Source organism: Camellia sinensis, chromosome 6 (genome assembly GCF_055761805.1).
Source record: "Camellia sinensis isolate YWXY chromosome 6, ASM5576180v1, whole genome shotgun sequence".
In the NCBI taxonomy this organism is placed as follows: domain Eukaryota; kingdom Viridiplantae; phylum Streptophyta; class Magnoliopsida; order Ericales; family Theaceae; genus Camellia; species Camellia sinensis.
In genome coordinates, this window is record NC_138966.1 from 114,694,888 (window position 1) to 114,755,835 (window position 60,948).

The window sequence follows — 60,948 nt, forward strand, 5'->3', positions numbered from 1 at the left end:
CGTCTTTTCAAACGCATACACGCTTTTAGATACTTGTCGCCGAACTGTCTTTCATACTACCTCTGCAACTTCCTACTCTGCTCTATCGCCTTCGCCTCTTGTAAGTTTTTTCCTTCTCTACTTTGTTTTTCTTGACTTATCATAATCCTTTTGGCTGAGGGAAATGTCCCAATTCCGGAGGGTGAGGAGTTTCTTACCGCCCTTATCTTGACTGATTTCAGAAGTTTGAGGCAAATCGATTACGAGGGATCAGATTCGGAGTGGCCAGAAGTAGCTGACTGCGCCGAGTCAGACCAATCTGAAACTGAGGTTGACGAGGCTTTGAAGTTAGTATTTGAAGAAGCCAGCCTCAATTCGGCTGATCCTCTATCCACTTCAGGTCGAGAAGACCGTGCGTTTGATGATATTTTTCACGGTCTGGAAGACCTTCCCAGCACGTTCCCAGAAGATATGGCCGGGTTGAGCCTAACTAAACTTGCCAAGAAGGTGAATGCGGAAAGGCTGGCCGCCCGGCGAAGGGCGGAGGAGATTCGGACTGCCGAATCTCAATCCCAGTCCTTGCCTGTTATCGAGGGGACGGTAAAGAATGGAAGTGCCGAGGCGGAACCTTTTGTGCAGACAAGTGTACAGGCTGAGCAAAGGTTGGAGACGCCCCGCCGATGTCGATGCCGGCTCAGAAGAAGACCGTGCCGACAAACGACCTCGCTTGGATGAGTCGGATGTGATTGTGCCTTTTGTTATTCAGCCCAAGATAAAAAAAAATACGCCGATCTCTTGCGATGCTTCGGTGATCAAAGATCCAGCGGTTGCATTCAGCTTGGCGACGTCTGTTTCGCTGCCTGCTGATAAGGCGATTTTTCGGGCGGAGCCTGATTTGGTTGCAATGGGGTTGGCTGTGCAATCAGCGCTTTTGGTATATATCTGGACTTTGTCTTTTCTCTCTACGAAAATATTATTTTGTTCTCAAATTCCTGTTTTGCAGGCCGTCGGAAGGATAGCCGACATGGGTCGTCGCTATCACGATGTCGTCGAGTTAATTGGTCGTTTACAAGCAGAGGTTGAGGGCCAAAGAAGTAGGGCGCAGTCGGAGGGTGCCCGTGCTGAGGCTGAGACGGAGAGAGCCCGTAATGCCGAAGAATTGAGATCGGTCGCCGAGAAGAGGGCGGATGCGAGCGACGACGCGCTAAAGTTGGCCCAAGAGGCGATCTCTAAATTGGAAGCTGGGTTGGAAGAGATGAAGGCGGCAAAGGAAACAGCCGACCTGAAGGCTTCCAGCGCATTCGATGCTGGGAAAAAATCAACTTTTGATGAATATGTGGACGAAGTTCCCAAGTTTGAGAATCGGAGATTTAAACACGGCTGGCTCAAAGCCCTTACTACTGCTAATGTCCATATGAGCAAGAGAATGTTGAGCCGCTAGAGTCTGACTCCGAGAGCTAGCTTGGGCGGCTCTTGTTTTTGTTTTAGAATTTGCCTATAATTTTCAGCTTTTTATAGTCTTTTGTTTAGTAATTTTCATATGTAAAATAGTTACAATTTGTGCCCAATTTACTTAATGAAAATTCACTTTGTGCTTTGCTGTTACTAATGAATGGAATTGTTTGGTTGCTATTTTGGGTGAAACGATTTGTATCCTTGCCGACTATCTAATTAGGCCGTTTTAGCAAGGCATGGGGCCAAGATGCTCGGCCAGTTAGATTAATAAATTTGCGTTTGTCCCAGCCAGTGCATGGACTTCAAGGCATTCGCCCATATTCGCCGTTTAGATAATTAGGCCGTTTAAAAAGTCAAAAATCAGTGCATGAAGTGGTTGTGGCACATATCAATCGGCATGGGGCCAAGATGCTCGGCCGGTTAGATTAATAAATCTGCCCTTGCCCCAGCCAGTGCATGGACTTCAAGGCAATCGCCCATAATCGCCGTTTAGATAATTAGGCCGTTTAAAAAGCCAAAAATCAGTGCATGAAGTGGCTGTGGCACATATCAATCAGCATGGGGCCAAGATGATCGGCCGGTTAGATTAATAAATCTGCCCTTGCCCCAGCCAGTGCATGGACTTCAAGGCATTTGCCTATAATTGCCAATTAGAGTGCCAAAAGCGTTAATGAAATTGCCTCGGGTTCGCTGCCTACTTACGAATAAATGGGGTGCTGAACGGGCTATACACGGCCTACGAGGTCGACATGCGTTTGCGCGCCGCGCGGCAGGAGATGGAGAAAATAGACGAACGGGCCCGTAGTTCGGAGGCTCGTGTGGAGGAAGTCGAGAACGAGCTTAGGGAGCTTGGGAAGGCTACAGTTGCCGAGCCACGTGCGACGGGTCAATCTAACCCGATTGTGGACGAGCGGGTGACCAAACGGCTTTTGAGTCATGACATCGCCGACCGAGATACGGCAAGCATGTTCGTCGTTGCAAATGCGAGGGCCAAGGGTTACGAGGAGGGCTTTCATGTTGGTCAGAAGGTTGGGGTCGAAAAAACGAAAGAGACACTCGCTGAGGAGGTCTGTCGATGCGAGAATCGGGGATTTAAGCACGGTTGGATCGCGGCTCTTCAGGCTGCGGAGGTTCTCCGAGCGAAGGGTATCGATTCCAGCTTATGTAGGCTAGATCATCATGATCATTTGCCCTTTTCTGCCTTTGAAGTTGAAAAGAGCAGCGCCGAATAAAAATATTCGCTGTAATGTGCAAATGCGGATCGCGTCTAGAATTATGTGATTATTGATTGGTTGAATAAAAGAAAAGAATTTTATTTTCAATGTTTTGTTATAATTCTTGTTCGGCACACTCGTGCTTGCATATGTTTCATTATACGTGTTTGAATGAACGTATCTCAGATGAGTGAATGGACATTGATCGACCTGTTTTAATCGAAATTGTGTTAAGCACGGCCCTACGGCTTAGCCCAAAGACGTCATTCGCCGATGGGGCTCCGAATTCGGAGACTTCATTTGGCCAGTTGTGATATCCACGAAGGGCGCTCCGAATCCGGAGACTTTAATCGGCCCAAAGACGTCATTCGCCGATGGGGCTCCGAATCCAGAGACTTTATTTGGCCGGTCGTGATATCCACGAAGGGCGCTCTGAATCTGAAGACTTTAATCGGCCCAAAGACGTCATTCGCCGATGGGGCTCCGAATCCGGAAACTTTGTTTGGCCGGTCGTGACATCCACAAAGGGCGCTCCGAATCCGGAGACTTTAATCGGCCCAAAGACATCATTCGCCGATAGGGCTCCGTATCCGGAGACTTTGTTTGGCCGGTCGTGACATCCACGAAGGGCGCTCCGAATCTAGAGACTTTAATCGGCCTAAAAACGTCATTCGCCGATAGGGCTCCGAATCCGGAGACTTTGTTTGGCCGGTCGTGACATCCACGAGGGGCACTCCGAATTCGGAGACTTTAATCGGCCCAAAGACGTCATTCGCTGATGGGGCTCCGAATCCGAAGACTTTGTTTGGCCGGTCGTGACATCCACGAAGGGCGCTCCGAATCTGGAGACTTTAATCAGCCCAAAGACGTCATTCGCCGATGGGGCTCCGAATACGGAGACTTTGTTTGGCCGATCGTGACATCCACGAAGGGCGCTCCGAATCCGGAGGCTTTAATCAGACCATGTTTGAACTAGATTCTGTAGTAGGTGAATAAGAATCTTTGTATTTACAGAAAAAGAGACGTACATGACTAATAGTTCAGAACAAGTATCATGTCCCACAAGTCGGGTTAATGATAAAATTTGCGTAAATGCGTGGAATTCCAAGGTCGTGGCAGACTCCTTCCCGACATGTCTCTGAGCCGATATGCCCCTACTCCAGCGACCGAATCGATCCGATAGGGGCCGTCCCAGTTAGGACCCAATTTTTCATCGACTGGTTTCCTGTCAGCTGGGAGTACCTTCTTCAGGACCAACTCTCCTGGTGTGTAGCGGCAAGGCTGAACACGTTTATTGTACGACTTTGCCAACTACTGCTGGTACCGTGCCATCGACGCAAGGGCTCGATCTCTTCATTCTTTGATTAGAATCAAATCCAAAGCCAGCATCATGTCGTTTCGGCCCATATCGAAAACTTGCGACTTCAGTGTCGGGTGGCCGATTTCCAGGGGTAAAATTGCCTGGGTTCCAAAGCATAGGACAAACGGCGTTTCTCCAGTTGATCTTCTTGGTGTAGTTCGATGAGCCCACAACACGCTTGGTAATTCTTCGACCCATTTGCCTTTGGCTTTCTCCAGTCTCTTCTTAATGTCGTCCAAGATGGATTTATTAGAGGCCTCGACTTGGCCATTGCTTTGGGGGTAGGCCGGCGTAGAAAAGTAAGGCCGAATACCATATTTGCTGCACAGCTCTCGGTATACGCCACAATCAAACTGGGTGCCGTTATCTAAGATAAGAACTCTGGGAATGCCGAATCGTGTTATGATGTTCCTCCACACGAAGCGCTTAATGTCAGCATCTCGTATGTGAGTTAATGCCTCCGCTTCGACCCATTTCGTGAAGTAATCTGTTGCGATGATCAGGTATCGCTTGTTCCCTGGGGCCCTCGGCAATGGTCCTACGATATCAAGCCCCTACTGGGCGAACGGCCAAGAACTGGTGATAGAGTTCAACTCTTCAGCAGGCAGATGGATTAATGGAGAGAATTTCTGGCACTGTTCGCGCTTTTTCGCATAACACTCGGCGTCCGCTCTCATTATCGGCCAATAATACCCTTGCATTATAGCTCGGTGGGCCAAAGAGCGTCTACCAGAATGGGCACCACAACTGCCTTCGTGTATCTCAGCCAGAAGCTCTCCGACTTTGTCCGGCGGCACACATTCCAAATACGGGCCAGAGAGTGACTTTTTATAAAGCCTTCCTTGCGGGTCCAAGTAGTATCGCATGGCTTTGTTTCGCTGCTTGTGTGCTTTTTTCTTGTCCTCTAGGAGTTGTTCAGAGGATAGGAACGCGACAATGGGATCCATCCAGCTTGGTGCAGATTCTATAACGTTGATTTGGACTTCCTCCGAGGGGCCGATGCTTGGCTCTAGGATGAATCCAACTTCGATGGTCCGTTTAATCTCTGAGTTGATTACGGAGGCCAGGCAGGCTAAGGCATCTGTGTGGGTGTTCTGATCACGTGTTATCTGATTCAACTCATGATGGTCAAATTTTGCCAACAGGGAATTGGCCGTTTTCATATAGGCCGCCATACCGTCGTTTCTTGCCGCGTACTCCCTCTTTAGCTGATTGATCACCAGTTTTGAGTCACAAAACACCAACAGACGCTGAGCACCCAGGATATGCGCATTCCTCAAACCGGCTAAGAGGGCTTCGTATTCGGCTTCGTTATTCAATGCTTCGAAGCCGAGCTTCACGACTTGCTCAATTATTGCGCCGTCGGGGGTCATGATGACAACTTCAGCTCCACTGCCCCGCTGATTGGACAATCCATCACAATACAACTGCCAGATGTCCCCGACATAAATCCTCCAGTCTGGGTTCGGTCGAATCTCATCCATCTTAAAGTTGACGACATTGGACTTGAAATCAGCAAGGCCCCCAGTGAATTCGGCGATAAAGTCGGCAAGCACCTGTCCTTTGATTAAGGTTCTAGGTAGAAATTGAATATCGTATTGGCCAAGTTCCAGAGCCCACTTTGAAACACGTCTGGATGCTTCCGCACTGCGTAGGACTGATCGGAGGGGGTGATCTATTAGTACCCCAATACTATGCCCCTGGAAGTAATGCATGAGCTTCCTTGCCGCCATAACTAGGGCTAGGATAAGCTTTTCCAGCGGAAGGTAGCGTGTTTCGGCATCAACCATTGCCTTGCTCACATAATACACTAGCCACTGCTCCCCTAGCTCTTCCTTCATTAATACGGCGCTGACGGCTCGGTCAGAAACTGCCAGGTACAGAATGAGCGGGTCGCCAGCAGAGGGTGTTGTCAGGAGTGGTACTGAGCGGAGGTAGGTCTTCAGGCCGTTGAAAGCGGCTTTGCAATCGGCGGACCATTCAAAGACCTTGCCCTGCCGTAGTGTATGAAAGAATTGTTGGCAACGATCTGTGAACCGGCTGATAAACCTATTCAGTGCGGCAGCCATCCCCATCAACTTTTGGACCTCCTTTACTGAACGAGGGGAGCCGAGCTCCAGGATTGCTATAATTTGCCTTGGGTTGGCTTCGATTCCTCTGTGGTTAACAATGTAGCCCAAGAATTTGCCAGAGCCGATACCAAACGCACATTTAGAAGCGTTCAACTTCATTCCATATTTGCGTAGGATGCCGAATGTCTCTTCCAGATCGGCTATATGATTCTACTCTTCTTTGGACTTAACCACCATATCGTCGATGTACACATCCATCGTTTTGCTAAGTTTCTCTTTGAACATGGTGGTGACCAGTCTCTGGTAGGTTGCCCCTGCATTCTTCAACCCAAAAGGCATTACCTTATAGCAATAGGTTCCTCTTGGGGTGAGGAATGCAGTTTTCTCTTGGTCCTCCGGATGCATGGCGATTTGATGATAACCTCTATAGGCGTCAAGGAAACTCATACGCTGATGACGTGCCGTAGCATCTACGAGCTGGTCTATTCTGGAAAGAGGAAAACAATCCTTTGGGCAGGCTTTGTTTAGGTCCGTGAAGTCGACCCACACTCGCCAAGTCCCATTTTTCTTTTTTACCACCACTGTATTAGAGAGCCATGTAGGGTAGGTCACCTCCCTAATTGCTCCGGCGTCGAGCAGCCTGTCGACCTCCTCAACAACGGCGGCAGTGTGCTCTGAGGCTGACCGCTGGCTTTTCTGAATAATCGGCTTGCACTTAGGATCGACATTCAAACGGTGCTGTGAAACTGACGGATCTATACCCGACATCTCGTACGGAGTCCATACAAAGAAGTCGAGGTTGCTCAGTAGGAAAGATATTAACTGCCGTCGGTCGGCCTGATTCAAGGAGGCACCGACCATGAAAAACTTGTCTGGGCTTCCATCAATTTGAACTTGTTCTAAGTCTTCCGTTGCTTTTTCCTTTGGGAGCCGCCCAACATCATCAAGGCTTTCTCGATCCAGCAGCTCAATGGAATTCACTTGTAGTGCCTTTGGCGTTTTCTCCGCAAGGAGGTAACATGCTTGTGCAGATTTCTGGGAGCCGCGGATTTGCTCAATGCCACGTTCTGTCAGGAAACGGAGCAGTTGATGATAGGTGCTGGGTACGGCTCGCATAGTATACAACCAGGACTGTCCCATGATGAGATTATACGGCGATGGTAGCTTGACAACCAAGAATCCCACATCCACTGTTCGGGAACCTACTCGAACAGGCCGTCGGATTTTCCCCAACGGGTATTCTAGATTGACATTAAAGCCGAATAGTGGATAAGGGGCCGTGGAGAGATCCGATTCGGAGAAGCCAAGTTTGGTGAATGTCTTGTAGTACATAATCTCCGAAGTGCTCCCCGGATCGATGAGTATGCGCTCAACTATGAGTTGGTTTACGCGTAACTCGATTACCAAGGATCAATGTGGGGTAGTGTTACTCCGGCCAAATCCGAATCATCGAAAGTGATAACCTCGGCTTGAAGGGGCCGTTTAGCCGAAGTGAGTTGCTCGTGATGGTTACACTTCAACTGAATCGCGTGTACCTCCGATGAGATCAGCATACTGTATATCACGTGGATTACGCGAAGCGAATGTGAATCTTGTATCAAGGTTATTGCTTTGGCTGGGTTGCCTTTTCGAACATACTGTTGTAGCCGGCCATCTTGTGCCAATTTCCCGTCGTGCGAGGTGAATGATGGTGCTATGAATTTCTGAGATAGCACCGTCCTTGAAATCCGTCGTACAGAAGGATCGTGTTGATCGTTATCCGAGCTGTTTCTTCTTCGTTTGGGCCTTGTACGGGGACTCTCTTCAGGAGAACTAGAAATTGCAAATCGTCACTTCTTCTTGGGCCTAGAGGATAATGAGTCGGAGTTGCTATCAGTATCTTGTTGTCGGGCTCGAGATCGTCGACCATCTGCTTTTGAAGATCGTTCCGGATTTGGGCGCGCAGCTTGCGCGGACTTCGCCATTTCCAAGGCCAAATTTTCACGAAGACGTTCATTCTCAGGGATCATGCTTTCCAACCTCTGTTCGTTTTGCTTCGCTTGTTCTATGATCGCCCGCATTATCTCATGCTCCAAAGTCGAGGGTAAGGCGAAATTCATGGCACATCTTGCGGTGATAGTCTCTATTCCAAGCAAGTTTGTTGGAGCGGTTTCATCTTGAGGTATGGGGTTGACAGTGACTGTCGGAGGATCTTTCGTCACGTTCGCCATGGATGTGCTTGAGTATTCCCACAGACGGCGCCAATTGTGGGGGTGTGGTTTGGAAATACTCTTCAGGATTCTAGGAAACGCTCGTGATCCATTTCTGGTCACCTGAAAAAGAATAAACACTCCGATCAGGGGTGCCGGAATTAGCACTCCGACGGGCAAGTTAGTATCTACACTCGAGGAAGCTTGTATTCTAAGTTAAGCACAATAATTCTCACATACCTCTTTCTGGCTGATGTTTCTCCCATTTATATCTTTTCTTCTTTGGGCCTCGGGATTAGATCCCTTTCCTACCTCGTATTCGGCACTTTTTATGACTGTCCGATCTTCACTCGACCCCTTGCTCAATCGGTCATTTGGCCGAGTAGGGTTGGATTTGAGCTTTCGGGCCCATTGCCAAGTGCTTCGAAATATCGACTCTCCCAGGTTTGATTATTCGGAATCTCTATGACTCCCAATTATTGGCCCCCACAATACTATTACACCAAATCTGAGTATACATGTATTTATTTAAAAGATTTATTTTTATTTTCTATTATTGTCACGTATCTTATTCATCTAAAATGTGATTTGAACCCTAAATTATATTTATTTCTTATTCTTTTGATTTTGATTTTTCTATTTTTGGTTTAAACAAAACTCGTGCTTTTTGGTTCGTATTTAATGAATATATTTGAATATTTGCGAGAAGTAAAAGGTTTCTTTTTAGGATCTAAATTCTATTTTTGTATTTGTATTTTACCTGATTCACTTGATGGTAACATGAGTTTTACTTTATTTTTTCTCTAATCTAAAAGTATATGTTGTTATTAGTATTATTTTGTGATTGACCAGTTGTAAAGAGAAATACATATAGTCGTATATGGTGATGTTATGACCATACTCAGGGATAAAGAATTGAGAGACATAAATGAGGTTAAAAGAGAGCCAAATTTTATTGAAGTTAAGTATGTATTGAAAAGTCTATACCAGGGCGAGAAAGCTGGGAAGTTTAAGGTTTTCGTTGAAGAAAAACTTGGGATCAACTGTGATTGTGTTCCTGACTGTCAAAAAGGTAAGTGAATTTAAACATAAAAAGGTTTTTCATTTAGATTTATCTCAACCATTTGTCTTTAAGGTAAGCGTTTCTAAAATTCTAACAAACTAGGTGAGATCTTTTTTTAGTTTCTTTTTTTAATAAATTGTTCTATTCAAATTATCTGATTATTTAAGACAATCCCTTAATAAATATTGATCACGCACAATGCACGTACATCTTTGCTCATTACATATGTAGTGTTCAACTTGGACTTATAAATTAAATTTTAAAATTTTAATATGACGTTGTCTAATAATTGAGTTCCTTTTGTATTTGGCTACTGAAAAAACGATAGAGGAAATTTGAACGTATTTCAAAGTTTCCAAACATTCATTTTCTAGAATTTAAACATTTTCCTTCTTTCTTTATCTTGCTGTGTAATATTTTCCAACTTTTGTTAATTAGAAGGAAATACTAATGAGAAGTTTCATTTTCTATTGTTTGAAATTAATATTAATTGATATAACCGTTGAATATGACTATATTATGAGACTTTCATTCTAAAATTTATACAAAATTTATCATTACATTTTTCAATTCTTTTTGTATTTGGTTATAAAGGAGACGATAAAGGAATTTTGAAAGTTTTTCAAAGCCTCCATTCATTTCCAGAACATCGAACATTTTCTTTCATTTTCTTGTTGCGTAATAATAGTGTTTTCCAACTTTTGTTAAATAGAAGAAAATATTAATAAGAAGTTTCATTTTTCATTGTTTGAAATCAGTATTAATTGATATAACCGTTGAATATGATCATTGCCCTTTCGAAATTTGAATTTCTAGCGTCCAAAATTGTTCTCTAGATATTATGAGACTTTTGTTCTAAAATTTTTGTGCAAAACAATTTATCATTACATTTTCCAGTTGTATTTGTATTTGGTTATAAAGAAGACGATAAAAATAATTTGAAAGTTTCTAAACATTCATTTCAACTAGAACATTTTCTTTCTTTTTCTTGTTGTGTAATAATAGTGTTTTCTAACTTTTGTTAATTAGAAGGAAATATTAACGAGAAGTTTCATTTTCCATTGTTTGAAATTAGTATTAATTGGTTAACTATTGAATATCACCGTTGCCCTTTGGAAATTTGAATTTCTAACGGTCAATTTTTTTTTCTTTACATTCTGAGACTTTCATTCTAAAATTTTTATACAAAACAATTTATTATTAGTATTAATTGGTATAACTATTGAATATGACCGTTGCCCTTTTGAAATTTGAATTTCTAACGGTCACATTTTTTTTTTTTCTTTTATATATTCTGAGACTTTTCATTCTAAAATTTTTATACAAAACAATTTATCATTACATTTTCCATTCAAATTTATCTCCACCATCTAACCTTAAGGTAAGCGTAGTATATTACGTATGTCTCAGTTGACGCGTATTCCTCATCTTTTTCATAATATAAAATACAACTAATTTACCATTTTAGTTTGTGTTATTGAAGAACACAAACTCGAATTGTACTATTATACCAAATCTGAGCATACGTGTATGTACTTAAAATATTTTATTTTTATTTTCTATTATTGTCATGTATCTTGTTCCTCTAAAATGTGATTTGATCCCTAAATCCTTTTATATTTGTTTCTTATTCTTTTAATTTTTATTTTCTTGCTTTTGGTTTAAACAAAACTCGTGTGATCTTATGTGCGGTTTAATCCCCCATTTTTTCTTATAAACCTAATGGTCCCATTAAAGTGAAAATTAAATAAAAGGGTAATCACTTACATGTTTGGGTTTAATTTTTTAGGGATAAAAGTGATTTTCTCAAAATGTAAAATTACATATTTGGGCAATTTGAACTATAGAAGTTTTGGATTTTTCCACATTCTAGAACAAATCCCACATTATGAACAAAAACCTAACACTCTAATGTAGCACTCTAATAACGTAACACTTCAATATAACACACTAAAAAATTCATTGGTGTATTTTTCCCAATCGTAACAACGTAACACTCAAAAAAAATTCTTTAGTGTATTTTTTCCAAACATAACGCTCCAATGTAAAAATATATATATATAAATTCTTAGTATACTTTTCTCAAACGTAACATTATAATGTAACATATTCCAATGTAACACACAAAAACACTAAAAAAACTCCTTAGTGTACTTTTTTTTTGAACGTAACTCTCACAATTTGAAATTATATATTTGTTCAAAACTTACTAATGAATATTTGTACTCATTTTGGAATGGTTTGAAGAACATCGCATTTTTTTTTATAGTGTTACATTGGAGTGTTATGTTTAGAAAAAATACACTAAGAATTTTTTTATTTTTTATTTTTTTGTTACATTGGAGTATTACATTTGAAAATTTTGGAAAAAGCGTACCAAAGAATTTTTATGTGTGTTACATTAAAGTGGTACACTAAGGATGTAACGCCCTAAAAAAAAAACACATATAAACCAATCATTCATGACATCCATAGACATAAGAGAATAAAACATCTTTTCATTTATCAGAGTATTCAGTACAAAATATTACATGTTGACAACAAAAGTAAATGTCCCACAGGCTTACAACTTTCCAAGTCAACACTTGGTTGCAACAAAAGAGAGTTTTAACTCTTAACATATTAAGCCCTTGGCTTGAAGTACATGTAATATAAAAAGGTAACTACAAAAATAAGCCTTCAGCTTCTAAACCTCCCAAACTACATCCTTGGAGGTGGCATATCACCTGTACCTGAAAATGATGTCCCATGTAGGGTGAACTAAAGCCCAGTAGAGATACGCTAAACATAATATGAGAATTAACTAAAACATTAGCATTTGATAAATGTTTAGCCCATATAAACCAACTTACATCTCTTCCATAACCAATTCATATTCACAACCACATTTTAATCCATTTCCGTTTCATTATCCAATCTAATTCATAGATATGGTTCATTGTTTATCCGAACAGTTCAAAATGAGACTACAACTCATACTATCAACACTTCAATCATAATCAATTCAAAATGAGACTACAACTCATATTATTAACATTTCAATACTTCAATTCACCTACGTTATGCAAACGTAATTAAGATTTCAGGGCTTTCACCCTGGACACTCCGGCCAACTTAGTTATCAATGGAGTCCATCCCCTATCTCCTCCCAAACAGGTTTGAGAGTACATCCCCTATCTCCTCCCAAACCATGGAGTACATTCCCTATCTCCTTCCAAACAGGATACATATGCAATGTATTTAAACGCTTTATCATATACAATGATCAATCCAGGCACATATTCAATGTGTTAATTCAACAGTCATATTCAATGACATAACTCAATTGATTAGTTTTAATTCACCTAATCATCATGCAGTGTCTACAACAATCAAGACTATCCTCCACCGATAGCCCAAAGCAGTTATTTCTAAACAGATAAATAAATATATCAAACAGATAAATTATCAACATTTTCATAGGTGAGTTATTAATCAATCCAACTACACCATTCATTCTCATAATTTTCCAATTTCATAATTTTCAACTCAATTTCATATTTCCATAACTTTTCCAAATTAATTATACAAATTAATTATTCAATTTCAATTAGGGCTTTAATTCCCCTATTCTCAAACATTGTCCCCAAGGCCAATTTCACTCATATTACCTAAACAACCCCAATTTCAAGTTTTATATACATATAAGTTCAAACATGGAAAACCCCTCTTTCAATATTTCAAGTTTCAAACCCTAACTTCTAAAACTACCAAACAATACCATCTATACAAAATACCTAACGTTTATGTCAAAACTCATAGAATGAAGTAGGTTATCCCTACCTCAAGTTTCAGAGCTCAAAGGAAAAGAAGGAAGAAACTTAAAGTGCTCCAAATCCAACCTTTTTCGGATCAAAGTGTAGCCCAAGCAAAGCTCTACCTTTTCTTCAAAGAGACTAGGGTAGAGACACCCAAGAAGTAAATGTATTTCTAGAAAGAAGGTGTATGTAGAGAGAGAGCGTGCAAGATCTAGGGTTTGAAGGAAGAATAGGGTAAAAAAGTATGCAAAAACGCGCTGCTGCGAATTGATATACTCGAGGCTCGCTCGAGCGAAGGAGTGGTCGCTCGAGCGACCAGACACAAAAGAACCTCGCTCGAGCGCAAGAGTGCTCGCTTGAGCGAAGAAACTCAAAACATAGTTCTCGCTCGCTCGAGTTAAGGAAAGCTCATTCGAGCAAAGAAACACAACCTTCAGGTCAAAAAGAGACGCAGACGCACGCTCGAGCGCAAGAGTGCTCACTCGAGCCAAGAGACACGCCACTCAAAGCTTGCTCGAGCGAAGGAACCCTAGCTTGAGCGAAGGAACTAAAACCCAAAGCTCGCTCGAGCGACAAAAGCCTCGCTCGAGCGAAGTAACCAAAATCTGGGCAGCAACTATTTATTTCAAATCACATCCAACTTGTTTCAAACCTGCCCAACACATCCCTAAACTCAAATACAAAGAATTTAAGGACAGAGATAAGATAAAGACAACAACAACCATGACGGAACCCAAGTTCGGAATACAATAAACAATGGAGGGGAAACCGGGATCGCTATAAAGGAATTTTTTTGGAGTGTTACATTGAAGTGTTACGTTTAAAAAAAGTACACTAAGGAGTTTTTTTGTGTGTTACATTAGAATGTTACACTAAAGAGTTTTTGTGTGTTGTATTAGAGTATTACATTAGGCCTCGTTTGGGAACAGGCTAATTTAGTAACTTTTTGGCTATTTGGCTAAAATATGAGCTAAAAAAACTAGTATGTTTAGGATGACTTTTTGGCTTTTTACGAAAAGATATGCAAAAAGTAGAGAGAAAAGAGAATCTTTGACTTTTTGGTATGGTTGTTGGCTTTTTGGCTAATTTATAACTTTTTGACTTTTTGGCTAAAAATGAGGGTTCCCAAACGAGGCCTAAGGATTTTTTTAGAGTATTATATTAGAGTGTTACATAATGTACATCAAGAAGTTTTTTTGTATGTTACATTAGAGTGTTACACTAAGGAGTTTTTGTGTGTGTTACATTAGAGTGTTAGACTAAGGAGTTTTTGTATGTGCTACATTAGAGTATTACATTAAAGAGTTTTGTTGTGTGTTATATTAGAGAGTTACGTTTGGAAAAAATACACTAAGGAGTTTTTTTGTGTGTTACATTAGAGTGTTACAATAAGAATTTTTTTTTGTATGTTACTTTAGAGTGTTATACTAAGGAGTTTTTTTGGAGTGTTATATTGGAGTGTTACGTTTGAAAAAACTATAGTAAGAAATTTTTTTTATGTATTACATTAGCGTTATGTTTGGATGTCAATTAATGTCAATGTTACAATAGGGACGAACACCACAAAAAAAAAAACAAAACAAAACAAAATGAACACCGCACCAATAACATCACAAACGAGGTAACATCATCTACCTACAAATCACTCCACTAAATCTCCACAAAAAAAATAGAAACGTAAAAACCTACCTTACCCACGCATACCCATCATTAGGAAAAAATTCAAATAAAATCACACACAAAGGCAAACAAGTAAACTTTCAAACTCCAAATTAAGGAAATACAACATACCCAAAATAAAAAGGACTAATTGGTTTGAAAGAAAACTTCTAGGACTAAATGGAATAACTTTTCCCCAAATGGGATTTATGAGCAATTTTTCTTTGTTTTTAATAACTATATTTGAATATTTGTGGGAAATAAAAAGTTTCTTTTTAGGTTCCAAATCCTATTTCCGTATTTGTATTTTACCTAATTCACTTTACGATAACATGAGTTTTATTTTATTTTTTTCTGTAATCTAAAAGTATTTGTTGTTATTAATATTATTTGTGATTGCACAGTTGTAAAGAGAAATGGATATGGTCATATATGATGACAATGTGACCATGTTCAGGGATGAAGAATTGAGACACATAAGTGACGTTGAAAAATGGCCAAATTTTATTGAAGTTAAGTGTGTATTGAAAAATCAATACCATGGCGAGAAAGCTAAGAAACATAAGGTGTTTGTTGAAGAAAAACGTGAGATCAACTGTGACTGTGTTCCAGACTATTAAGAAGGCAAGTGAATTTAAAAACAAAAACATTTTTCGATTAGATTTATCTCAACCATTTGTCTTTAAGGTGAGTATTTCTAAAACTCTAGCAAACTAGGTGAGACTTTTTTTTTAGTTTCTTTTTTAGCAATTTGTACAATAAATTGTTTTATTCAAATTATATAATTATTTAAGACAATCACTTAGTAAATATCGATAACGTACACTGCTCGTGCACATTTGCTCATTACATATGTAATGTTCAAGTTGGACATATAAATTAAATTTCAAAATTTTAATATAAGGTTGTCTAATAATTATGTTTATTTTGTATTTGGTTACTAAGAAGACGATAGAAGAAATTTGAAAGTTTTTCAAAGCCTCCAAACATTCATTTCTAGAACTTGAACATTTTCCTTCTCTTTCTTGTTGTGTGTTTTTCAACTTTTGTTAATTAGAAGAAATATTAATGAGAAGTTTCATTTTCCATTGTGTGAAAGTAGTATTAATTAACATAACCATTGAATATGACCGTAGCCCTTTTGAAATTTGAATTTTTAACGTTCAAAATTTTTATCTATATATTATGAGACTTTCATTCTAAATTTTTTTATACAAAACAATTTATCATTATATTTTCCAGTTCTTTTTTACGGTAACATGAGTTTTATTTTTTTTTCTGTAATCTAAAAGTATTTGTTGTTATTAGTATTATTTTGTGATTACATAGTTGTAAAGGGAAATGGATTTGGTCGGATATGGTGACGTTGTGACCATGTTCAGAGATGAAGAATTGAGAGACATAAGTGAGGTTGAAAGAGGACCAAATTTTATTGAAGTTTAGTGTGTATTAGAAAGTCTACATCACGGCGAGAAAGCTGGGAAACTTAAGGTTTTTGTTAAAAAAAACTTCAAATCAATTGTGACAGTGTTCCTGACTGTCAAGAACGCACACGAATTTAAAAAATGAAAATGTTTTCGAATTAGATTTGTCTCAACCATTTAACTTTAAGGTGAGCTTTCTAAAACTTTAACAAACTAGGTGAGACTTTTTTTTAGTTTCTTTTTTAACAATTTACAGAATAAATTCTTTTATTCAAATTATCTAATTATTTAAGACAATCCCTTAGTAAATATTGATCACGTACACTGCATATGCACATTTACTCATTACATATGTAGTGTTCAACTTGGACTTATAAATTAAATTTCAAAATTTTAATATAACGTTGTTTAATAATTGAGTTCTTTTTGTATTTGGTTACTGAGAAGACGATAAGAGAAATTTGAAAGTATTTCAAAGCCTCCAAACATTAATTCATCTCTTTCTTGTTGTGTAATAATAGTGTTTTCCAACTTTTGTTAATTAGAAAGAAATATTAATGAGAAGTTTCATTTTCCATTGTTTGAAATTAGTATTAATTGATATAATCATTGAATATGACTGTTGCCCTTTTGAAAGTTGAATTTCTAATGTTTAAAATTTTTCTCTATATATTATGAGACTTTTGTTCCAAAATTTTTATACAAAACAATTTATCATTACATTTTCTAGTTCTTTTGGTATTTGGTTGTAAAGAAGACGACAAAGGAAATTTGAAAGTTTTTCAAAACCTCCAAACATTTATTTTCAAAAATCGGACATTTTTTTCTTTTTCTTTTTCTTGTTGTGTGATAATAGTGTTTTCCAACGTTTGTTAAATAGAAGGAAATATTAATGGAATTTTTCATCTAGTATTAATTGATATAAACGTTGAATATGTCATTACCCTTTTGAAATTTAAATTTCTAACGGTCAAACCTTTTTCTTTATTCATTCAAAAATTTTATACTAAACAATTTAGCATTATATTTTTCCTTAAAATTTATCTCCACCATCTAACCTTAAGGTGAGCGTAGTATTACTTATGCCTCAGTTGATGAATATTCCTTATTTTTTCCATAATATCAAATACAATTAATTTGCCATTTTACTTTGTCCTACTGAAGCAACACAAACTCAAATTGTACTATTATACCAAATCTAAGTATATGTGTATATACTTTACAAGATTTTATTTTTAATTTCTATTATTGTCGCGTATCTTGTTCCTCTAAATTGTGATTTGAACCCTAAATCTTTTTACATTTGTTTATTATTCTTTTGATTTTTATTTTCTTGTTTTTGGTTTAAACAAACATCGGGCTTTTTGGTTCGTCTTTAATAACTATATCTGAATATTTGTGAGAAATAAAAAAATTTCTTTTTCGGATCCAAATTGGATTTCTGTATTTGTATTTTCCCTAATTTAGTTGATGATAACGTGAGTTTTACTTTATTTTTTCTTTAAGCTAAAAGTATTTGTTGTTATTACACTACAACAAAATACACCTTTGGCGACCAAAATTGGCGACTAAAAAAAATTTAATCGCCAAAAGTTGTAAAATTGGTGACTAAAAATTTTTTTAGTCGCTAAAAATACCAGAATTGGTGACAAAAAAAAAAATTAGTTGCCGTATATTGAGTTTTGGCTACCAAAATCATTTAGTCACCGAATATAAAATAAAAAATTATTTTGTATCTTTGGCGACCAAAAGTTTGGTCGCCAAAAACATATTTTTAGCGACAAAAAATTAGTTTAGTCGTCGTATGTTGCGTATTGGCTACTAAAATAATTTAGCCGCAGAATGTAAAATTAAAAAATTATTTTTTATCTTTGGCGACCAAAAGTTTGGTCGTCAAAAACATATTTTCAGCGACAAAATGAAATTTTAGTCGCCAAAAACTAAAATATTTCGAGGGATTTATTTCAAATTTTGGAGGGATTTTATAAAACTAATTGCCACAAACAGCGCCTCTGTCTCTCTCTTCACGTTTCTCTCTCTCTCTCTCTCTCTCTCTCTCTCCCTCTCCGTCTCTGTCTCCCTCTCCCTCTCTCTCTCTCTCTCCGCTGCTCCTCTCCCCCTCTCTCACCGCCGCTCTACCAACCACTCCTCGTCGCCTTCGCGGGCAACCGGAGCACCGATTCACCCTCACCCTCACCCTCACCCTCACCCTAATTCGAATTCGAACTCTGTCTCTCTTTCGAATGTGCGTTCAATTTCTTGCTTGAATTCTCTCTCGCTATGCTTTCTCTATCAAATTTATTTTGAAGGCTGTTGAGGCTCGCAAGTACGGATTTGAAGGTGTTCTATCAGATTTGTGCTTCTCTCTACTAAAACTTTAGTCGCCAATTGTAAAAAAGTGAAATTTTTGGCTACTAAACTGTTAGTCGCCAATTGTAAAAAAGAAACTTTTGGCTACTAAAATTTTAGTCACCAATTCTCAAAAAGTAAAATTTTTGGCAACCAAATAATTAGTCGCCAAACATACATGCTCAATTGGCTACTAAATAATTTAGTCGCTAAAAGTAAATATATTTATATATTTAATTTTTTTTTTTAAAATAGACAGCGACTAAAAAAAAAATATGGCGACTAAGGTTTTAGTTGCCAATAGGTCACTTTTGGCTACCAAAAAAATTTTAGTCGCCGATTGTTTCCCCAACAAACTATAGGCGACCAAATGGTTGACCAAATATATTAGTCGGCAAAAGTGATTGGCGACTAAAAACAAGGCTTTTGGTGACTAAAATTTTAGTCGCCAAAAGTGAAATTTCTTGTAATCGACTAAAATTCGATTTCTGTATTTGTATTTTCCCTAATTTAGTTGATGGTAACGTGTGTTTTACTTTATTTTTTCTTTAAGCTAAAAGTATTTGTTGTTATTAGTATTATTTTGTGATTGCACAGTTGTAAAAAGAAATGGATATGGTCATATATGGCAACGGTTGAAGAATTGAGAGACATAAGTAAGGTTGAAAGAGGGCCAAATTTTATTGAAGTTAAGTATGTATTGAAAAGTCAATACCATGGCGAGAAAGCTAGAAAGCTTAAGATTTTTGTTGAAGAAAAACTTGAGATCAACTGTGACAGTATTCCTGACTGTCAAGAAGGAAAGTAAACTTAAAAATAAAAAGGTTTTCCATTTATATTTATCTCAACCATTTATATTTAAGATGAGCGTTTCTAAAACTGTAACAAACTAGGTTAGACCTTTTTTTTTAGTTTCTTTTTTAGCAATTTATAGAATAAATTGTTCTATTCAAATTATCTAATTATTAACGACAATCCCTTAGTAAATATTGATCACGAACACTGCACGTGCATATTTGCTCATTACATATGTAATGTTCAACTTGGACTTATAAACTAAATTTCTAAATTTAAATATAATGTTGTCTAATAATTGAGTTCTTTTTTTATTTGGTTGCTAAGAAAACGATAAAGGAAATTTGAAAATATTTCAAAGCCTTCAAACATTCAATTTTATAACTTGAACATTTTCCTTCTCTTTCTTGTTGTGTAATAATAGTGTTTTCCAACTTTTGTTAATTACAAAGAAATATTAATGAGAAGTTTCATTTTCCATTTTTTGAAATTAGTATTAATTGATATAACCGTTGAATATGACCGTTGTCCTTTTGAAATTTGAATTTCTAACGTTTGAAATTTTTCTCTATATATTATGAGACTTTCACTCTAAAATTTTTATACAAAACAATTTATCATTACATTTTCTAGTTCTTTTTGTATTTCGTTGTGCAGAAGACGATAAACGAAATTTGAAAGTTTTTCAAAACCTCCAAACATTCATTTCTAGAATTCAATCATTTTTTTTTGTGACAACCGGGTGTATTATTCACTCCGTTCTCCTTTTGTTTCATTAGGTTTGTTTTTCTCTTGTTTTGGAGTGTGCATGGCCAAGTTTGGAGTGCCTGGGAGCGAACCAGAAAAATTCTGGGCTGCTAGGCCAGGGCCGCACGTGTAGGGAATGAGGCCACACGTGCGGGGAGGGTGAGCCTTGGACAGTTGCACACTGCCTAATAGACAAGTGCGGAGTGAAGTGCAGGAAGGGACCACCGCACATGCGGGGGTGAAGGCCACACGTGCGGGGGAGGGTGCCACACGTGCGGGATTCTAGGTAGTCCGAGAACTCTGTTTTTTCTTTCTTTTGGGGCTAAATGTATCTCATTTTTTTCTACATCCCTCTCTCTCTAAAAACATTTTTGCTCTCCTTTCTCTCTAAAAACCCTCATCAAACACTAAAAATCTTTGATTTCTTGCAATCCATTGGGTCTAAAGTCATCGTCCCTCACAAATCTTGGAGATCAAAGCTAGGACTCCCTTTTGTGTAGTGGAAATCAAAAAATCTCTCATTTTGGCTCTAGGGTTTCATCTCTTTTCTTCATCAAACCTTGAGGTAGGGACTTCTTTGAGTTATATATATATGTTTTTGCTAAATTAAATGTTGATTTGGAGTTTTCTTGAATGATATTAAGACAGTTTTGATCTTTGGCTCAAGAATGTCATGATTTTCAAAAGTGGGCTTAAATCCCAACCTTTTTGTCAATCCTTGAGGGTTTCACTTCCATAATTTTAAGAAAGATGATTTTGGTAAGGTTTCACCAAGAAAATGAGAAGATGTTTTGATTTTGATAAGAAACCCTAGAAATTGGGGGTTTTGGGAAAATGTGGAGAACCCATGGATTTTCTTGTCCCAAGACAATGAATAAATGAAAATTTCATAATATTGTTTGTAGAAATGACAATTTTTCTTGGTATATGAAGATTGGAATTTATTTTAAGCTTTTGTTAAATGCATGAACATGTGTTGTTATAAGATGATAAAATTGTTGAGTTTCTTGAAAGATGAAAGTTGTGAAATTGGAAGGTGATATGCAAAACATGATATGTAGTCTTGAAATGACTAAAACATCGAGAATGGTGCAAGGTGGGGAAATGTTGCCACTTGCCAATAATGTAAATTGAACACGTAGTTACTTTGTGATAAATAACATAGAAGAAGGAAAATGAGAAATGCGGTTGTTGTAGTATTATGGCTAAGATATTTGAGAATGCATAATGTTACGAGGCATTAATAATTGTTGCACCACATACTCATTTAGATGACTATTATACCTTTTTAATTTGAGCTTGGAAACGTTTACTTTGAAAAAATAATATTTTGAAATGAGAGCTATCGAAATGTTGTGGGGTAAATACGTTGATAAGTCCGGATAGAAGGTGTAAATGAAATTAATAAGTTGGCCTGAGTGTCCGGGGTGAAAGACCGAAATCACGTGCGGATGAGGTACCACTTTCCTTTCAGTTAGCAACCGATAAAGTGGGATTTTGGGTAGTGCTAGTTAAGCCTACTTGTAGACACCAACCTAGGGATTACCTGAGTCGTATTTACCGCTCCATTGAATAAAATTGAAAGTTTTGGAATTGTTGAGATCTCAAGCTATTGTTGAACATGGTAATTCTTTTAAAAGAAAAGGCATGTAAATGAAATTCTTTTATTGGCATTTGCATTTAATATTTGGAATATCGCATAAATGTATATACTTTGTTAAGGATTCTCTACTGGGTTTTATGCTCACCCCTATGGGGTTTTGGTACAGGAAAAGATGGGGTGATCCCGCCGAGTTGAGGGCGTGGATATATATTTTGTGAAGAGTAGATGACTCTATTTTGTTGTGATTTATTTTTGCTAGCCAAGGGCTATTCATGTATGAGTCCGAGAGGCCATTTTTGTGTAACCAGGCTTAAGTCTTGGAAATTGTAAGCCCATGAGGGCATTTTATTATTTTTGGGACATGATGCTCTACATGCTATAGATTCATGTATTTCCATATCATTGAATGTATAATTCGCATGTGGAACTTTTGTATAAACCTTGTTGATTTATGGTGTAAAGGTTGGAGTATTGTTATTATTGTTTAGTGGACATGAGTTGATGTATTTAATTTATGGTGGATTATTTCGAGGCGTTACATTTTTTTCTTGTTGTATAATAATAATGTTTTCCAACTTTTGTTAAATATAAGGAAATATTAATGAGAAGTTTCATTTTGCATTGTTTAAAATTAGTATTAATTGATATAACCAATGAATATGACCATTGCCATTTTAAAATTTGAATTTCTAATGGTTAAAAAAAAAATTTCTTTATATTCTGAGACTCTCATTCTAAAATGTTTATATATACCAAACAATTATCATTACATTTTTCATTTAAATTAATCTCCAACATCTGACCTTAAGGTGAGCGTAGTATTACGTATATCTCAATTGATGTGTGTTACTTATTTTTTTCATAATATCAAAGTAATTAATTTTCCATTTTACTTTGTGTTACTAAATCAACACAAACTCGAACTGTACTATTATACCAAATTTGAGCATACGTGTATGTACTTAAAAGATTTTATTTTTATTTTCTATTATTGTCATGTATCTTGTTCCTCAGAAATGTGATTTGAACTTAAATCTTTTTATATTTGTTTCTTATTCTTTTGATTTTTATTTTCCTATTTTTGGTTTAAACAAAGGTCGTGCATTTTGGTTTGTCTTTAATTACTATAATTGCATATTTGTGAGAAATAAAAAGATTCTTTTTAGGATCCATATGCTATTTATGTATTTGTATTTTACCTAATTCACTTGATGGCAACGTGAGTTTTACTTTATTTTTTCTATAATCTAAATATATTTGTTGTTATTAGTATTATTTTGTAATTGCACAGTTTTAAAGAGAAATTGATATAGTGGTATATGGTAACGGTGTGACCATGTTCAGGGATAAAGAATTGACAGACATAACTGAGGTTGAAAGAGGGCTAAATTTTATTGAAATTAAGTGTGTATTGAAAACTTAATATCATGGTGAGAAAGCTGAGAAGCTTAAGGTTTTTGTTAAAGGAAAACTTGAGATCAACTGTGACTGTGTTCCTAACTATCAAGAAAGCAAGTGACTTTATAATAAATAAAAAAAATGTTTTCCAACTAGATTTATTTCAACCATTTATCTTTAAGGTGAGCGTTTCTAAAACTCTAACAAATTAGGTGAGACTTTTTTTAACAATTTATAGAATAAATTTTTCTATTCAAATTATGTATTTTTTTTTTAAGACAACCCCTTAGTAATATTGATCACGTACACTGCATGTGTACATTTTCTCATTACATATGTCGTGTTCAATTTGGATTTATAAATTAAATTTCAAAATTTTGATATAACGTTGAGTAATAATTGAGCTCTTTTTGTATTTAGTTGCGGTGAAGATAAGGTAATTTGAAAGTATGCCAAAGCCATTTTATAGTAGGTATAGGCCAAAAGTGTTCTCCAATGGTAAGTTTTGGCAGCTGCTATCTTTGGCAAATGCCAAGCTTGTGTCAAATAAGGCACAAGCTTTGGCAGCTGCCAAGTCACCAAAACCAACTGTTTCCTTCCTCCCTTCCTCCCTTTCTCATCATCCTTCCCAGCACACAATTCCAAAACATAAGCAAAATTCACCAAAAAATCCACCAAAAAATAAATAAATTCTAAAGCAGTTTTATTTTAGAATCAATAATAAATCAATCTGAAGCAATAGATAAATAAATAAATAATTTGAATTTCAAGAATTTCAAGCAATATGAATGAATCAATTTCAGCAATTTCAAGCAATGAATTTCAAAAAAAAATAATAATTTCAGCAAGATGATATCATAAAAAATAGGATAAATTACACCAACGGTCCCTATAGTTTGAGATTTGTGTCACTTTCGTCCCTGACTTTTTAATTGTGACACATTTGACCCTAAATTTTGAATCTTGTTCCAAATAAGGACAATTGAAGATACTATTAGATTTTTCAAGGGCAAATTCGTCAATTTAATAAAATATAAATTAATTTGACAAAAATAAATGTCAAAAAATTATTTTTGAATTTTTTAAAATTATTTCTACCTACTAAAGATAAAATTATATAAAATTGATAAATCTTTTAGACATTTATTTTTTTTACCAAATTAATTTTTATTATGTATTTGGATGATGATCATGTAAAATTTTAAAAATTAATCATGTAATTTTTATTCATTTTTATCAATTTTACATAATTTTATCTTTGGTGGGTAGAAATAATTTTTAAAAATTTTAAAATATTTTTTTGACATTTATTTTTGTCAAATTAATTTATATTTTATCAAATTGACGATTTTGCCCTTGAAATTAAGCAATGGTATGTTCAATTGTCCTTATTTGAAACAAGATTCAAAATTCAAGGTCAAATGTGTCACAATTGAAAAGTCAAGGACTAAAATGACACGAACCCCAAACTATATGGACTATTAGTGTAATTTTCCCTAAAAAATACCTACAATTTGAAGAGGAATTTGGCTTCATCTGCTTCATCTTTGTGTTTGGATCATCTTCATTATAGCTTTGGGTTGATCTTCTTCATCTTCTTTAGACGGTCTTCATTAGGGTTTCAGGTTTGGATCATTTTTTAGAGAGAGGGATCGTTGGAGAAAAGGTTTAGAACTGAGGGAGAGATAGATCAAAGGGGGATTGAGAGGATCACTTTGGTTAGGGTTAAGGTTTCACTCATTGGAGAAGAGGGTCTAGAACAAAGGGAGAGGGAGATCGAAGAAGAAGACTGTGAGGAGAAGGTGAGAGATAGCGGGTTGTAGTAGAGAAGTGGGTTGGAGAAGAGAGAATGAAATTTGGAGTTTGAGGGTTAAAGATCAGCGGTGGGTGTGGTGGTGGTTCTGTTAGTTGTGGTGGTGGTAGTTCCTGTGGTTATGGTGGTGGTTGTGGTGATGAAGAAGGTGAGAGACAAAGGAAGGTTAAAGAAAAGATCAAGAAATTTGGGGTTTGAGGGTTGGAGATCGACGGTGGGTGTGGTGGTAGTTCTATTGGTTGTGGTGGTGGTTCTTGTGGTTATGGTGGTGGTTGTGGTGATGAAAAAATTGAGAGACAAAGGGAGAAGAGGGTTGGAGAAGAGAGAGAGAAATTTGGATTTGAGAGTTAGAGATCGACGGTAGGTGTAGTGGTGGTTCTGTTGGTGGTGGTGGTTGTGGTTCCTGTGGTTGTGGTGATGAGGAAGGTGAAACACAAAGGAAGAGAGTGAGTGAGGAAGAATGGAGACGATGAGAGAGAGGAAAAGAGATGAAGACTGGTTCTGGAATGAAAGAGATAGATAGATAGATAGATAGATAGATAAGAGAGAGAAAGAAATAGATAATCCAAAGGTGCTTTTTTGTCATTGGAATGCACAAATTGAGCAACAGCTCTTTTTCTTCCTATAATCCAGAAAAGTTTGAAACGATTCTTTTTAACGGCTATAAATTAAACAAATAAAAATAAAGGTCATATTTTTACTTCTTATAAATATAAACAACCAATCTTAATTTGAATACACAACTTTCAATCTACATAAATAAATAAATAATTATGTTTGTTTTTTTACACAATCAGTATGGAAGGTTCATCAAAAACAAAGAAAGGAAAATCATTCACCACTCAAGAAGATGTGGCAATTTGTAGAACTTGGTGTTACATTATTGAAGACCCAATTGTTGGGAATTCGCAATCTCATGCTTATTTTTTGGAAGGAATTTTTGAAAATTATTGCTCGATACAGAATGATCACTCTAGAACACAAGTTTCTATCTCATCTCGATGGAGTGTAATCATGAAATGTTGCAACAAATTTTGTGGGTGTTTAGCGCAAGCCAAAAATCTACACCCAAGTGAGATGTCTCAAGTTGATATAGTAAGATTTCATCTTCATTTATTATGTTAGTTTTTTTTTTTTTTTATCTCATATAAAAATTAACTAATTAATTAATTTAATATTTTATTGATATAGATGCTTCAAGTAAAACTTTTATACCATCAAGATGAAAACAAACATTTTACTTTTAAACATTGTTGGCCAATCTTGCAAAACAATATCAGGTGGCAAAATATAACTCCTACGAACATAGTAAAGTCAAGGATACATACACCGTTTTTCCCTAATTCAGCATCCGAATCCCCTATGAATAACTGCATTTCTCTTGAAGATGACAATAGTCCATGTGTTGGTAGCAATCCAACTGTTGGTAATAATCCAATCGGTAATGGTAGTGTCTCTGCAAAGGGTAAAAGGCCTATGGGTAAGAAATCTACAAAAGAATTGTTTCGAAAAACTCAAACTATTCAAGCTGAAGTCCACAAATTTTACAATTTGTTGGAGACATTTAACCAACACCTTGCTAAGAAGAAAATGAAAAAAATTGAAAGAAAAGAAAAAAATGGTTCAAGATGAGAGAATGAAGAACATTTAATAATGATTACAGACATTTCTCATTTGGACTCTCAGACGAAAGCATACTACATAATGCGCAAAAATGAGATTTTTGCCAAGTGGTCCGCACATGCTAGCAACCCAAATTACTATTTTTTCCTATCTCTTGATGAATAATTATGGGAGAATGTATTTTTTAATTTTGCAATGTCATTTATTTGTCAATGTAATTTTAATTATTTATTTTTAAATATAATTTTTATAATGTAGTTAATAATTTTTTTTTTTTTTTTTGATTTTGTAGTTGTATGTTTTTTTGGTGGGGTGAATTATATAAATAAAAAAATCAATTTTTTGTAATTTTTATATTTGTCTAGTCGGGTGCAATGTAAATATTTATATATTTTTGTAAAAAAAGTTTTAAAAAGGTCACAAAAGACAAAAAATGAACAATAAAAAAATCACTAGAAAACCTATATATCCAAACAACACCTACAAAATTGGAGGGAAAGTTTGTTGAGATTTGTCCAAATAACATGTGACCATTTGAGCACCATTGTTACAATTTGGTAATTTACTACTATTCATTGCCAAATTATAACAATGACAATGCTATTATGGCAAATACTATAGCAATTCTGGTTTTTACCCGACTCTTGTGATGTTCCAGGCTCGGGTTTAATTCTTTCATATTGTTATCTACCTCTTTTTCCCTTGTATACCTTTGAAATTGGTCTTTGGGTTGTTGTGGTTGTGTTTGGAATAGGTTGGTTACTTAAGTTTTCAAACTTTGTGTTGCCCAAATTTTGGTCTTCCGCTCGAGCAGCCATTCTTGCGCTCGAGCGGGCTATGTAAATTTTGGTCCTTCGCTCGAGCGGACTTTATTGCGCTCAAGCGGGAGTTGCAAACCCTCAGTACTTTGCACGTCTACAAAAGTGTTGGAGGAGTGTCATTCACACTCAAGTGAGTAGGTGCTCGAGTGCCCTTTCTTGAGCTCGAGTGGCTAGTCTGTTGTCTGCAAAAATACTAGAGGTATGTATTCTACGCTCGAGCGGGCCTCTTCTTGTGCTTGAGGGGAAAAAATCTTTGTGTCTGACGCTCGAGCGGACTGCGCGTATATCAGATCACAAAAAGCACTTTTTACATCACTTTTTCATACCTTTTCAGCCAAAACCCTAAAGTTGAGAGCCTCTCTCTCTCTAAAATACTCTCTCTCTTTACACTTTGGCTTAGATCCTTTGATCTTTCCACCCTACTCCCTTTGATAAAAAGGTGGAGTTTCTCAAGATCTTCTCTTTGAACTGATTAGAGTTGGATTTCGGCACTTTTGGGGTTTCTCTCTTGCTTGGCTCATCTTCTCTCTTTGAGGTAGAGATATTCTATACCTTGGTATGAGTTTTTACATAGTTATTTATGGTTTTGTATAAATGGTGGAAAACTTGGGAGTTTTTGGGTAAACTTAGGGTTTGTTCTCAAATTGAAAGAGGGGTTTCTATATTGTGTTCCATAGATGATTATGGGGTTTTGAAAATGAGGGTATCTTGTGTTAAAATGGTAAATTTGAGCCTTTGAATTAATATTTGAATAAATGGAGAGATTTACCCTAAATGTGTTTTGAATATTATTTTGCATAAATAATGAAATTGATGTGAGAAATGTGAAATTGGGAAAATGTGTAAATGAATGGTGTAGTTGGATTTGTTTAATCAATCATTCTTGGACAATTTGATAAATTATCTATTACAAAGATTGTAAATCTGTTTAGAAATATCTGTATTGGGCTATCGGTGGAGGATAGCCAGGATTGTTGTCGAAATTGCATGATGATTAAGTAAATTGAAACTAATCATTTAAGTTGTCATTGAATATGATGGTATGATTAGGGCATTGAACATGTGTTATGGATAGTCATTGTATATGACGATGAATTTAAATACATTGGGTCTGTTTGGTAACGTTTACGTTTTCAGTTTATATTTACAAAAATTTTATAAACTGATTTTTGTTTATTTTTAGAAAAACATAAACTATAAACGCGTTTGGTAATTGACAAAATGTTTAAAAATAAAAAAAAAAAGTGAGAAATAGCAAGTGGTGGCGGAATACGGTGGTGGAAAGTGATGACGATGGGTGGTGGGTAGCGAGTGGTGACGGGTGGGTGATGGTGGTGGGTGGGTGGGTGACGGTGGCTGGTGGTAGCGAGTGGGTGGTGATGGTGATAGTGGTGGTGGCAAGTGGGTGGCGGGTGGTGGGTGGTGGTAAGTGGGTGGTGGCGGGTGGCGGGTGGTGGTGAGTGGGTGGTGGCGGTGGTGGTGGTGGTGGGTGGGTGGGTGACGGTGGCGGGTGATGGGTGGTAGCGAGTGGGTGGTGGTGGTGGTGGTGGTGGTGATGGTGGTGGCAGGTGGTGGGTGGTGGTAGTAGGTGGGTAGCAGATGGCGGGTGGGTGGTAATGGTGGGTGGGTGGGTGACGGTGACTGGTGGTGTGTGGCAGCGAGTGGGTGGTGGTGGTGGTGATGAGTGGTGGGTGGCGGTGGCAGGTGGGTGGCGGATGGCGGGTGGTGGTGGTGGGTGGGTGGGTGGGTGACGGTGGTGGGTGGTGGGTGGTAGCGAGTGGGTGGGGGTGGTGGTAGTGGTGGTGGATGGTGGTGTCAAATGGGTGGCGGATGGGTAGTGGCAAGTGGTGGTGGGTGGCTGGTGGTGGCGGGTGATAGGTGGTGGTGGCAGGTGGGTAGTGAGTAGTGGTGACAGGTAGGTGGCGGTTGGTGGTGGCGGGCGGTGGATGGTAGTGGCGAGTGGTGGGTGGTGGCAGGTGGATGGCAGGTGGGTAGTGGTGGTGGTGGTGGTGGCAAGGACGAGGGGTGGATGGTGGTGGCGAGTGGGTCGCAAGTGGATGGCGGGTGATGGGTGGCAAGTGGGTGGTGGTGGTAGGTGGGTGGTGAGTGGTGGTGGCAGGTGGTGGTGGGGAGTGGGTGGTGGTGGCAGAAGACGGTGGTGGAAAATGGTGGCGGGTGGTGGCTAGTGTTGCGTGGTAAAAAAAAAAAAAACTCAAAACTCAAAACGGAAACACATTTTTTGAGTATACATTTTTTGGCCAAATTTATAAACTGAGATCACTGATTTATAAATCAAAAATTTATCAAACAAGCTTTTATTTGAGTTTTTAAAATTTTTATAAATACAAACAGAAAACTGAAAACGTAAGTGTTACCAAACGGCACCATTGTATATGTATAATGTTTTTGGGAGAAGAAAATGGATGTACTCCATTGTTTGGGAGGAGATAGGGGATGGACTCCATTGAGAATTAAATTGGCCGGAGTGTCCAGGGTGAAAGTCCCAAAGTCTTATAAATATATGGGTGTCAATCCTGCGGACGAAATTTTCGTAAAATGACAAGGTTGAAGTGTTTGTATAATGGTTATGTGGATAGGGAACCACTGAGTTGTAGTCACAGTTGGATCATTTTGGAAAATTATGTATACTTGCTATATGACTTGGAATGAAATGAATTAACTCGAAATGAATAGTTGAGAATGGATTGAGATATGAATATCAGTATTGAATGGTTATGGAAAGAATGTAAGTTGAACATGAATATTGAACGTTTATCTGACACTTATATCTTAGTTAAACTTCATAGATTGTATTAGACTATTTCTACTAGGTTTTGGCTCACCGTACTTAGGAAATCATTTCCAAGTACTGGTGACATACCACCTCCAAGAACATAGCTTGGGAGGACTAAAGGCTGAAGGCTCTATTTTGTTATATTTATATTTAAATATTTATTCAAGCCGAGAGCTTTACATGTATAGAGAGCTTAAAACTCTTTCTTTTGTTGTAACCAAGTGATATCTTGAAAAAATGTAAGTCTGTAGGGTATTTATTTTGTTATCATTAACTTGTGTTACATGTTGTAAATTTAGAATTAATGTTTATGAATGTATAATGCATGTAATATTTTTTTTGTAATAGAGACTCTGATAAATGAAGTATATCATTTTAGTATGTTTACAGATCTTATGAAATGGATTATTTGTGTTATATTTTGGCGGCGTCACAAATACCATTGGAGATGCTCTTATTTCTAGAACTTGAACATTTTCCTTCACTGTAATAGTATTTCCAACTTTTGTTAATTAGAAGGAAATATTAATGTGAATTTTCATTTTCCATTGTTTGAAATTAGTGTTAATTGATATTACTGTTGAATATGATTGTTACCTTTTTGAAATTTTCTAATGTTTGAAATTTTTCTCTATAAATTATAAGACTTTCGTTCTAAAAATTTTATATAAAATAATTTATTACATTTTTCATTCAGATTTATCTCCATCATCCAACCTTCAGGTGAGCATAGAGTTGATGTATATTCTTTAATTTTTTTCATAATATCAAATATAATTAATTTGCTATTTTACTTTGTGTTGCTAAAGCAACACAACTCGAATTGTGCTATTACACCAAATCTGAGCATGCATGTATTTACTTAAAATTTTTATATTTTTGGCGTATCTTGTTCCACTAAAATGTAATTTGAACCCTAAATCTTTTTTATATTTGTTCCTTATCCTTTTTTGTTTTAAATCATCAAATCATTAAAGACAATCATTTAGTAAATAATCTCATACAATACACGTGTACATTTGCTCATTACATGTGGGTTATTCAGGTTTGGATCATAGATAAATCAATTGGTCCGTTTGGGAGTGTAGATAGATGAATCAAGTAGACTGCTCTTATTTATTTATTTTGGAATTTTGGTTATTTGTTTATCTCTTTTGGAATTTGTAATTTTTTATTTCAGGTAATTAAAAAAAGTTTAAATAAGTTTTTAGAAATTAAAGGAACTTTTTTATCTTTACTTTTTAACTATTAACGTTTAGCTTACAAAAAATGCTAGACTCCAAATATTCTACCAAAAATTATACAAATCTTTCACATAACTCACACTCATGCGAGTGTTTGGTAGCATTTTTTGTATCTTAGAGCTAGTTTGGGAAGTTAGGTTTGGAGCTTTTTTAGCTAAAATAGTTACAAAAAAAAGCAAAATAGGTTTTTTAACCCAATAAGACAAAACATCACATCTAACACATAATTGTGGGGATATATTTTCTGAGTACCAACACGTGGCCAAGGTGATGCCGACGTGTCAGCCGAGGTGCCATGTGTCCAGGTCATGACGCCGAGGTTATCTCGGCAAGGCCGAGGTTACCTCTGAAGATATCGGAATCCAAGATAAGCGGATAAGGCACAAGAGTCCTAGAATAAGGAAGGACTTTAGCATGGATAAAGATAACACTCTTAGGGAGTTTATCTCTATCTATTGAAGAGTTCAGCATAAGAACTAAGCAAGAGTCCATTGAAGCTAGGCTTCTAGTGGGACAAGGATTGAGTTAACTATAAAAGAGAGGCACCCCCGATGGGTCTAAGGTACGCAATTTATATTCTGAACAGTGAGTTTAGCACTATTGATTATCTTTGAGAGATATACTGACTTGATCGTCGGAGTGCCCCTGGGTGGAAGAACCACCGCCGGAATCTTCTCTTTCTGTTGCAGGTCAGCTAGGTGTCATCTATTCTGCCAGTTCTCTCTAGCTGATTACTGAGTTAGCAGTGTGATCAGAAAATCACTCACACAATTGTAGCATTCTTAAAGGAAGGGGAGCTACCAGATGACCATAAAGAAGCACACAAGATCAGACTAAAGTCGGCAAGATTCAGTCTGACAGCGGAAGGACATCTTTACAGAAGATCCTTCACTGGACCCCTTTTGAGGTGCGTACATCCTTTACAAGTTGAAGATTTTTTATATGAAATTCATGAAGGAATTTGTGGTAGCCACGCTGAGGGCAGGTCACTTGCCTATAGGGCCATTACCCAGGGGTATTGGTGGCCTTACATGCAGAAAGATGCAGAGGCCTACGTCAAGAAGTGCAAAAAATGCCAAAGGTTTGCACCTCTAATACACCAACCAGCAGCAGACCTGAACCCAGTATCCAGCCCTTGGCCGTTTGCCCAATGGGGCATGGATCTCGTTGGGCAATTGCCCTAAGCAACTGGACAAAGGAAGTACATGCTGGTAGCAACAGATTACTTCACCAAGTGGATAGAAGCTGAGCCTCTAGCCAAGATCCAAGACGAAGACGTGAAGAACTTCTTATGGAGGAACATCATCACCAGATTTGGGATTCCGAGAGCAATAGTTACTGATAATGGAACACAAGTTGATAGCAAGCTGATCAAGAACTTCTGTGCAAAGTTCAAGATCAAGAATTACTTTTCAACCCCAAGCTTTCCTCGAAGCAATGGACAAGCAGAAGCATCCAACAAAGTTATCCTAGATGGGATAAAGAAGAGGCTACAAGTAGCAAAAGGAAAATGGGTGGATGAACTACCAAGTGTACTCTGGGCATATCGGACTACGCCGAGAAGATCAACGAGAGAATCCCCCTTTGCCATGACCTATGGCACAGAAGCTATCATTCCGCTTGAAGTCGGCATCCCTGGGATCAGAACCCAAGGAGTAGAGAACGGAACTAATGATGTACTCTTAGCCCGAGATCTGGACCTACTAGAAGAAAGAAGGGAGAGAGCTGCAATTCAGCTCGCAGCCTACCAGCAGCAGCTTGCCAGAGCTTATAATAAAAGAGTCAACCCAAGGGAGTTCCAAGTCGGAGACCTAGTCTTGAGAAAAGTCGTCGACAATAAGAAAGATCCCAGGGAGGGCAAGCTTGGCCCAAACTGGGAAGGACCCTACAAAATCACTTCGGTATTAGGCAATGGAGCATATCGGCTTGAAGATAATGAGGGCAAAGATTTGCCAAGACCCTAGAATACTTATAATTTGAAGTTTTTCTATATTAGATTTTCATTGTTGTTTGTTGACGTAATGAATAAAATCTTAGCAGAATTCTTCTACATTGGTGACTGATAAAGATACATAACATTGTTTCCGGAATACATGCATAATGAGACCCCAAGTGGAACTTAGATTCACATTAAGGGGCAAAGAGAAGAAATGATGTTTAACACTTGTTGAAACTTGAGAAAAGTTTACAAGTTGAAGTTAAACCGAAATGATGTTTAACACTTGTTGAAACTTGAGAAAAGTTTACAAGTTGAAGTTAAACCGAAATGATATTTAACACTTGTTGAAACTTGAGAAAAGTTTACAAGTTGAAGTTAAACCGAAATGATATTTAACACTTGTTGAAACTTGAGAAAAGTTTACAAGTTGAAGTTAAACCGAAATAATGTTTAACACTTGTTGAAACTTGAGAAAAGTTTACAAGTTGAAGTTAAACCGAGATGATGTTTAAACACTAGTTGAAACTTAAAAAGTTTACAAGTTAAAGTTAAACTGAGATGATGTTTAAATACTTGTTGAAACTCGAGAAAAGGTTACGAGTTAAAGTTAAAACCGAGATGATGTTAAACACTTGTTGAAATTTGAGAAAAATTTACAAGTTGAAACCGAGGTCGCGCCAAGAAAGGTACTTGGATACTTGCCGAAGTAAATCGTCAGTTTGTATAACCAAGGTATGTCACCCCGAGAAGGTTGCACAAGATTGAAGTATATATTAAAGATATGCAAATTATTCTAATTATGAAAGTCATACAAGAGCAATAAAGGGAAGACAAACACACAAGCATTCAAGAAAGAAGGAAGTTGTATTCATTAAAAGGCACGTCGACCATATGAAGAGCTTACATTGTCTTAAAAACAAAGAAGTACAAAGTGTAAAAAACAAAGGAAAGAGACATCAAAACTAAGATTCCTCAACATTATTAGCAGGCGGGTCTGGATCTCGGAAGACTGCTGGGAGGACATCTCGGCCGCAAGCTCAGCATCAATCTCTTGAAGGGTCTGATCAAGGCTCTTGTCGGCAAGAGGCAAGTCCAATGATGCCTGCTCAGGGGTAGCTTCCTTGGGAACCTCCTCAACCTCCTCATCTTGAGTCAAGTCTAGGACTTGCTCATTTTGAGGAAGAGACTTGGTCCCAGCAACGTCTTTTGATTTCCTCACCAAAACCTCCTCCTCGGACTCAGAGTCGTCGTCGGCGGGTTGGCTTGGAGTTGGGGGGAATGGCAGAGGAAGGACATCGGCATTCCTGAAGGGGGAGTCCTCGGGGACATCAAGCCTTTCAGCAAGGTCATCCAGCCAAGGGTGAAACCCTTGTTGCATGCCTGCTTCACTTGCTTTTCATAGTCCGCCGTGACATCAGCCACCCCTTCATTATAGCCCTTCTTGTCGGCGGCCTTGACTTCGGCCTCTTTGATGGCCAGGGCGTCTTGAAGGTCCATTTGGGCCTCAGCCATCTTGTCCTCAACCTCTTTCAGCTGGGCTTGAAGGACTTTGTTTATCGCCTCAGCAGCACCAACCTTTTCTTCGGCATCATCCTTGGCTTTGATAGCGACCTCGGCCTAATCCTCCAAAGTCTTCATCTTTGACTACAGATTTTTGTTAGTCTTTTGCAGACTGGAGACCTCTCTCTTCTTCTCGGCTAGCTTCTCCCGGTTCTGGAAAGATTGTACTGAAAAAGAATGAGCATGCTAGATGGCCTAAAAATAAACAGAAGATATTAGAAAATATTGTAAGTATGTAAATGAAGAGAAAGAAAGAAAAATTTCCCAATAAAGAGACTTACCAAAACAGAGTGCTGGAGCATCAGAGCAAAGTTCTCATACTCGCTCATCTCGGCGTTTCGGTCGAGATCGTCGGGAAGGAGCAGAGCGGTACTAAGGGCAACGCCAACGTTAATATCTTCAGCACTGTCACTAGCCATAACTAGCTTATCTTTCAAAGTGATTTTGGGAGCCCAGGGGGCATCATGCTTTTGAGACCCCGAGGTCGTTGCAAAAGATGACCTCGGCCTTTTTGATCTGATGGATTCGGACGGGTGTGTTTCAGCAGACCTCTTCTCGGGGACAGAGGCAGTCTTCTCGTTCTCAGCTAATCTGGAAATTGGCAAGGTATCCTCAGTATCAACCTGAGTCACCTTTGCCTTTGGCTGAGCCTTTTTTATTCTTTTCTGCTTTGGTGGAGGCTGGGTTTGCTGAGCGTCAACGTCAGAAGTGATGCTGGCTAAGAGGTCTTTTGCGACAACTTTTTGGCGGCCCACTTCAACAGCAAAAACAGTTCGTCGCAGACGTTGTCGCTGAGATGGTGGGATCAGGTATGGAGCCGAGGTTGACGGCTGCTCAGCAGGATCAGAGGTTGATTCTTGGTCTGTCCAAGATGTGGACGCGACTTGTGGAGTTGTGGCAAAAGGTGGAGAAAGGCTTTTCTTCTTCTTTTTTGGACGTCAGGAAGAGCCGACTTATACGTGGGGATGAAGTTAAGAAGCATAGGGGCCTTCCGCTTGTGGACTAGCAAATTCAGTAGTTTCTTCAAGTCTTTGCTGGGAAAGAAAGACTAACGGAAGCCCTTTAGTGGCTGAGGAAGAACTGCAAAAAAAGAAAAAAAGCGTAGACATTAGAGCAAAATGTTGAAAACTTTATGCAAGAAAGCAAGAAAATTTGTGAAGGGTGGCCCTTACTAGCTCCTTCCCCAAAAACTATTCGACTTAGGGGATAAAAATGGAGGTCATCGTTTGGCTGAAATTCCCAGTTACCCGAAACGATGAAGTAATCATCCCCCGCTCCCTTGTTGGAGTCAAGGAGGTTGGCAACAATTTTGTATTCCGTGGACCTCGGCTTGAGGTAATAGATGTGGCCTTTTTCTGATTTCAGGCGACACATGGTATAGCAGTACTGAAAATCGGCAAGAGTAATCCTAGCATTCTCTTGTTTGGCTAAGGCTATGGTACCATTAATAACTCGATAAGAATTTATGGCAAGCTGCGTTGGGTTCAACCTATAGAAATGAAGGATTTCACGGAAAAAATGGTCAAATGGAAACCTAAGTCCACACTCAATAAACGCTATTACTGGGAAAGGCATGAGGTTTACATCGCACATGATAGAGTCGTCATCCCCAGCTAACCTCAGATGGACATCGGCAGGGATGGAAAACTCTCGCCTAAAGTATTCTAATTTTGTCGGGGTGTCTACCCTATGCTTCCACATACCCATGATATCGGCCTAGCTAGAAGAAACTGGATTTCAGAATGAAGGTGTTTTAAAAGGGTTATTGGGACCTCGGCAAAAATTTAAAGTATGTGCTGGGTAAAAATTTGTGGAAATAGTTTCAGTTTTTCCTAATAATCGAGGGTTCTACAAGCAAATCCCAAAACTAGATCTATGGAAACGAAGATTGAATGCACGGATCTGGAAAATAGAAAAACAGGGATACATTTCAGAATCAAGAATGATGAGGAAGCCATCAGGAAATCAAGACAAAAAGTTTGCACAGGTGTATCAGGCCAAGAACAGTGGCAAAAATCAACAGGAGTGTGAACAGTGTATATTCAAGAGGATGATTTGGGTAAAAACGTAATCATGAAACAAACATGTTCAAATATATGGTGGAATACAAGATGCGAGATGAAATATCAAAAATATGAACAAGATTGCAAAGACAGCAGGTAAAACAGTAAAGTTCAGTAAGGTAATAAGAAGCTGAAATCAGAAGGAATAATGGCTTACCAAAAATAGGGAAGCCGAAATGGGGGTTGTCGAAGTCTGACGACGGTTGCGAAGGCGGAAGATCGGTGAAAATCGCGGCGGAAGGGGTAAACGGAGCAAGTTGCAGAGCTATGGAAGCTTGAACAATGGCGTGTTCAGAAACTAAAGAGAGTAGAGAGCTTGAAGATACGAAAGTGAGAAAACTAAGAGAGAAGAAAAAGTTTTGTTAAAACTTGAAACGGCGGCAAAACAGAACTAAATGCGCCTAAAACAACATGAGCGTCAGACGGCACACGCATGCGCGAGGTGATTAAGAAGCACGTACCAAGTACGATCCAATAAGAGTAGGACACGTTGCTGAAACGGTTGAATTGTGATGCGTGACAGCTCATACGCGTGAAGATGCTCTTGGAATTCTTGATCTTTAAGAAGACATGTCGGCTTATAGTGATGAGCTCGGCTTAAGCCGATGTACTGGCAGAAAATACCGATATAGGTCCCATCACCTCAGAATACCGAGGTAATAGAACCTAGGGGGCAGTTGTGGGGATATGTTTTCTGAGTAGCAACACGTGGCCAAGGTGATGCTGACGTGTCAGCCGAGGTGCCACGTGTTCAGGTCATAACACCGAGGTTATCTTGGCAAGGCCGAGGTTATCTCCGAAGATATCGGAATCCGAGATAAGTAGATAAGGCACAAGAGTCCTAGAATAAGGAAGGACTTTAGCATGGATAAGGATAACACTCTTAGGGAATTTATCTCTATCTATTGAAGAGTCCAAGATAAGCACTGAGCAAGAGTCCATTGAAGCTAGGCTTCTAGTGGGACAAGGATTGAGTTAACTATAAAAGAGAGGCACCCCCAATGGGTCTAAGGTACGCAATTTATATTCTGAACAGTGAGTTTAGCACTATTGATTATCTTTGAGAGATATACTGACTTGATCGTCGAAGTGCCCCGAGTGGAAGAACCACCGCCAGAATCTTCTCTTTCTGTTGCAGGTCAGCTAGGTGTTATCTATTCTGCTAGTTCTCTCCAGCTAATTACTGAGTTGGCAGTGTGATCAGAAAATCACTCACACAATAATCATTACATTCTTTCTCTCACAAAAGTTAAAAAAACCGAAAAACTCATCCCAAATGAGACTTTTTAACCCCAGTCTAAAATAGTCAAAAAGCCAACCCACTTCCTTACTCTCTTTTTGGGGAAAATGTCACATCTAATGTCGGATTTTAGAAAAATAATTACAAATTAGTGAGAAACTTTATATGTATTAATAATTAAAATTGTAAATTTTTTCATGTACATGTATTTTTTTGTTTCTCACACTATTGAAGTGTAATAACCTTTTTTTTTGGGGAGGGGGAATGTCACATCTATGTGGGATTTTAGAAAAATAATTATAAATTAATGAGAAACTTTATATGTATTAATAATTAAAATTGTAAATTTTTTCATGTATATTTAGGGCTGGTTTGGCATATTTAAAAAAAGTCAAAAAATTACTATTCTATTTAAGTCACATCATCCTATTTAAGTCACATCACCTCTCTAACTCATCACTTCAAACCCAATCCAAGCCCAACTATATTTCATAAAAAGTCAAAAAGTACACTTATTTAGATCATCTCAAACAATTGAAGTGTCATAACCTTTTCTTTATTTTTTTGTTTCTCACACAATTGAGGTGTAATAACCCTTTCTTTTTTCTTTTCCTTCTTTTTTTTTTTTGGGGGGGGGGGGGGGGGAATAAGGAACAAAAGTAAAATTTGGAAGTCTTTTATTATGACTCCTAGGTTTGGTGCAACTTATTTGAGATGTTTATAGTTTTATTATTATTATTATTGTTATTGTTATTGTTATTGTTCTATCATTATAACAAATTAAAGTTTTAGAAATAAAAATATAGGGACAAAATCAATTTGGAATAAAATATTTTTGTTATCAAAAGTGTCATTATTATATATTTAGCGACAAAATTGAATATTTAATGATGAATTATTATCTTTTTGGAATCAAAATTTTTGTCTAAAAAAATAATAAATATTTTTTGGATCAAATTATTTTGTCTCTAAAAGTCTTATTTTTTACTTTTTCAAACAGACCTTGTAACAATTATCCTAGCGACGATAAAAATTGGTTCCCAAATTTTTTTGCAAAATTTTTTTTACTGTTGGGGACAAAAAGTTTGGTTCTTAAAACTCTTATTTGTTGTAGGAGTTTGTGTCACATTACTATAATTTTTACTTATAATTTATTAGACAGAAATAACCTAAATTGGCTAAAAAAATTAATTATTTAAAAATTAAAAAAATGTTTTTCACTTACGCTTTTTTTATTGTCGATTTTAATTTACGTTAAACTACACCAAACAAACATAGTACATATATATTGGTCTTCCTGATTCTCAAGAGAAAATTCCAAATTCCCCATAGAAGTCACCATCCACACTTGCTAACCTCAGTTGACAGTTTCCCCACCTCAATAAAATACTATCTTATTAATCCATCCAAATAAATAAATAATAAAGAAAATTATTGACAGTAATATTAGGATGATTAACTGTCATTTGGTTTAATTGGTTTATTTGATATAGTTTTATATCTTTTGTAGTAATATTTTTCATGCAAATCAATATTGCACACAAAAAATATTTTTTTATTTTATTTTTTGGTATTTGGTTGACACTTTAAATAAGGGATAGACTTTTCTCAATTTACATCTCAACTTGAAGGGTCCGTTGGCCCACCAAGGTCACATTTAAATTATCTAAACTATTCATTTTGTAGAGCCCTCAATGTCTATCATCCATGAAAAAACTTAATTCAATCAAATAATCGTAACATTTTTATTTTATCACATTTGTCTTAAAAAAATGACCGACAAATATATTTTTAAAAAATATCATCCATTTTACATAGATAAATACGATAAAATAAAAATGTTATGATTATCGAATCGATCTAATTTTTTTCATGAATAATATACATAGAAAATCCTACAAAATGAACAGTTCAGATTATTGAAATGAAACCCGTGGTAGGTCTTACGAGTCCTCAAATTCTTTCAAGTTGAGATGTGAACTTGAGACAAGCTCAACCCTTAAAGGTAAATTTTCCAGTGTGTACGCATTGGATATAAGCAAATCACTTCAAGAAAAAGTATTTTCGGCGACTAAAAAATCCCCTTTCGTCGCTGAAAGTAGCATTTTCAGCGACTAAAAAAGCATTAGTAGCCAAAAGTGAAGACTTTTGGCGACTGAAACAATTTAGTAGACAAATGTATAGGTATTGGCGACTAAAAATCTATTTGGTCGCCAATATATGGCTTTTACCAACTACAAAAATTTTAGTAGCCGAAAGTAGGGACCTTTGGCAACTAAAAAAAATTTAGTAGCCTAAAGTGAGCTTTTTGGCGACTAAAAACATGTTTAGTAGCCAAAAGTGAGCTTTTTGGCGACTACAAACATTTTAGTAGCTAAAAGTAAGGCCCTTTGGCAACTAAAAAAAATTTAGTAGCCTAAAGTGAGCTTTTCGGTGACTAAAAACATGTTTAGTAGCCAAAAGTGAGCTTTTTGGCGACTAAAATTAAGTTTAGTCGCCAAAAGTGGTAATTTTATCGCAGGAAATTTATTTTTTAACGACTAAAAAATAATTAGTAGCCAAAAGTATAGAATTGGAGATAAAAATTATGTTTAGTCGCCAAAAGTGGTCTCTTTTTTTTTCTACTAAATAATTTATTTTTAAATAAATTATGTTTAATAAAAAATAATTATGTTTATATATATACTTTTATATTAATACGGGTTTATATAGTATATAAATAATATATGTTGCATATATAATTATATGGTGTTATGGAGGCATAGTGGAAAGAGTGTGTTGTATAAGGTTTATGGTGTGGGAGGTTCATGGTTTGAAACTTTGAAAGAGTATAGGGGTAATTTTTTTTTTTTCCACAAATAAGCTTTTGGCAACTAAAATGTTTGGTCACCAAAAGCTTGAGTATTGGCTACTAAAAAAATAGTCGGTAAATGTATAATTTAAAAAAATATAATTCACTATTGGCGACTAAAAACTTAGTCGCCAAATGTATAATTTAAAAAATATAATTCAGCTTTGGCGATCAAAGTTTTAGTCGCTACAGACTTGGTTTTTGGCGACTAAAAGTTTTTTAGTCGCCAATACCTTTCGCGACCGTTTTCCAGCGACCAAACCGGCGACTAAAAATTGACTTTTGACAACTAAAAATTTAGTCGCCAAATGTGTTTTTTCTTGTAGTGAATGAAGAGCGTCTTTCACATCTGAAAAGGTCAATGTGCTACCAGAATCAAGTAATAAGTGAACTTACTACATATCTACTTACGAAATTTTTAATGATGAAATATTTTACTTATTTTCATTCAACCAAATAATAAAAAATGCGTAAAATATATATACAGATATATATTATACAGAAACAAATGGAGCCTTAATCTTAATGTATTTTTGGCAATCAAACATGATTTATATGAACTTTTTATTGTTAATTCAATCTTACCATTTACAAAGTTAAACAAACAGGGCGTTAGAGCAACTCCAAAGCGGGAGGGAAAAGGGTTTCAATGAGGCATTTTTTCTATTGATGTTGGTTCGGTCTTCCTCCAAAAGGTTCTGCATCATAAAAGGCATTTTGCCAATTTTTATTTTAACTCTTCACAAGTAACTAGCATCCATTGCACGGCAAGGGGTCTTTACCATTTTGTCTATATTTGCTTGCTACCTCCATCTTTGTTGCACCTTCACTTGCTTAATATTTGATGTTTCTTCTTTGCTCCAACCTATTTGATAGTTTAAAAATATTACCGTTGAAATAAAATGATTGTTTAAAACTATAATCGTGTAAAAATGTTATTTAAAAAATTAATTTAATAATATATTTTAAATAAATAAATATTTATAAATGTTACGTCAGTAATCACGTCAATACTAAATGCATAAGTAACATGTCATAAAAAAAAAAATTGTGCATTTTTTATTTATGTTTATAGTATATATTTTTCTTATACAAATTAATTAAGTTAATTTGATTAGTTAACCAAAATAAAAATATATATAATTAAAGTACATACAAACTAAATTAACTAGAAAAATAAATAAAGTATTTTTTATATACTTTTACTAGGCATTTTGCCTAGGAGCCTATGGCCAGCCTATTAGGTGAGTGCAGTTGAACCAGTTCCAATTGGTGAAATATGACTCACTCAATAAATTCTTGACGGAGATGTAATTTTTTACTAGGTTTGGTTAATTAATAACAATCCAAACATGACCTTAATGAGACAAACTAGCTTATACCAGATTCACACCCACCATTAACTAATTTCTTGACTTCAATTCAACTACCTTCATTCCTATCCATCAAAGGACGAGTGAAACTGAAATCAATTTGTCTATTTTAATATGCATTTCATTTCTTTGCCTTGTATTATAAAGTATAGATTATCTCTGATTGAGCAATTCAATTTTCTTCTAATTGATTAGAATTCTTATATCTTATTATAAAGCTAATGGTTTAAATCTTATTCCTTTTCTCAAATTATGGCTTCTGCTATACAAAAATAAGGCTATGTTTGGCAATAGATTTTTGGTTAAAAAAACACAAGAGACAAATTAGCTACATAAATCAATAAGGCAAAATATTACATTTAAACCATAATCATTACACTTTTTCTTTCACAAAAGTCAAAAAAGTCAAAAACAAAAACCAAACGAGGCTAAAAAAATTAGATTAAAATAGTCAAAAAGTCAAAAAAATTAGGCTATTTTAGCTCTTCCCAAACGAAGACTAAATAATCAATTTTGAGTCCAGATCCTTTATTCAAAATTTACAACGGTATGATTTGATTTTCTTTAAATTGAAAATTAATTAAATACAAGATTGTAAATGTATGAAACAAGGAGCACATTTGGGAGAGAGAGAATCCCAGCCCCCATATACATCTTTTATTTATTTATTTTTTGGGGTGGTTAAATTATACTTTTCAACCATCATTCAAATTTTATTTTGTTCTTTAATAGTATTATAACTGCAATAACTAAATCTTCATACTTTAATTGTGTTTTAATATGGTCATCAATATTATAATAGTTTTTTTTTTTTTTAAGGTCCCTTGTATTAAGATTTTATAGTATAAAAGACATTTAATATTTTTCATAATATCTAAAGTCCCTCAAGTTGATCCAAAGAAAATGGGTCCAGAGAAAATTAGTCCAGAGAAATTCTGGTCCAGAGAAAATTAGTCCAGAGAAATTCTCTGAGTTGAAAATGTTGAGAATAGATTGATGACAATTCTGGGAAAGAAATAATCATGAAAGGCAAAGCTTGTGATTCAACATCAGGGGGTGGTTTGGAGATGCAACATGACATAGAGGTTGACGATGGAAATAAGACAAATGACAAATTCTATGTTGAAAAATCTTAATACCAGGGACCAATCCAGAGAAATTTTCAATCCAAATCAGAGAATTTCTCTGGACCAAACTAGAGAAATTTCAGTTCAAACCAGAGAATTTCTCTGGACCAACCCAGAGAAATTTCAGTTCAAAGCAAAGGCCTGATCAAAACGTTACATGTTAAACTATACAGTAGATGAACTTAGCAGAGGAACAAATACAGTCCTCAGATGCACTTTTGGAGATAAGTCACTATTGGTGAAGTTTGAACGAAAACAGCCTCTGCATAACAACCAAAGGATTAAAACCCTAAAATAGTACAAAATCTGTTAAATAAATTCATTCATTTGTAAGAATCAAATTACCAATTGTAACTTTTCAAGTTACCTTGATTGTCATCAGGCCTAAATACATGATCAAACTTGAATTGCTTTCTCGAAGAATCAGAGCAAATAATCTACAACTCATTTTCCTGAGTTGAATCAAAATCAACTACAGAAGTAGACCCATTTGCAATTTCATCTTGGCTTAATGGTCTGCACTTGCAGAAGACCCTGATATTCCCCCTTCCTTCCCCAGTCAACATCGCCGCAATCTGGGTTTTCCAGATCTAGGAGAAAAAGAATAGAGAGATTTGGGCGGCTGTAATGGTGCAACAATGCATATGTATATATTTTTCAAATTCGACACTGTAGAGAGAGAGAGAGAGAGTTGATCAGAAGCTTGCTGCCATGGTTGCGCGTGGTGTTAAGGTTGGTGTTGGCCGATGCTTCGTAGTGGTGCTGGCTCGGTACAGAGGGAGAGAGAGTTATTTGTCCATAGCTTCTGATGGTACAGATAAATTTTGGCTCAAATTCCAGGTTGAACGGAAGCAGCCGCACTAGCTGCCACCTGCTGCTGGTTCATGGGGAAGATAAAAGCAGCTGGTCCATGCATATGTATATATTTTTCAAATCCGACACTGCAGAGAGAGAGAGAGTTTATCAGAAGCTTGCTGTCATAGTTGCGCGTGGTGTTGAAGTTGGTGTTGGTCGATGCTTCGTAGTGGTGCTGGTTCGGTGCAGAGGGAGAGAGAGTTGTTTGTCCATAGCTTCCGATGGTAGCTCTTCGTTTAGATCGGGCACGGAAGGAGAGACAAAGAGGGGATATGTTTAGGGACCTTAGACATCAAAAAATAATTTTGTGGATCTCTTCCATTACGAAAAGTGAGAGAGCGACCCTAGACTAATTTTCCCTATTATAATTTAAAAAACTAAAATCTTCATATTTTAATTCGTGTTTTAATATAGTCACCTCGGTGCTCATTATTAAAAATTTAAAATAGAGTGCTCATGTGTGAACTATGGGAGCACATTTTAATTTCATCAAATTAAAAGAATGATATGTCAAATCCTCAAACTTTTACTCACATTCCATTTTAATTTATCATATTTTAATTTTTATTCAAATTTTAAAAGACAAAATGATAGGAGTATCACATTAACATATAAATTGATATATGATGATTCAATTGTTACTCTTCTCTTACCTATAATCTCTCTCAAATATAGACCTCATACTTTTTGTTCCTTTCCCACACTCATGGGTTTAATATTTTCCAACAATTATCCCAAGTCCAGTAACATAAATATATTAGGGTAAATTAAGCTTTGTACGTGTGTATTTTACGCTAAATTTCACTTTGGCTCTTATATATAAAATTATGATAGTCAACTTCCTACACTCTTGATTAAATCTCATTTTGGCCCCTGCATATAAATTTGTGACAGTCAACCCCTTGTACTTTTGGTCAAATCTTACTTTTGTCCCTATAAAAGTGTCAGTATTCCCTTTCTATTACTCAATTGTTTAAATCTTTAACAAAATTTAGTCATGTGATAAAAATGTGATTACAACAAGAGGGTAAGAAAAAAAATCATCTATATTTTTCACTAATACACACTTTATCCTAAAATTTACATCAAAATATGACTGTTATTGGCTTATTTTTCCTACGAAGGAAAATATCATAAATACGAGCGTGCCAGTAAGGATTGAAAAATCCTTACAGATTAAATTCAAGCCAATTATCAAGCAATTGTGTTGATGGTTCTTTTGCCTCAATGAAGAGGATTTCAAAATTGCCAAGTGTAGAGAAAAGAAAGATTAAAATAAGAAAGAGAGAGATGGAGAAAGATGATTAAGTGAATAATCAAACTAACTATTAATTTATCTCTACTCCTATGCTTCGAACAAGAAGTGTGTGTGGGTGATTTTCTGACCACACTGCCAAACAAGTACCCTGCTGGAAAGCACCGGCAGAATAGATTAAGCCCGAACGACCTGTAACAGAAAGAAGAGTTTCCGGCGGTGGCTCGTCCACTCGGGGGCACTCCGACGATCAAGTCAGTACTCAATATCTCTCAAAGATAACCAATAGTGCTTAACTCACTAGACAGAATATCAAAAGCATAAAAGACATACCTTAGACCCATGGGGGTGCCTCCTTTTTATAGCCAACACAATCCTAGTCCCAATAGAAGCCTAGTTCTAATGGACTTAGGATTACTGCTAATCTTGGACTACTAGTAGAATTAGGACAAACTCTTTAAGAGTCTTATCTTAATCCAAACTGAAGTCTTCTCTCATTCTAGGACTCTTGTCCCTTATCCGCTTATTTCGAATTCCGACATCTTCGCAGATAACCTCGGCCTAGTCGAGATCATCTCGGCATCATGACCTGGACACGTGGCACCTCGGCTGGCACTTCAGTGACACCTCGACCACGTGTTGTCATTCAAAAATTATATGTCCCCACAACTACCCCCTAGGTTCTATTACCTCGGCATCCTGAGGTGATGGAACCTATATCATTTCTTCCTTTAATCATGACCCCAGTTTAACTTCAACTTGTAAACTTTTCTCAAGTTTCAACAAGTGTTAAACATAATCTCAGTTTAACTTCAACTTGTAAACTTTTCTCAAGTTTCAACAAGTGTTAAACATAATCTCGGTTTAACTTCAACTTGTAAACTTTTCGCAAGTTTCAACAAGTGTTAAACATCATCTCAGTTTAACTCTTCTCTTCTCGGACTTAATCATCTTAGGCCGAGATCTTATCTTTTGGGATCTGGGATCCAAGATCTGGAATCCGGGATCGACTTACTTGGGCTGAGCTCTTGTCTTCTCATATCCAGTGTTATCTCGGCTTGACAGGTGAGGTCACATCGGCATCTTGTCGCTTTCTCTGGAGGTAATCCCTCAGATCCTCCTTGGTTCATCCTGGAGCTTGGCTATCTCCAGATTTCAGCCTCTTTGGTGCACTACTTCCTGTGTCATTGTGAGTCCTTTTGGACCTCCCTCCATTGGTCGCGTCGAAACAAAGGTCCTTCCCCTGAACATGCCGATGTTCTTTGGAGTCAGCTTCCTTGGTGCGATGTGTCCTCTGTGAATCTCCCCTTCTTGATTCTCCTCGTCCGACCTCCCTTGAAGGCCGGTGAGAATGTTCCTTGGTCCTATCGTGCTGAGGAGTCGTAGGAGTTGTCTTCTGCCCCCTGCCTGGGCATCTTTCTTGGCTGCTGGAATCGGCGTATCTTGTGACGGGAACGGTGGCTGGAGGTCGTCCTCGTTATAATACTTGCTTCGGTCTGATTTCTTCGGCACGTCGCCTTCCTGGTCGACGTCCTCTTCTCCGTGATTCTTATCACGAGTTTCTTCGTTGTAGTTGTCTTCTTCGACGCCAAGGTCAATATGTTTCCCACTCTCAGTAGGGATGTCGTCTCCAACCTTCTCTTTCTGTCCGTCGTTGGACATCTATTCTCCTTTTGTTCCCACAGACGGCGCCAAATTGTGTGGGTGATTTTCTGACCACACTGCCAAACAGGTATCCAGTTGGAGAGCACCAGCAGAATAGATTAAGTCCGAACGACTTGTAACAGAAAGAAGAGTTTTCGGCGGTGGCTCGTCCACCCGGGGGCACTCCGACGATCAAGTCAGTACTCAATATCTCTCAAAGATAACCAATAGTGCTTAACTCACTAGACATAATATCAAAAGCATAAAAGACATACCTTAGACCCATGGGGGTACCTCCCTTTTATAGCCAACACAATCCTAGTCCCAATAGAAGCCTAGCTCTAATGGACTTAGGATTACTGCTAATCTTGAACTCCTAGTAGAATTAGGATAAACTCTCTAAGAGTCTTATCTTAATCCAAACTGAAGTCTTCTCTCATTCTAGGACTCTTGTCCCTTATTCGCTTATCTCGGATTCCGACATCTTCACAGATAACCTCGGCCTAGCCGAGATCATCTCGGCATCATGACCAGGACACGTGACACCTCGGCTGGCACTTCGGTGACACCTCGGCCACGTGTTGTCATTCAAAAATTATATGTCCCCGCAAAGTGCATAAAATAAAGTGTAGAAAATTAAGTGTAAAAAATATAAATGACAAGAAAAAATAGAAATCAATTGTCTTTGATTTGAGTTCTAGATCCTTTACAATGTAACCATTGATGGCTATTTATAGAGGAAAAAATACAGCAATAACTACTTAGTAACTACCCACTTCTCCCATCTTCACCCTTGTCTTGCCGTGTGTCCTTCCACTCATTTACTTTGTCTTTCATGTTCTCCACCATCTCCATAACTTCTTTTCATTTCCAAATGAATAAGAAGATGTCATATGCCTTGAAAATAATAACAATAATAATACTAATAACAATAAGAATAAGAATAAGAATATTTTATAGTGTCAACATTACCCCCCACGGCCCTCAAAAATAAAGTTTATTTGAATTTTTGAAGGGCCGAACCAAGCACACATATTGTCATTTTTGTGCCTTAAAAAAAAGAAAAAAAAAAGCAATTGGCCATCAATTTGAAAAGATAAGCCATTCTCAACCACTGATTTAAATGCATAGACTTTTCTTAGCCAAGTTCAACATTTCAAATGACTAAGTTGTTCTTTAGTGCGTCAAACTCATCAAAACAATGCTTAAAGATTGTTTTATTAGCCATTTCATCAAAATTAAATTTTGATGTGAACCACAAACCCAAAAAGGATTTTGAACACCAAGAATCATAGTACAAGATGACCTTAAAAATTCAAACAACTTGACATTTTGAATAATTTTGAAAAATTCAGATTCATGAACATTAAATTGTTCATCATTCTTAGCCATGTTTGGCTTGAGAATATGTTCTTTGGCCAAATAACTTTCATCATTTATTAACAAATGGAGTTGTTTTTCTATTTTATCCATGAGTGGATTATGAAAATCCTCCATGTGAGTTTCATCGTTTCTCAGTCTAATGGGTTATTTCATTTTAGCTATTAATGGCTTATGAAAATCTTTTATAGACATCTTATGTCCATGATTTGACTCTCTAAGAATGGGTTTTTCAACCCCCCCAAGTCTTGTATGAAACATTATCTTTAACCATGCTTGACTCAATAACATGATTTTCAGCCATGTTATTTTCATAAATTGGCTCTTTAAAAATGAATTTTTTGACCCCCTGAGCCATTGATGAAATCAACTCTTTGTTTTTGCTATTTTCAACCATGGACAAATTCTGAAAAATTCACCAATTCCGCCCATTAAAGCCTCAGTTAAAGACTTGGTAGTGTGAGTTGACATCTCATCATTCCATTGGTGAATTTCCATATCAAGTTGATGAATTTCTCAAATAAAATAATATCTTTTTTCTTACACCAAATAATATTGTAAGGGATGAAAGTTTATTTCATCAAGAAAATGGATCTCTTCTTAAAGATCTAAAATTTTTTGTTTACACCAATAGATTTCATCTAGGCTATTTGAAATGGACAAATCCAATTCATTTTTCATTTCTTACACTTGACGTCCTGCCGGGTGTGCCAAAAATTGTTGGTTTATTTTTCTTACGAAAGAAAATATCATAAATGCAAACGTGTCAGCAAGGATTGAAAAATCCTTACAAATTAAATTCAAACCAATTATCAAGTAGTTGTGTTGACGGTTCTTTCGCCTCTATGAAGCGGAATTCAAAATTGCTATGTATAGAGAAAAAAAAAATTAAAAGAAGAAAGAGAGAGACGGGGAAAGATGATTGAGTGAACAATCAAACTAACCATTAATTTATCTCTACTCTTATGCTTCGAAAAAGAAGTGCAGAAAATATAAATGACAAGGAAAAATAGAAATCAATTGTCTTTGATTTAAGTTATGGATTATTTACAATGTAGCCGTTGATGGCTATTTATAGAGGAAAAAATACAATAATAACTACTTAGTAACTATCCATTTCACCCATTTTCATCATTGCCTTGCCATATGTCCTTCTACTCATCCACTTTGTCCTTCATGTTCCCCACCATCTCCGTAACTTCTTTTAACTTCCGAATGAATAAGAGCATTCCACTTGTCCTGAAAATAATGACAATAATAATACTAATAATAATAAGAATAAGAATATTTTATAGTGCCAACAACTGTATTAGGGTAAAACAAAATGCAAATTGTGAACAATTAAAAAGACGAACTAAGGTTTTGAATAAATTGAAATCACGAAACTCTATTTTTTACGGTAACACAGTCTTCTATCTATTTTTTTTTTTTTTCTCTTTGATTTCTTTGTCGCATTTTTTTATTATTTCAAAAGCTATATTTTCTTGCCTTCTTGTCCCAATTTTTACCATGCAAACATATACATACATATATATATTATATAAATCTCATGTGCTTATCACGTAGGACAAAGTGTATTGGTGGGAAATATGGATGATTTTCCTCTTTACTTTCATTTTTAGTCACATTTTTGTCACTTTACTAGATTTTGTTAAAAATTTAAAAATGAAATAACATAAGGACATTGATACTTGTGTAGTGATTAAACTAGAATTTGAGTAAAAGTGTAGGAAATTGACTGTCATAATTTCATGTATAAGGGTCAAAGTAAAATTTGATACAAAATATAAGTGTGCAAAGTGTAATTTACCCGATATAATATATACTTATTCAATTTTTCCTCAGTAGTCAATGTAGAACTCTTCATATTATCAAACATTAACTGCTTAATAATGACCATTACTCTCACCAACGGTTGATTGATATGAAATGTCTCAAACAAATAAATAATTAATCAATTATTTATCAAAATGCCACAATATGAACCAATTTAGTCTTGATTTTGACTCAAATTAGTGAAAATTATGAACTATTAATGTATGTTAAAATTTTGAATGCATCATTATATATATACATCAACAATGATTCATCCCACTAAAAACACTACCACTAATAGTACTAATGCATTAAAAAAATAAAAAAAAATACAACTCCAAGACCAAAACATCACATCATTAATGGTGGGACCCACTGCCACCTAATTAGTGGGAGCACTAATTAGAGCTTCCAAGCATTTTTCTATATACATATATAAATTTATATATGACCCCTATAAGTGGATGGTGGGTTTAGTCTCTTAAGATTATCAAGGAAGAGAGAACATCTTCAATCCTTGTCTAAATGTCAACTCAATTTTAAATTTAAATAAGAACACCCCAAACACAATCCTTGACTCAAACTCAAACTCATACTCGACAGAATTTTATTTCTCAAATTTTTTACCCAATTCTGATACGTAGCTCAAAATTTCCAAGCTCGAATTTGCCTTGAAATCCAAAATGACGTCGTTTTGAATTTTTTTTTTTCTTTCTTTCTCGTTTTTTTGAAGATGAAGATAAAGAAGAAGCAGAAGCAAAAGCAAAAGAAGAAGAAGAAGAAGAAGAAGAAGAAGAAGAAGAAAAGAGAAGAGGCTAGCCAACAACATTCATCAACACATCATCATCATTAACAACATCTTCATTAACAGCCAACAATTTTTTTTTCCCCTTTCATCTTCAGATTAGATCCACTAGGGAAAAAAAAAAATCAACAACATCAACACATCATCATCAGCTAAGAAAAAAAAAGGTTCAGATCCGATCACCGCCATCACCGTCGATCTTCCTTCTCTTCCTCCTCCGCCATCACCACCTTCTTCTTTTCCTCCTCATTCTCTCTATCTTTTCTCCTTCTTCTCTCTTCCTCTTCTTTCCTTTCTCTCTCTCGCCTCTGTTTGTGTTCAAAAGCAAGAACAGGGGAAAAAAAAAAAAAGAAATCCAAAACGACGCCATTTTAGGTTTCGAGCCAATTCGAGTAAACTATTTTCGGGCTACCAAATATTATTGTTTTTTACCCGAATGAAGGGATATTCAAATGTTGTGTAAATGTTAGTGTTTGCCATTGAAATGCTAGGTGCCTCTAAATGCATATAAAAAGATAAAAATACAAATTTTAATAGTGGATTTAGGACTCCTTGAAACGATTCATGTCAAAAATTTACTTAGATTTAAGTGCAAAAAAAGAAAAAAAGAAAAAAAACTGAGTCGTAATTTGGAGATAGAGATGGGCTAACAACTCCATATTAAAATAAGACTAGAGGAGGCAAGTGAGAAGAAGCATAGAAAAAGATAGCATAATAATAGAATTTAAAAATAACAATGTTATGTAATTTGAATTTGAGTTTGTCCAAATGATTTGAGTTTTGATTTGTTAATTGCTCAATTGATCATTTGATAATAAGGTGACAGTCGTCATTGATAAGAGTAACAATTATGATAGACAAATATTGTACCAATTGTCTAAATAATTGATCAATATGTACAAATTTAAACGATTCAAACAAATTTAAGCTCTACCTACCAATGATTTTTGATTTAAAAAAGATAATAAAAAAACTGCTGAGTTTCTATGCATGTGTCCACTTTCTTACACGATATCATTTTCACTCATATAGTATCCGACTTCAAATCCATACTTAGCAATAAAATTGACTATTCTAAAAAATTACTTCAAACCGCCTCTCCTCATTTGCAATTTCTCCAATCACAGCCCAAGAAAGAAAGAAGCTTCCCAGCACATCTCACGGTTCTCTCTCTCTCTCTCTAGAGCCTGCTTTCTCTCTCTAAAATCACATCAATTTTGCAGCCAATATCTATGTACAAAAATCTACTATATTCAAGTCTTTTTTAGTATTGTTTTTTGTGCTTGGAAATTGTAGTCTGTTAATTTTGTCTGTTTTCAGATCAGATGTTGCCTTCCCCAATCTGAAGCTGTAAAAATTGAACCCAAAGATGAGAGGAACTGTAGGTGGTAGTACCTCACCCAGCTCCATTGAAACCAGACACCGATTCTTTTCCTCTACGTTAGTCTCTCTCTCTCTCTATACACACACACACAAACACCTATTTTGGGCTATTATGAGCTAAAAATGAGTGAATTGTGTAGAGTTGTTCTTTATTCATCTTAATTAGTATGGACAAGTGTGAACTAGGTGAATGCCTATATATATACACAGAATGTAGGCTATTTTAGACCCAATAAAGTATATGATCTGTTTATATACACACTTGCTCATATATAGATGTATGTATTTCCTTTAGTTTTTAAATCAGATTTGGTGATTGCAGCCGTTTAAATGTACTGGGTATGGTTTGTTTTGGGGGGGATTGTGTACCTGACCCTTTTTTGTGGCTTCGGCTTGTAGTTTATGCAACAAAATTACTTTGAAAAGCTGAAAAAATGTTGATTGTCCTGAATGTGGGGGATGGGTGTTTTTAGATCTGTTTATAGATTATCAGGTTTTAGTTGAGAATAGGGTTGCAGAAAGCAGTTTGTAATTTAGGTCAGATATAGCACTCCTATACTTTGGATCATCATAGGTATTATTACATATGTATTTTTGAGTCCCTTACTTTTGCCCCGACTTGACAGTTTGGGAGTCAATGTAATTATGCCAAAATTGTTGGCTTTTTTTAGTATATTTTTTTCAAATCTGAGGGGAGGTCAGTATAATTTACCCTTAATTTTACATGCAATGCTTCTCCTTGACCATGGAAGTATGTGATTGAGGGTGAGCATGGGTGATTGGAGTAGAGAGATAGTGGTTGTGTGGTTAACAACCGGTCCTTTTGCATTTATTTTGTTATGGTTAATTATTTGAGGTTACAAGGGAAAAGGGTAGTATTTTGTTTATGCATATGTGGTTGTATAAATTGATTGAAGGAGTGCTTTTGACATGTTCATCTTCCTGGTTTTGTTATGCCTTGTAATGCTGTGTTTGGTTGGAGGATTTGGGGAGGGATTTAGAAAGAGAAAGGGAAAAGGTGTGTAAAATCAGGTGAAATGTAGGTATATTTTATTCACATTTCACCTACTTTTTTTATTTTTTTTCTAAATCCCTCTGCAAATCCCCCAACCAAACATAGTGTAACAGAATCTTGGACTTTATAACAAATGAAGGACAATATGAGGCTTTTTGCATTATTCTGACTAGTAACAAGACTTGACTGTGTTCTTAGTATTTATGACTCTTACTGCAAGTATTGCAAAAAAAAAAAAAAAAGGAAAAAGAAAAAGAAAAAAAAAAGTGGTGTATTGAGGATTTTGAGCTTGAATACTTTGTAAAAAGTTGACTGTGTTTCTTGGAAAATTGTGAACTGCTTCATTTTCCCCTATATGGTTTTTGGTTACAGATTGTGTCTTACCTTCGACAAATTGGTGACTTGTTTAGATAATCCCCCTGTTATGAAAAGTTAGCTGTCCTTTTAGGGGTCCGGTAACTAATATGATTAGAGCAACTTCTCATGTAATTTTGCATGGCTAAATATATGGTAAGAGTAAGTTCCTATAAGAAGAATGAAACATAACGGCTAGCCTTGCGAGTGCAATATATGTGCATGCCATGCTAAGCTAATCTTCACCAGTCATAAAATACGCCTTGTGTATGCAAATGCATTTTTGCAAAAGAGGCATAGTCAGTTCAATACAATTAAGGCCAAGACAAGTAAAAACTGTTTGCATACTACGTGTAAAAAGGTGGCCCAACATCCTCAATTTCAAGCAATTCTAAGTCGGAAAATTTATAAACAAGTTTAGCACACATATTCTTACCAAAAAAATAAAAATAAAAAAATCATAATTCGATGGAAAGCACCTCAATATGAACTTTTAACATCTGACATACAACTTTTAATGCCTTCACGGTTTAGGTACGGACACACAATGGTGCAAATCTGTCTAAGGTGTCTTTAGGAACTTTTTACTTTTCTTTCTGGTTAAGTATCTTTTGGTATTTCACCTTCATTATTATTAGGTTCCATGGGAAAAGAGTCATAATGGTTGAACTAGCTGAGAAATCTCTCGCCATTGGAAGTATACTCCACAACTAGATCAAGTGTCAGTAACTTATGGTGATAGAAGCAACTGTCGTGTGCTTTTTATCTACTATAAGTGAGTCAGTCAAGATTTTGCTTGCTTATTTAATGAATGGAGTTCTTGGCATTTGACTGTTTGGAATTAACATTTTTGCACAGCTGATTGTAAATTTTCTGGTAGTGTTGCTTTACTTTTTCTCATTATTCTTCAAATGGGTTGACTCCTTACTGCACATTTGTTGAAAGGCAAGATATACCTTGCCGTGTTTGCTTTGGCTAGTGTTAAAGCATCATATAATTTTCATATTGATCTGTCCTTTGACACTACTTCAATTATTCCTTTGTTGGCTGACCATCATGTAATTTTAAAATGATTGAAGTTTCCATTGGGGTTGACAGTGTGGTACAACTCTGTTTAGTCATATTAGTGATGGATCTGCATTCATAAATTATTTGGATCTCAAACTAATTAGACTTGGTAATCAATCGGATAATAAGTTCCCAACTGTTCTCTATAAAATAGAATTATTGATATGGATGATAAGTTCAATTGGATAGTTTGGAGAGGCAATTGGATAGTTTCTTCATCCAATGTGGCCTTGACTGTATGGAATGCACACTTGGGGGGTTGGGGCTTATTCCAAGTTGGTCTTCTTTGTGTGGAATGCAGTACATGAGAAGATTCTTACGATTTTTATCCAATTAGAGGGAGTCAGGTTTATATGTTAATTGGTGCTGCCTTTATAAGTGTGATGGTGAATCAGTTTCTCATTTGCTTATCAATTGCAATGTGGCTATGACAGCTAATTTTGGCGTTGTCTGAGATGGAGTGGGTGTTTCAAAGAGATGTGATGGGGGTCATGCTTGGGTAGTGTGGGAGGAAAGATGAGGAAACAAAGATGGAATGTACATCTAGCTCCTTTGTGTTTGACGTGGCTTTTATGGTGGGAGCGAAATAGGGCATTTCAAGGTATAAAAGAGCCTTTGTTTAGAGGGTCTTTTCTTTTTTTGAGAGCTTAGAGCATATAGAATTCTGAGAGAGCTTCTTCATAGCTCATAGTTCTTTCATATTGTTTAGAGAGCTTTGCTAGGTCTGCATATAGATTTAGTGGTTGCACATTCATTGATTAAGCTTGGAGTGGCTTGGAGGATTGTGTTCGTTTGCTGACGTGGCTAGCAGAGTGAGATATTAACCTTTTTTTGTAACGTGCAGCATCCCCTTTTGATGCTTCTTTTTTAATACAAATTTTTTTACTTATCAAAGACTAAAACAAAAATAAATAAATTGAAAATTGAAATTAGGTATGTAATAACTGTGCAAAGAAAAGGAGAAAAAACCTCATCCAGTAGTGGACAGCTATAAAGCATCGACACTTCAAAACAAGTGCTGATCTGTATCGGACACACAAACACTTCGTGGACACGTATGAGACACACCATAAGGCGTGTCCCCTTTATTTAATCAATTTATTTTCAGGGGACACGCCGATGACACTTCAGGGGCACACTAGAGACATGCTAAGTTGTCTTTTTCCCCTTTTTATTTAGTTTAATGAATGTTGAATGTTTATTATTTTTTTCTTAGATTTAAATACTTAATAGATCATTCATAAAAAAAAGATATAAACTGTAAGTATTAATTTAAAAGTGCTTATTTTAAATAAAAAAAATAAAATTAGAGTTATTTTTTGTTAATATTGATTGTTTGTAAATGTAATATTGATCTAACTAACAAATAAAAATATATGAAAACATATTTTATTGTCGTGTCACGGCCATGTCCGTGTCCCTATTTTTTTGAAATCATCGTGTCCCGTGTCCGCATCCGTATCCATGTCCATGCTTCTTAGGTGGACAGTAAAGGTTAGAAAAAGTGGATAATTTACCTAGTTGGCTGTTGTCTTGCACCAACTGTGGCACTCTCACTTATGAAACACGCAATTTCTCTTTGCATTTGAGTATATGAACCTATGAGCTTCACTGTTCTAGCTTGCATTGTTGTTGATACCGTTTCTTTTCTTTTCTTCTTTTGTTCTGGTGTGGTAGTGAGACCAAATTGTTGTGTAGCATAATGAAGGCGTCTATCTGTAAATGAAAATGTTGTTCTTATTTATAAATTCCTCTATACTTACCATTCCTGATGCTTTAACAATAAAAAATTATAAATTTGGATAAGATAATTCGTCCTCTGCATGGAATATGCTATCATATATCTGCCTGGTGTTCCTGATCTTTTAGGTCCTCGTCACGTGCTTAATGTACTAATGTTTTCTTGAATTTGGTCCAGTGAAGACCCAAACAAACGGAGATCTTCCAGAAGTAAAGTTTTTAAAGATAGTGACAGGAGTTCAAACTGCAAGTTCCGAACTTTAAAAGTTGTGTTGGTCGTTATTGTTTTGGGAACATTTTTTATGCTTCTCCACTCTCCAGCAGTTTATAACACCGAACATATACCCAATTGTGGATCTAGGTATGTTATGTTATCTTTTCTCTTTGCTTTTACTTCTTTAATTGAGTTTAGTACTCTTTCAAAGCTTTTTACACTGTCATTAACTTCTTTTTCCGCTTATCTGTCTTATCTTGCAAGAGCACATGTCCTTTAATTATTTAAGTGCTCAATATTCAGTTTAATTGCACTCAATACAATGTAGAACTTCATAATTCTTGTAAAGTCTTGAACACGAAGTCTCTTTCATGCAGCACAACTTTTGTCGACCGGTGGACAAGCAAGACATCTGCTGTAGATAAACGTTATATATCAAATTTGGATGTTAACTGGGACCATATCACTGAAGTAATTGAGAAACTGACTAACATAAATGAGTATCAGGGTATAGGTCTGTTAAATTTCAATGGCAGTGAAACTGACCAGTGGAATCAGCTCATACCTGATGCAGAGCATGTTGTTTTGCAACTGGACCATGTCTTGAACAACATCACTTGGGAGTCCCTTTTCCCTGAATGGATTGATGAGGAAGAGGAATTTGAGGTTCCCAGTTGTCCTACTCTACCCAAACTTCAGGTCACTGTAAAACCACGGATCGATCTCATTGCTGTCAAACTTCCCTGCAACAAGTTGGGGAAGTGGTCAAGAGACGTGGCTCGTCTGCACTTGCAACTTGCAGCTGCAAAGCTTGCTGCCGCTGCTAAAGGGTATTATCCGGTGCATGTAATTTTGGTGACGGATTGTTTCCCAATTCCAAATCTTTTCACCTGCAAAGAACTTGTTGTGCGTGAAGGCAATGTGTGGTTGTACGAGCCCAACCTTAATCTATTGAGGGAAAAGCTTCAGCTGCCAGTTGGGTCGTGTGAGCTGGCAGTTCCTCTCATGGCTAAAGGTAAGTTCAAACTGATATCTTTTTGTCATTTGTCTTAATAATCCCTTGTAGTGTGTATGTGGTGGCATTGGTATGACTTTAGTCGAGAAAATTTTTTCTAGCTTTCAAAAGCGGAAAACATTTTTCGCCCAAATAAGCTTGTTTTCTATTGACTATGGTCTTCCATGGTACCAAATGTTAGAAAATACAGAAAACATTTTCTAATTTTTTTTTCTTACTGAAACAAATGAAGTGTTAGTGTGAGAAAAGAATGTTGTCAAATTTGTTGGAATTGGGATCTCTCAAATCAACACTAATTCAATTGGGTGAGTGTTTTGAGTGTTTGGGATCTATCGAACCTTGCTAGCAGTTCTAATAAACAACTTTGTACTAGTACAAATTTGTATGAAGAATGTTAGATGATGCTTTCCATTCAATTTTTGATCTCGAAAACCTTAATGATAAAGTTCCCATGTAGTGAGTCCAGCATGTTTTGCATATATGTGGCACACAAATACACGCACGCGCGCATACAAAAAATGATAGCCTTAGAAATCAAGTTGATTTTAAGTAGAAAATAAAAGATAAATATATAATAAAAAAAGTTGACTAGCGTAACATCCTTGTGCAGAGAACTGGTACTCAGGAAATGCGCGGCGAGAAGCATATGCAACCATCCTACACTCAGCACATGTATATGTATGTGGCGCCATTGCTGCAGCTCAGAGTATCCGCATGGCAGGTTCAACGCGCGATCTTGTAATACTCGTTGATAAAACAATCAGCGAGTATCACAGGGGGGGCCTAGAGGCTGCAGGGTGGAAAATCCGTACCATTGAAAGAATCAGGAACCCAAAAGCTGAACGAGACGCCTACAACGAATGGAACTACAGCAAATTCCGCCTCTGGCAATTGACAGATTATGACAAGATCATATTCATCGATGCTGACCTGCTTATACTTCGGAATATTGATTTCCTGTTTGAAATGCCTGAAATTACCGCTACGGGAAACAATGGATCGCTGTTTAATTCAGGTGTGATGGTTGTTGAACCATCAAATTGTACGTTCCAGCTTCTGATGGATCACGTCAATGAGATCGAGTCATACAATGGCGGTGACCAGGGGTACCTGAATGAGATCTTCACATGGTGGCATCGGATTCCAAAGCAAATGAATTTTTTGAAGCACTTTTGGGAAGGCGATGAGGACGATAAGAAAGAATTGAAAACACGTCTCTTTGGAGCCGATCCTCCAGTCCTTTACGTCCTCCATTATTTGGGTTTGAAACCATGGCTATGTTTCCGGGACTATGACTGTAACTGGAACGTGGACATATTGCACGAGTTTGCAAGCAATGTTGCGCATAAGAGGTGGTGGAAGGTTCACGATGCTATGCCAGAGAACTTGCACAAGTACTGCTTGCTTAGGTCTAAGCAAAAGGCAGCATTGGAGTGGGACCGGAGGCAAGCAGAGAAAGGAAATTACACAGACGGGCATTGGAAGATCAAGATTCAAGACCCGCGTTTGCAGACTTGTTTCGAGGATTTTTGCTTCTGGGAAAGCATGTTATGGCATTGGGGTGAAACGAATTGGACAGATAACGCAACCGCTAGCCCATCGCCTCCTGTGATCAAATCAGCTTCTCTGTCTTCCTTGTGATATGTGATTTTTTTTCTTTCATACTCCTAACTTTTTCATCAATAGATTCCAACACCATAGCAATGGAGAAGTGTATTTTCTTACAATTTTTAGAATCTTTAGTTATTTTTGTTAAAACAATGTCCCACTAGTGAAACACTTTATGCTTGTAAAGCTACACAAAGCTTGGTTCTATGAAACTCTTTCTGTCACCCTCATCAACTTATGTAAAGCAAGCTAAATTGGGCTTTAATGAGGTTGTCTAATGATCAGTAAAACTCTTGCTATGTTTAAAATATAGTAAGAAGTTTTTGTCATCTCCAATTATAAGGTAATAAAATTACTACTGTAATTTAAGCTTGTTATTTTGTGTCGGATCAAAATCCTCTTCATTACATGATTTTAATGAAATATCTCAGTTATATTGTCTAAAAATTGTGGAAAAAAATCATGTTTGTAATTACTTTTTCTTAATTAGAAATAAAAATAAGTTTATATGACTTTTTTTTTTTTAAGAAAATTATATGACTAAGGGGTTGTTTGGGATGACTTAAATAAGTATATTTTTTGCCTTTTTACGAAAAGATGTGCAGAAAAGTAGAGGTGATATGATGGAAAAAAAGATAAAAAGATGAATTATTTGAGAGTTGTCAAACTTGACCTAAATTAAAACCATTAAATTATGTAATTGAGGGTGTAATTAACAAGATCTTAATCCATTCGGATACAATGAATGAATTACTATAGACAAAATTGCCAACTTATTTAATAGAGAGAAATGATAATTAGTTATAAAAGGATAGAAAATCACAATTTAATGGTTGTGATTAAAGTAATAAAGGTCTTGTTTGGAAAGTTGGTTATTTTAGTTGGCTACTTGGTTTTTTCACTATTTTAGTTTGGCTAAAATAGTTGTGTTCGAGAAGTTGGTTTTTTTTTTTTTGAAAGTTGGTTACAGCTGTATAGTTATACCAACATGAGAGAGCCTCAGCCACACTCACATAGGATGCCGGTGGATGAAAATGAAGTGCCTCGAAACGCGTGCACACGGGCACGCAAACCGAGGCAATGGCATATGCAATGCAATAATGGGCTTATACCAACATGAGAGAGTCTCAGCCACACTCACATAGGAAGCCATTAGATGAAAACAAGACAACTCGAAATACGTGCACGCGTGCACGCAAACCGAGGACCGACCCTCAGGCACCGAAATGCCACTCTAATGAGACA

At 36.5% G+C, this 60,948-nt stretch overlaps 1 protein-coding gene across 4 annotated transcripts; it reads left to right on the forward strand.

The window, feature by feature from the left end:
* Positions 1–52,254: 52,254 nt before the first annotated feature.
* Positions 52,255–59,927, forward strand: PGSIP2 (plant glycogenin-like starch initiation protein 2). 4 transcript variants are annotated; one of them, XM_028206273.2, is made up of 5 exons: positions 52,255–52,469; positions 52,627–52,746; positions 57,045–57,227; positions 57,458–58,095; positions 58,706–59,927. In XM_028206273.2, exons 2-5 carry the CDS (start codon positions 52,676–52,678, stop codon positions 59,734–59,736), a joined length of 1,923 nt encoding a protein of 640 aa, XP_028062074.2. In that variant the 5' UTR covers positions 52,255–52,469; positions 52,627–52,675; the 3' UTR covers positions 59,737–59,927. The 4 variants fall into 4 exon arrangements, with proteins under 4 accessions (XP_028062074.2, XP_028062075.2, XP_028062076.2 ...); XM_028206274.2 differs by having other exon boundaries at positions 52,301–52,540; XM_028206275.2 differs by having other exon boundaries at positions 52,323–52,469; positions 52,632–52,746.
* The last annotated feature ends 1,021 nt before the right edge of the window (positions 59,928–60,948 follow it).

Coding starts and splice junctions, on each gene's coding strand:
- PGSIP2 (XM_028206273.2), top strand. CDS start 52,676: ATGAGAGGAACTGTAGGTGGTAGTACCTCACCCAGCTCCATTGAAACC. Junction 52,747..57,044: donor CACCGATTCTTTTCCTCTAC/GTTAGTCTCTCT, acceptor AATTTGGTCCAG/TGAAGACCCAAACAAACGGA. Junction 57,228..57,457: donor ATACCCAATTGTGGATCTAG/GTATGTTATGTT, acceptor TCTTTCATGCAG/CACAACTTTTGTCGACCGGT.